The sequence below is a fragment of the Microcebus murinus genome, chromosome X, assembly GCF_040939455.1.
Source record: "Microcebus murinus isolate Inina chromosome X, M.murinus_Inina_mat1.0, whole genome shotgun sequence".
Classification (NCBI taxonomy): Eukaryota; Metazoa; Chordata; class Mammalia; order Primates; family Cheirogaleidae; genus Microcebus; species Microcebus murinus.
In genome coordinates this window covers 117,647,330-117,708,277 of record NC_134136.1, presented here as the reverse complement: position 1 = coordinate 117,708,277, position 60,948 = coordinate 117,647,330, and the positions used below count along the sequence as shown (strand labels likewise).

At 40.6% G+C, this 60,948-nt stretch overlaps 1 non-coding gene and 1 pseudogene across 1 annotated transcript; both read left to right on the top strand.

Moving 5' to 3' along the window:
• The first annotated feature begins 242 nt into the window (after positions 1 to 242).
• LOC109730299 (protein S100-A13 pseudogene) lies at positions 243 to 29,821 on the top strand (annotated as a pseudogene).
• On the top strand, positions 22,060 to 22,162 carry LOC142866039 (U6 spliceosomal RNA). Its single transcript, XR_012916111.1, has one exon. It is a non-coding gene; the product is annotated as a U6 spliceosomal RNA (small nuclear RNA).
• Positions 29,822 to 60,948: the final 31,127 nt, after the last annotated feature.

The following is a 60,948-nucleotide window of genomic DNA, read 5'->3' as shown; positions in this document are numbered from 1 at the left end:
ATAATATCTGATCTATGTTATAGATGCTGTGTGGAGAATAAACTGAAAGGGACAAGGGTAGATATGGGGAGAAGATCAGTTAGAAGGCTACTGCATCAGTTCAGGTAAAAAGCACTCATGGCTTGTGTGCTCTCTCCCCTTCCCTGCACTTATACACCACAGCCCTGCAGCTCCTGCACTGCACCTCATCTCCTCGCCCCTGTCAGCCCCATGAGGACGTCAGTTCCAGTCCCAGGGTCCTAATGGCAGCTGAGCCACTGACTGAGCTGGATGTGGCCATAGAGACAGTAGTCTCCACTGTTACCAAAAGCTCAGGGCTTGTCCTCAAGGCCACATCAGAAGAATGAAAACAAATGGTTTGAGAAGGAAAGAGAAGTTTATTATTTTCCCGGCAAAGGAGGAAAATGGTAGACTTTCTCATCTCAAAATCCAAATTATTATCCATAAGCAGAAATACAGAGCTTTTAAAAGGCATGGGGGGAGAGGGCTCAGTTCTAGGCCATTGTTTTTTTTTTTTTTTTTTTTTTTTTTTTAAGGACCTGGTCCTAGGCCATTGTTGTTAACCATCTCTGCCTATCTCTGCAGAAGACAAAGCCTGTGACCTCCACCCACCTGGGAGGCTAGCACCAGGCTTGGAATGGCTGAGCTATCTCCTGTAACACAAAGAAAAATGACATTCCCCTACCCCTCTCAACTACCTGCATGAGGCCAGGATGTAGGCCAGGCCTGGTTCCCAAAAAGAGTGGGGTAAGTTTTAAAGAGACAGAAAATATTTTTGCTGCTTTTTTTCCCCAGGCCATGCCCTCTGTTACATATTCCCCACTCTCAATTTTAGGCTTCCATACCTATGGGAGGAGGGGCAACTATTCTGTTATAACACCTTCTTCACCTTTGCAGGGCAGTAAGGCTGGAAGGGCAGCTTCAGCATAAATTAGTTTAAGGAACTGGCAACTCAGCAGTTGCCTCATCTGCTCAAGGATGTGGGCTCCCTAGATAAGAAGATGAAGAGCTTGGATATGAATCAGGATTCAAGTCCAATGAATACTGGAGACTGACTGGGGATCTGGCCAAGGAAATCAGGGAGGAGAAGGCCCTAGAGATTGAAAGAAGTAAAGCCACCTGGCTGGGATGGAGGTGGCTAGGGCAGGGCTGAGCAGGGCTGAGCAGGACCCCACTTTCCCCAAATAAAGCTTACTCCTGTTTTTTTAAAAAAAGCACTAGTGGCTTGGATAGAGGTTGAGATGGTAGAGATGAATATAGTAGTCAAATTCCAGACTTGTTTTGGAAGTAGAATTGTGATAGACTTTCCAGTAAGTAGAATTGTGATAGACTTTCCAGTAAATTGGATATGGTGTGTATGTGTATTTGAGTGTGCGTATGTGTGTGTGTGGGGGGGTGGGTGCACACACTGGGGAGAGGGAATGGTAGGGGGATAGGTGGAGGAAAGTAAGAAATCAAGGTTGATTCCTGGGTTTCTTCTAGGAGCAAATAGATGAATGCAGTGGAGTTGCTATCTACTGAGATGGGAAATCTTGTTTATTCTCTTCTATTCACAAAGTTGAGACAACGTCTTTTTCATTTAAGTATCCTTATAAAACCTATTATAATACAAGATGAATGTTTGAATATCTTTTATGATTAACCATGACTTTTTATTATTGTCAATGTACTTGCCGTGAATAACTTCTCTGTACTTTCAGATTTATTATTTTTAATCTTATGAGGCCTGGGAAACCACATAACAAAATCTTCTCCACTTCCTGCAATTAAAAATACAAAATTGTCAGCATTTTCACCAGTCTTTTCCTCATTCCTTCCAGTTGCAGTAGAACCTGTGCTCTGGATCCTATCTCCCTGGCATTCCTACCATGTAGGGCCATTTTCATTTCCTTTCCCACCTCTTCCCTCCTCCCCTATCCCCATCCTTCTCTATTCCCTGCTTTTATTTTTAACCCTTTCTTTCTACACTTTCCATCCCATCAAAATGTAAATGTGCACAATTCTCTCCCATTAAAAAGACAAAACAAAGAACAAAAAAAAAAAAAAAAGAAAAGAGAAGAGAAAAATCTTTTTGGGTTTCATTCTGCTTCACCTATTGCTTATTCAATTCATTCTCATTTTTTTTTTTATTTTTTACTCATTCTCTGGCTCCCTCAACCCCCTTTCACAGCCAAATTTCTTGAGTGAGTTTTCTATACAGGGTGTTTCTCCTAATTTAGCTCCCACTTCTTAGCAATCTGTATTCTGTCTCTACCACTCTGCTCAAACTGGCTTTGCCAGGTTTATCAATGAGCTGCTTGTTGCAAATCTAATTAACATTTCTCAGTTGTCATTTTATTTGCCTTTTCCCAGCACTCAATGTTCCCTCTCTCCTTGAAGCTCTCCTTTCCCTTTACTTCTGGCATACTACACTCTTCCTCTTCTGACTTCTTTTCTTTGACCTGTTTCTAGATCTTTTGTTTTCTCTCAGGATTCTGCTCTAGGGGTCCTTTCTTCTCACTTCATACCCTCTGACTGAGTGAGCTCATTTATTCCTCTGGCTTTTACCAAAAATTTTGCACTTGTCCTTGAGGTTGCACCAGAAGAATGAGAACAACAATTTGGGGAGGAGGAAATAGGAGTTTTATTACTTTGCTGGCAAAGGAGGAAAAATGGTAGACCTTCTCATCTCAAAATCCAAATTTCCTGAACATCAGTAGAAATACAGACCTTTTAAAGGGAGGCATGCCCCTCAGTTCTAGGTTCCATCTTTGCCATAGACAAAGCCTATGAACTCTGTCAGCCACCCACCTGAGGTGGCTGAGTTATCTTTTTTAACAAAGGACTTAATCTGCCTCAGGGATGCAGGCCAGTCTGCAATTCCCAAAAAAAGTGGAGGAAGTTTTAAAGAGACAGAAAATATTTTTTTTCTTCAGCCTTTTCCTCTTTTACATGGCTTCTTTACCTTCCACATGGTGAAGACTTCCAAGTCAGAACTCTCTTGTGAGCTTCAGACAAAGATATATCTGAATGTCACCAAAATCTCATCACTTGTGCATGGACACCATAAATTCATTCGGCAGATCTAGAATAAAATTCTTCTTTCCTGTGTGGGAGACCAGAATATGCTGCCCCAAAATATGAAGAATTGTTGAGCTGAAGGCAGTTAAGAAGCAGCAGATGCAGAAAAGCGCTCTGCCCTCCCTCTATTTGCCTAAAAGCAGGACATTGATTTACAAAGACAATAGTTAGCCATCCCCCTTCTCTGCCAGGGAGAAAGAAAAAAGGTTAATCACTGAAGACAACTTTAGAATATTTTTGAGATTCATTAATGCTGTTGCATATTTTTCCTTTTTATTCCTGAGTGATATTCCATTATATGGATATAATAATATTCATTATCTAAATATTATTATTGGTGATACGGTTCAGGACATACTGCTCCCAAATATGGCCCCTTGGTCTGACAGCCCAAAATAAGTGACTTAGGCAAAGATCTCAATCAGTGGAGGTTTATTAAGCCAAAGTTTGAGGATGTACCTAGGAACAAAAAGCCACTGGTACACCTGTGATTCTTTTTTCCAAAGCAGGATTTGGTAACTTCAGTACTTAACGAGGAGAGGGCACATGGAAAGAAAAAGGAGGTGGGAGGTGGGCAGCTGAGGCAAATTGTGAAATTCTTGTGAGGTCCAGGAAATCTACATTTTACATAAGATAACTTGAATGTTTGAAGGTAAAAAGGGAGTGAAGGAAGAATCAATTTGGTAGATGTACAATTAGGTAGATGTCCTTGGGTAGGTGGAAAAATGATTGATCTTATCTTTCTTAGTTCTGCACCTGGGAAGATAAACTTGTAATCAACATTGTTAACATGGAATCAAACAGACTTTTGTTTTAGGAACTAGACTTAGCCTTTAGACCTAAAGTTACAATTTGCCTGTCCTTGTTTATGGGAAGCCAGCAAGGAATTTTGTTATGGATGATCTATGGGGTCAGTCCTTGTAGATGCCTGAGGCCTTTTACCTTTCTGTGGGGCATCTGACTAATGCATAATGTTAGTAATAATTATTCATTTGGGGGGGGGCATAACTCAGCTTCAAGGCCTGACCTCTTTTGCATAAGGAGTTGGGGGGTGGTCCTGAGATTTTCAGTTCCCTTTATAGTCTATTGAATATTTTAAGCTGAAAGAATTTGGGAAATGGCATGTGCAGGAAGGATTTTTCTGACTTTCCCTTGAAGTAGGTCATAAAACCCTTATGTGAGAGGAACCCTCTGTGGAAGAGCAGACTATGCCTCCCTAAAATATGAAGGACTTTCAAATTGAAGACAATTAAGGAGGAGTATTTGCTTAAAAGCAGGACACAGATTTGCAAGGGCTAAAGGTATGCTGTTTTGACTTTTACCCAGGAGAACAAAGGTTAACCACCGAAGACAGCTTTAGACCCTTATTAGCCTGCAGATGGTGCCAGAGAAATCTACATTAACAAGCTTTACTAATTAGCCTTTATCTGCCATTTGCCTGCCTTCAAGTTGCCACCCCTAGAGACTCAAAGTCTTTTTCCTTTGAATTGTTACTTCTCTAAAAATTTACTCTTCTTTGCTGAAGATGCTATTATAAGCTAGAATTCAAAGCCACCTCTTGGAGAACTACTCATTTCCTGGGTATATGTTTCATATATGAAATACACATGTTAATAAACTTGCTTTCCTCTTGTTAATTTGCCTTTTGTTACAGGGGTTCATTTCAACTAAGACCCAATGCGTGTTGAAAAAATTATTTTTTCCCCTATACCTGCCCGAACTGTTCTGTATCCTCTATTATCTTAATGAGTGACATCGTATTTTACCTGGCTAAAATAATCACTTCCTGCAAAAAAACTTCCCTGATTTCCTTCACTAGCTTAGGTCTCCCTGCCATGTGCTTCCTTAATTCTTCTCCAATAATGGCACTTATAATATCTTATTACAATTATTTGTTTAGTTGTCTATATCTCCCATACAATGTAAGATTCATGAGGGCAGGAACTGTTTCTATTTTGCTTGCTGTTATAATCCTAACAACTAGATAGGGAGCTGACATATAGTAGGTGCTCAGTAAATATTTGTTTAATGAATAAATGAAATATGTTGGAACTGAAAATAACCTCAGATTGATTGCTTGGGACACTTTAGTATGAATACATTATGTGGGATTTTGTGCTTGAACTTTCTTTTAGGAGACTGAAGAGAAGGTGAGGAAAAGGCATCACCTATTCCTATATATTGTTAGACATTTCTTCCACACTCTTCCTCTCATACCTATTCAGGAAAAAGAAAGTTCCAGACCTGAAGTCAAATAACCTATTTCCTTATTTAAACCATCATTGCCTACTAAAGTAGGTAAGCATTAAATATGTGATTTGAGAGACCAAAATAGATGACTCTTTATCAACTAAGATGGACCCAAAGGTTAAGGAAACAAAAAGTTACCTATAGATGGAGGGCTTAGGGCTTGGTTGGCATGGCAACCCCCTAAACTCCTATGGCTACAAGAAAAACCACCCTCTTTCTGAACTCTCTAACAACAGGAGCTTTCAGGCAAAATGTCAGATCCTTCTTAACTCTCATTTATGACTCAGGCCCTATAACTCTGATTAGACAGGGGACTGGCCTTACAAACATTCTTTCCTCATAAACAGCTACAGATGTCAAGCCAGTTTTGGCTAGCTTATACAGACTGCACACAGTCGTCTATGTGCCCTATAGTTCACCTTTTCATGTTAAGAGCCTATTCCACCTCATTTCAAGGCTAAAACCCTGCCCCAAAGTGAACATAGGATGCATGTTACACATATGTTTACCCATTGTATGTACACTTGACTCCCCTTATAAATATGTATAGATTTTCCCCAAACCTGCTAAATATGTATGACTTTATTATGTAATACAGTCCCTGTGAGGCATGAAAACCAACCTCTCACTTTCCCTCTTCAGACAGAGAGCACCTTCAGTTCATACTGGACTCTATCTTTCCCCAGTTTTCAAACTGACATTACTAATAAAACTCTCTTGTTTACTATTTAGCCATCCTGGTGGTCCTTTGGACAACAAACATATAACTTAAATTTCAGGGAAAACAGAATATGCTGTTCTTTGAATAAGAAATTCTGCTAAGTTGCTCTAGTCAGTTCTTCTATTTTCAAACCTAATATTATAATCAAAAGTAAATTTGACAGTCTTGCTGTGTTTATAGAGTTTTAAATTATTGAAATCAATTTTTATTATATTTTCCTATAATTGTTGACGTGCATTTTTATTTGCTGATTTGCTGTATCTCTTAGAAAATCATAGAATGGAAGTGAGAACATAAGCACTGAAAAATCAATACTAAGTCAGCATTACATAATCTTGGCGTACTACTGACCCCAAAGTATCATATGGAAAAGGTTTCTAATCTAAGACTACTAATTCCTTTGTAGCTCAATAATGAGCATTTTATTTTGTCTTCTTCATTTTCCATATCTTCTATATTTTAAAATCCTTAAATATATATGAAAGACTCATCACAATATAAAATCTCCATTTAGGAATTACAAAAGCTACTCTACATGACACACTTTTTGCACAGAAATCCTTGAACCATTATCTAAATACCACAGTTGTCATTGCTTTCATGTAATATCTTTCATAAATATAGGACAATTTTCAATTTTTTAATTGTTTATTGATATATGATAGCTGTGACATTTCCCTAAAAACATATAGCAAAAGAGGAATAATCTCAGAGCCAAGGATAATCCTGAAACTGGAGGGCCTTGGCCATTCTCAGTGGTTTGCAACTTTATAGTAAAGCAGTCTTACATACACTCATACATAACACAACCCCAATGATTACACATTTCACCTAGGATTAGGTATCTTCGTATATCAGAACGTGTGTCACTCACTTCTGAAAACTTCCCAGGAAAGCCTAATCACAGACAAACAAACACTTCTTTTCTTTAGATGTTAGGATTCCCAGCCTTGCCAAATTCTAGTGTTAGTCCTGGACCCATGGAAACCTCTCATAAGCTGTCTTCCTCTTCTGAGAATGTCTTCTTGTTACTGCCAAGTTGACTTCATGATATTTTTAGGAAAGGAAAGAAAGTAAAACAAAGTTAACACCCTTTATTATACTCCATATCTGTAATGCTATCCACCTAACCTGCATATGATTGCATTGGGATACAAGTCTCTAATGAGAGTGATTGCGCTTCACTTACAACTTCTGAATAGAAATCAATTTTTATTTTTTTTAATTTCAGAATATTGTGGGGGCACAAACATTTTGGTTACATATAATGCCTTTGCCTTGCCCAAGCCAGAGCTACAAGCATGCCTATTCCCATACAGTGCACTTCATACTCATTAGTTCTGAGTTTACCCACCTCCACCACCCCCTTACATCTGACCAGCACCCAATGAATATTACTACCATGTGAGCACCTTAGTGTTGCTCAGTTAGTACCAATTTGATGTTGAGTACGTGTGGTGCTTGTTTTTCCATTCTTATGATACTTCACTTCAAAGGATGGGCTCCAACTCTATCCAGGATAATATAGGAAATTAACTGATTTTAGATTAATGATCATCTACCACATTAGTTATTTATTGCTGCATAATAAATTACTCTAAAACCTATTATCTCCCTATTTCTGTGGTTCAGAAATCCAGGTGTGGCTTACTTGGGTGCCTCTGATTCAGGGTCTCTCATGAGGCTACAGTCAAGGTGTCAGTTGGGATCACAGTCATCTCAAGGCTCTACTGGACGAGAAGCCAATACCAAATTCACTTACTTGATTGCTTTCAGGATTCAGCTCTTTGTGGGCTGTTGGACTGAAGGCCTCAGTTCCTTGGTGGCTATTTGATGGAGGCCATTCTCAGTTCCCTGTCATATGTGTCTCCCCATAGGGCAACTCATAACATGGTAGCTGCCATCATGAGGGCAAGTAAGCAAGAAGAGCCAGAGAGAAAGTGTGAGGAAAGTGGAAGACATAATCTTTTTGCTCTAATTTCTGAGATTTCCTCATCTATATTTCCCAGACCTTCTACTGATTTTAAAAATTTTTGCTATTATGTTTTTGGGTTCTAATAACTTTTCATTATTGTTGTTTTCCTATTGTTTCTTCTGTTGTAGTATCCTAGTCTTGTTTCATGGATACAATATTTTCTGCATGTTTCTGACAAGATCTCCATCTCCCCACCCACAGCCTTACCACCATTGTCTGCCTTGGGAGAATCAAGAATAATCTCATCACGACCCTTATGCCCATTTATGGTAGTCCCCACAAAAAGCCCAACACTTCTTTTCTATTCCCTCAGACCAATCAGTTGTCTGAGCAGTGACGACCCCCATCTCAGGCCCCATCCTTCTTCCTTGCTCTGTATTTTCTCTATAGCACTTACAACCTTCTGACACATTATTTGTTTCACTGAATTATAATATTGGTATTTTTTTTTTTTTGAGACAGGGTCTTGCTCTGTTGCCCTGGCTAGAGTGAATGCTGTGGTGTCAACCTAGCTCACAGCAACCGCAAACTCCTGGGCTTAAGTGATCCTTCTGCCTCAGCCTCCCGAGTAGCTGGGACTACAGGCATGTGCCACCATGCCCAGCTAATTTTTTCCTATATATATATTAGTTGGACAATTAATTTCTTTCTATTTATAGTAGAGACGGGGTCTCGGTCTTGCTCAGGCTGGTTTCGAACTCCTGATTTCGAGCTATCCACCCGCCTTGGCCTATCCTAGAGTGCTAGGATTACAGGCGTGAGCCACTGCGCCCGGCCTATAATATTGGTCTTTATCCATTAAAATGTAAGCTTTAAGTGGGCAGGGAATTTTTCTGTTATGATCACTGTTATATCTCCAGAGGAAGCTGCCTCACACATAATATATATTCACTAAATATTTTTGATTGAAAGTATAAATAAATCATCTACTCATTTCAAGGAGGCTACCTGCTATACCTGTCTGTGAATAAATCATACTATAATTGAATTGAGCAAGAGATAGAATGAATAAGATGAATAAGATATTCAGGTGCTGTATTTATCCATGAGTTTAGATGTCACGAATGTTCTGAAACATTCTGTGTATTCATATTTTTTAAAAGTAATAATCCACAGAAACAACCCCAAGGAGCTTATCTTATTTTCCAAGGGAGAACATAGAAAAATGCTTATCTTGTTCCTTGGGGTTTTAACAGAGCATCAGTCCTCTATTGATTCTGGTTTTCTTAAAATTGTGAAAACTGTTTCTAAAATATTATTTGAATCTGAACACACTAACATGTTTTTTTCAGTTTTACTCGTCATTTTTATGCTCCAACTGTTTCAAGGTTTATAAATAAGCTAAGGCAATAATCTGTAGGTACTAATTTGTATGAAAAGTGTAATTTAATGTCCTCCTCCCAAAAGCAGTGGTTTTGTGTTGCCAGTATGTGGTTCCATATCTGGGATTATTTAACCCAGATAAAAGTAAGAACCACTGAGAAGGAGGCTTTAAGATTCACCAGGCTTTTCTACAGAATCAAACAGTCAGCTGTTCCTCACTGTGCTAGGAACAATGCTATGTGCTCTCCAAATCCCATTTCATTTTCACTATCTGGACATATAGGAAGGTTATAGTCCCCAGATTCCCTTGCACTGAAGTTGCAGCCACGTAACAGAATGCTAGATAATGAGTTGTGCGTGGAAGTGAGTGGAGGCCATGTTTTCTGAATGGTACAGCTTTAACATGGTGGAGTTTCCATGACTTGGGTGACTGTGTAGCACAGTCTCCCATTGTCTATGCTGATTGCATAATGTGAGTCAAAAATTTTCTTTTGTTGTGTCAAGCCACTGAGAATTTAGGGTTTAATTTATTACTGTTTCCTGACTAATCCATCCACCATTGATAAGAACCTGTGACTCAACTGAAAAATTCAGAACTTATGTTAGAATTGTATTCTGGTTCCTAGGCAAATATTTCAGAAAAAGCAACTTTAAGGCTGAGTGCCGTGGGTCATGCCTGTAATCCTAGCATTTTGTGAGGCCAAGGCAGGAGGATTGCTTGAAGCCAGGAGTTTGAGACTAGCCTGAGCAAGAGTCTTTACAAAAAATAGAAAATTAGCTGGGCATGGTGGGATGCACTTGTAGTCCCAGCTACTGGGGAGGCTGAGGCATGAGGATAGCTTGAGCCCAGTAGTTTGAGGTTGTAGTGAGCTATGATGAAGCCACTGCACTCCAGCCTGGGTGACAGAGTGAAACCCTGTCTCAAAAATAAACAAACAAACAAACAAAAAAAAAAACAACTCAAAAAGAAAAAGCTACTTTACTCCATAAAATGGGAAGTTTGTGAATAAATCAGGAGTTTTCTCTCTTTCTTAGGAGTCATCATTTGGTAATCAATGAACATAGCCAAAAAGCTTGGTCTTTTCTGCATATGTTCTCTCCAGAACAATTCTCTTATAATCTTGGTTCTTCCTTCTGCCTTTGGCTGAACTGTAGGTAGCTTTCCAGGACTGGAAATCATCACTCTGCTCTCTCTCAGAGATGTGGCCCATTTAATTGGCAGATGTACCTCTCCGTCCTCCTTGGAAGCCAGGGCAAGGAATGGGGTATAGTGTACAATAGATCCCTTTCCTCTGACTACCCTGTCTCTGCACCCTGTTCCTAAAGGGATAAACTATTTTCAGAAAAGAGGAATAGAAAGGGAGATACAAACAAGAGTTCTAGCTACATTTGACTTCTCTTTCCATCTTCCTAGATATATGCCCAAAGACATAGATCTTCCCTTCGAGAGGGCCATTCTCTCAACTTCTTTTGACTCTTTTTTTTTTTTGAGACAGAGTCTCACTTTGTTGTCCAGGCTAGAGTGAGTGCCGTGGCATCAGCCTAGCTCACAACAACCTCAATCTCCTGGGCTCAAGTGATCCTCCTGCCTCAGCCTCCCGAGTAGCTGGGACTACAGGCATGCGCCACCATGCCCGGCTAATTTTTTATATATATATTTTCACTTGGTCAATTAATTTCTTTCTATTTTTGGTAGAGACGGGGTCTCACTCAGGCTGGTTTCAAACTCCTGACCTTGAGCAATCTGCCCGCCTCAGCCTCCCAGAGTGCTAGGATTACAGGCGTGAGCCACCACAAGCGGCCCTCCCTTTACTCTTTTTTTTTTTTTTTTTTTTTTTTTTTTGAGACAGAGTCTAGCTTTCTTGCCTAGGCTAGAGTGAGTGCCGTGGCGTCAGCCTAGCTCACAGCAACCTCAAACTCCTGGGCTCAAGCCATCCTCCTGCCTCAGCCTCCCAAGTAGCTGGGACTACAGGCACAAGCCACCATGCCCGGCTGATTTATATATATATATATATATTAGTTGGCCAATTAATTTCTTTCTATTTTTATGGTAGAGATGGGGTCTCGCTCAGGCTGGTTTTGAACTCCTGACCTTGAGCAATCCACCCGCCTCGGCCTCCCAGAGTGCTAGGATTACAGGCGTGAGCCACCGCGCCCGGCCTCCCTTTACTCTTAATTGGCTTTTTCACCCTCAGGTTTGGCTTCTATTTGCCAATAATCCTTTCTTTCAAATCTCTCAGTCTGAATACTCTTTCCTCCCTATCAGGGAAACTGCACACCATACCACAGGGAAATAAATATCTATCTGGCTCTGTGTTAGACACAGAGGTACACTACCTGGATCCTCTTTCAAGGAAGGATTCACTACCCAGCTATGAGAAGTATAGTCAGCAGGCAGCCTCCAGCTGTCAGTTCTCTAGAGTCTGCCTCATCTTCAAAGAGCAACCTTGGTGGAGGTCAGTCTCTTCCAGGGAAGCCCATACCTGATGACTGAATGAGGCAGAGGTATAAAGGCCCTATCATTTTGGCCTGATGAGGACAATTTTCATGGGTGATCCTATCATCAGAGGTCCCCATTTGATTGAACTAGGCTGTATTGAGCCTGCACTGTAGTTCACATTCTTCCTGTTTCCCTTTCCTTTCAAATACGTTGATCCCTAATAAGCATCTTGTAACCCAAACTCTATCACAGTATCTTTTTCCAGAGTGCCCAACCTGCAAGAGTTTCTTTATATCTTGTTTGGTTCCTGAAGTCAATATTATGCCTCCTGTGTTTTCTGGGTAGACTTTGACATTTGTCTCAGTCAGGTTGTTCAGAACAGTGGTGGGGGTAGAATATGTGTGGATAGGGAACTCCTGTTGTCCAAGCAAGCTGCCAGCCATCTAGCTCCTTAACTCAACTACCTAATCATCTCTCTTTTTTTGTTTTATTTTTTTGAGGCAGAGTCTCACTCTTTTGCCCATGCTAGAGTGCCGTGGCATCAGCCTAGCTCACAGCAACCTCAAACTCCTGGGCTTAAGTGATCCTTCTGCCTCAGCCTCCACAGTAGCTGGGACTACAGACATATGGCACCATGACCGAATAATTTTTTCTATATATTTTTAGTTGGCCAATTAATTTCTTTCTATACTTAGTAGAGACGGAGTCTCGCTCTTGCTCAGGCTGGTTTCGAACTCCTGACCCTGAGTGATCCTCCCGCCTCGGCCTCTCAGAGTGCTAGGATTACAGGCGTGAGCCACCACGCCTGGCCTAATCATCTCTTTTAAATGCTAACATTGATTCCTTTTAGAGATTATACAATCCAAATGTATAATGATAAAAATATTTTCCCAGTTAGTGAAGGGCTGTCTCGATTTTTATAGATAGTGTGAAATGTGGTTTTGCTGTATTATTTGAGAATAATACAACTGCTATAATTCATATTTCTGCTATAATTCAATAATTTAATTCTACTATAGAGAGGAGAATTAAACAGGATAGATGAAAGTCATAAGAAATGTAAAGTATAAATAGCAAGTAAGCTAGAAACTTACAATTCATAGGATGTGTTAAGTATAGATAATGAGTAAGAATGTAGCTTCTGAGACAGGCAGAATATATAAGAGGTTTTAAATGTACATAGTAAATTAGTAACCAATAAAATATATTAAAATATAGAGAGAATAAGTGAAATATATAATAGAATAGAGTGTTATTGTGGATAGAAAGTGATGGATAGAATAAGACCAAGTCATGATCATGTTACCCCTGGTCTGAAAATTATGTAGCCCCTAATTGGTCACCCTTTGTTGACATCCAGTAGGGTACAATTTTGAATTCACATGTGTTCTTCCCAAGAAAAACAAATGAATCTTATGGCTTTTCAGTAGACCTATCAACAAGCTACATCTATGTCCAGGTGTGCTTGTCCCTGCATCTCTCCAACAGAGCAACTGTGTGCCATTGGTCCCAGGAATCTCTCATTTGTGGGCTGAGAGCTCACAATGCATAGTTTTACAACTATTCCTCCAGTGTAGCATAATGTGGCAGCTAGGGGCAGGGGCAGGAGAGAGAAAGAAAGAACAGAAAAACATCCTAAAGGATTCAGGTGTGTAGTACTTCCACACTGCTTGTACCCTATGTTAAGTGTGCTAAGCTATCCCATCTCTTTCCTCTTGTTTCTCACTCTGTGTTTTAAATTGATTTAATAAAATGTGTGTGATTCAAGTATTGTAATTTGGTTTATGAACTTTTCTGTTTCATAACCTCTGGGATAGCTTGCCTGATAGTGATCTGGATGACCCCCATTGCATAAAAATGGTTTCCCACATGATACAGCAGGTTATCATCATTTTATTTTCTTTTTTTTTTTTTTTTTTTTTTTTTTTTTTTTTTTTTTTTTTTTTTTGAGACAGAGTCTCACTTTGTTGTCCAGGCTAGAGTGAGTGCCGTGGCGTCAGCCTAGCTCACAGCAACCTCAAACTCCTGGGCTCGAGTGATCCTTCTGCCTCAGCCTCCCGAGTAGCTGGGACTACAGGCATGTGCCACTATGCCCGGCTAATTTTTTATATATATATATATCAGTTGGCCAATTAATTTCTTTCTGTTTATAGTAGAGACGGGGTCTCGCTCTTGCTCAGGCTGGTTTTGAACTCCTGACCTTGAGCAATCCGCCCGCCTCGGCCTCCCAAGAGCTAGGATTACAGGCGTGAGCCACAGCACCCGGCCTTATTTTCTTGCTAAGCAACTCATCACTCTTAGCTGGCAATCACAAGAAAGCACCACTAGTATTTAAAAGGAATTTTTCTAGCACTCTGGGAGGCTGGGGCAGGTGGATTGCTCAAGGTCAGGAGTTCATAACCAGCCTGAGCAAGAGCGAGACCCTGTCTTTACCAAAAAATAGAAAGAAATTAATTGGACAACTAAAAATACATAGAAAAAATTAGCCGGGCATGGTGGCACGTGCCTGTAGTCCCAGCTACTCAGGAGGCTGAGGCAGGAGGATTGCTTGAGCCCAGGAGTTTGAGGTTGCTGTGAGCTAGGCTGATGCAATGGCACTCTAGCCAGGGCAACAGAGTGAGACTCTGTCCCTCCAAAAAATAAATAAATAAAAGGAATTTTCTCTCTCTCATGGGGAAGTGCACTAGTCTTTCAATTCAATGGTTACAGTGGTTTTAAAATAAGTCACAAATTCTTTGATGCTCCTCCTTTCAATAGGTGGAGCTTAATTTCCTTCTCTTTGAGTGTGGGCTAGACTTAGATACTCTTTTCTCATGAATAGGGTATGGCAGAAGTGATAGTTTGTAACTTCTAAGACTAATTCATATTGGCATTGTGTCTTCCTCCTTGCTTCTCTTTGTCTTGGATCCTTTCCTCTGGGGGGAAAAGAACTGTCATAGGAGGACACTCAAGCAGCCCTATGCGACATGACCCATCCAGTGAAGAATGGAGACCTCTGGCCAAAAGGCACATGAGTGAGTTTGGAGTAGGACCCTCCAGCCCCGATCAAGCCTTTGGATGACTACAGCCCTAGCCAGCATCTTGATTATAACCTCATGGCAGACCCTGAATCAGAACCACCCATTAAGTCATTCCCAAATATTTGAACCACAGAAACTGTTAGATAAATATTTGTTGTTTTAGGTCATTAAGTTTTGGGATAAGTTGTCATTTAGTCATAGGCAACGAATGCAATGATCCACCATGATGGGTAGGCAAGAGTGAGGGGTTCTTCCACGTGAAAGTCTGATTTTATCTTGTGGCCCACAGAGCGCAAGTAAACCAATAATTTATAAAAAATAAAGAATCAACATTTCTAGGTTTTGAGGAAAGCATTACAGGAAATCTTGCACTTAAAACTGTTTAATTTTCGGAAGGCTATGCCACATTCATGATGTTAAAAACCTTGGAAAAATGTGCTTTGTGCTTTCTGTGTTTGTATGATGAATGATATCTCCAAGGGCATCAGTGCCTCATCAGAGGCAAAAACCTCGTATGGATTTAATGCCTTATCATTGCTCCTCAAATTTATATTTAACCTAAAGTTGTATTTAATTTACCAAAATCCAAACCTACCCCTCCTTTCTCATGGAAAAAATATGTTTACTTAATTTACATCAGGCTTAAGGCAATCTTCAGGAAACCTCAAGGATTCAATCCTAAGAGCCAGAACTGTGATTCACATAGCTGCAGCAGAGTGATTATACAACATAATTAAATATACTTCCTGTTACTATGCCTGTTTGTCTTGTGCTCATGCCAAAGTCATATTTATTCCTGGTGGACTTGATCCAACATATTAGGAGGAAGAAATATTTCAGCTTTCAGCAATTCTTTTACAGTCCTACATTTCCATTAAGGATTAGCCAAGAATTTGGGGGCATGATTGTATGATTTGATTTTCTCTACCAATGTACCCACAAAAACAGCACAGACAGGCTTTAAAACCAGACATATATGGTTTATATTCTAGTTCTAATGCTTACTAACAGCGGAATTCAGTCTGGTACATAATGTCCTTGAGCTTCAGTGTCCTCATCTCTAAAATGAACATAATGACTTCAGTCTCACAGTGGTCTTGTAAGGACTCAGAATAATAATGTGTGCTGGAAATTTGTCACGTGGTAGACACCCTATCCCTTTCCACCTTTATTCATCACTGTAAACCATCACTCATGCTTCTGACCTTATGTACTCAACATTCCATGGTGTCTTCTATAGTGCTTTTCAGTGAATACTGAATTCATTATTATTTTCTTAATAGTATCAATAACACTTTAGAGTTCTATAAACTTTGGCAAAAATACCTGTTATTATCGACTACGTAAATGACTCTGTGTGTCTATATTAATAATTATACTACCTGAGATGTTCTTACCGATGCAAAATAAGTCATTTCAAACAGAGAACCATGGAAGTAGAGATAATTTTTTCCTTTAGAAACTGCTACTTGCCTTGCTTCTTTCCCAGTCATTCAACATATCTTTTAGAAACACATTTTGTTAGAATGTTCAGGAGTTCTTTATCATTGTTATTTGAATACTATTTTTCTGTTAACCAGAAATAGTAGTTTCGATGAACTTGTAGGTAAACCTGATTCATTATCTATTCTTTAGAAAAATTGCTCTGTGTATCTCATGTTTTTCTCTTTAATAAAGTGGTTCCCAAACTTGACATCAGAACCCTGCATGCCTTGTTATAAGAACAGATGCCTGGGCCCAGTGTCTTCCCAGCTGGGTTCAGAATTGGGGTGGGGCCTACACATTTGTGTCTCAAAGAAAAAAAAAAGTCTACAACGGATTCTAAAATACACAAAACTTTAAAAACCAAAAGTATAAACCTTTATTTTTAAGAATTGAGATTGTTATCTGTTTAAAAATCCAATTTTTAAAAACTTAACTTTTTAATGACAACCCTATTGACTCTGTTATTCAACTCATAATTGGGAGTTATCTTAGTCTTTTTCACTTCCCTCACCCCATACATTTAATCCATGGGAGAATCTAGCGCTTTCTTTTTCCAAGATACATCCTGAATCTGCCCACTTTTACTACTCTCCATTGGTATCTTCCTCATGTGGCAGCACTGCAACAGCTTCAAACTGGCTTTGCCATTCTACTCCTGCTCTGCTTTTGCACATCATTCCAAATAGCAGCAAAAGTAATCTTAAAGGCTAACAAAGGTCATGTAACTCCCTGGCTTAAAGTTTTTCCATGGCTTCTCTCTATACTGGGGACAAAACACAAATTCCTTTCCATGACCTACAAGGCCCTGTATCACTTGGTCCCTGCTTATCTCTCCAATCCAATCTTGGACCACTTTCCTCTTGCTCAGTGTGTTCCAGCCTTCACTTGCTTCAACATACCCAGCTTCCCTACCCAAACTGCTTCTTCTACCTGTAAAGCGCTTCCCTTCCAATCTTTGTGGGGCTGGTTCTTTCCTTCTTTAGGTCTCAGCTCAAATGTTATCTTTCCAGAGAAGCCTCCCCTGACAACCCATTCCAAGGTAGAGTTCCCCCTTCCTTTCACTGTATTCCCTATCTCAGCCCCTTCTTGTCTCCTGCATAGCACCTATGACAACTTATAACTATTTTATCAATGTGTATATTTAATTGATTTTTATCTTTCTCCTCTAAGAGGAGGTAAGCTCCATGAAGGCAGGAAGCTTGTCTCTTTCCTTGTTATAGTCCCAGAGCTCTTTGAATCTTATAGCAAATGATACAAGACATTAACCTGCTCATTTCCCACCTCTTAGCTCCCATTCAACATATATTCATATTATCTTTCTTTCACCTAAATATAGTGGACAAAGAATGACATAAAGTTTTTGATAGACTGAGAAAAAGCAGTTGATTGAGTTGGTTTGAGATGTTTGCTTTTTCAGTGTAAAGCTTTCACTGAGTCACCTGGGCAGCTTAGTAATGGAGCTTGCAAATAAATAAAGCTTAACCTAGAGGCTTTAAAGCTCCTTGAAACATCAAGAAAAGCTGCAGATTATATTGAGGAAAAGGAGCAGAGAATGTTAGCTTTAATACATACCAAACTTGAGGCAGGGGCCCTACAACTAAGAGAGGGTAAATAATCTACCATCTACAAGGAAGTAACTAGCTAAAAGGTCATCTAGCACAAAATACTCATATTGAGTAAAATACCCACCAAGGTCTTTTAAAGGGCTCCTGTGGTTATATTACTATTATGAATCCTCAGCAGGAGTGCCTCAATACGAGGTGTCTAGGATGTTGCTAATCACCACTAGGTTTGCCTAAGCAGACACTCCACCTATCAAAGCAGACTGTCAATGTGTGTCTATAGAGAACTCCCTGCCTACAAATTAAACTGGCAACATTTATCCCACATGCCAATGGAGTAGCAAAAAAGCATTCTCGAAGAGAGCATTTGCAAGAGAAAGTGCCAACAGTCTGTCCAGTAGTGAAAGTTTCCCCTACAGTCACATTCCTTGGGAGGCCCTCTAGATGGACTCCAGAATCCAGTTACTACTGGTGAAGGGGTGAGATAGGAAGGCAGTGACAAGTTCTGTGGAGTCCCTCATTCTCTCCCATCATGGACAGATCTCTGTTTCTAGAAATATTCCTCCTCTTTATCAAAGAAGTCAGTGCTGCCTGATGCCTGGCAAGCTCCCTTATATTCCTGAATTAACTGTAGAAAGTGTACAGCTGATAGAGCAAGAATATATCCACTTGTCAGAGGCCAGCCATTGCCTTGTGGAGTAGTGCAGTGCTGGCAATACAGTAGGATTTTTGGTTAACAAATTTTTTATTTTGAAATAATTTAAGAATTAGAAGCCGGGTGCGGTGGCTCACACCTATAATCCTAGCACTATGGGAGGCCGAGGCGGGCGGATCGTTCGAGCTCAGGAGTTCAAGACCAGTCTGAGCAAGAATGAGACCCCCGTCTCTACTAAAAATAGAAAGAAATTAGCTGGACAACTAAAAATATATATAGAAAAGATTAGCCGGGCATGGTGGCACACGCCTGTAGTCCCAGCTACTCAGGAGGCTGAGGCAGGAGGATTGCTTGAGCCCAGGAGTTTGAGGTTGCTGTGAGCTAGGCTGATGCCACGGCACTCTAGCATGGCCAACAGAGTGAGACTCTGTCTCAAAAAAAAAAAAAGAATTAGAGAAGAGAATAATACAGAGAATTTCTGTATATCCTTTACCTGACTACCCCTAATGTTAACATCTTACATACCATGGTACGTTTATTAAAACTAAGAAATCAACATTGGTATAATACTATTTATTAAACCATAGATTTTGTTAGAATGTCATCAAATTTATTCCCAACATTAGGCTTTTGATGGCTATGATTTCCTAATAGGAATATATCTGAGCCAAAAGGGAACACATATTTGATAAGGTCAAAAATAAGTCTCAAGTGTCAGTATTCAACCAGCAGTTCAGGAGGTCAGTCTATACAAAGAGAGCAGCCAAACATCATTTAAGTTTTCTGAATGTCGTCAAGGTAGGTGCTCCTTCCTTCTTAATTGCTTTGGTCTTTTGGTTAGGAACTGTAGCTTTTCTTGTAGTTAATTTTTTTTCTGTTTGCTGCTTTCTTCTCCTGTCATTCCCTGGTCTTTGGAAATAGGCAGTACAGTTGGGTAACATGGTTTGTTAACCATGAGATAGAGCAGAATGCTGATTTTATTTTGTCTTTGGTCAAGATGAAACATGTAAATTTTGAAGTGCAGTCAATGCGTGGGAGTTTTAGCAAATAACTGGAAGAACCGTTCTAGTAGAATAATTTAGCAGAGAGAACACTTAATACAGGCACTTCTGACTTTCTCCTACTCTAATCCATTTTATTCTTAAATGGCATTAAGTTTCTACGTCTAAGTCTGGTGTTTGCCATTTAGTTCTAAACTAGAAAGCTCTGCCTAATTAACTCAGCTACTTGGGCCAAATAAGAAATCAGACATTAAAATTTTATTTTGAGGTACTTTGTATTTTAGAGACTATCACTGTATAAGACAACCATAGATCAAGGATTTGAGACACTCTTTATGTTCTCGTTTGCCTCTCCTTTTGATTCTCTCCTATGTCAATTCTATTTAGAATACAATTAACTTTCAGTGCTGGAGCTGTGAGTTTAATCAAGAGGATTTTTCAGAAAACACTCTAACAACTTCAGAAAGTGATTTCCTACTATATGCCTAGAGAGCTAAGGAGGAGATCTGAGGGATCCACCCTTGGATTATCTCTGTTACAGTAGGGCTAATCTTAAAAGTGGTGTTCTCTGGTTTTCTTCTTGGCATTAAAAGTTGCCTCAAATGGACCAGAATCTTGGCCCATCAGCACTAATACTTTACATTGTATGGTGCTCTGCAACTCACAAAGTGTTTCCACTTTTGATCTCACTTTGTCTTTAGGCATCTCCATGAGATCTGTGCTCCATGACTAAAATAACCGAGCCTTTGTATGTGTAGTTTCCCAAGTACACAAAGTTAGTAAGTGATTGAGTTGGGATGAGACTGTAATCATGGGACCAGCTCAAACTGATTAACCATTGCTTAAGTTGTTACAGGTGACCCAAAGTCAAGATTTCCTGGGCATGCGCCATAGAAAGGGCTGTAATCTCCTAATTGTTACCACCACCAGCTTGGCAGACTGGCCGCACTGGCATTACCTGGGAGTAATTAGAAAGCTTGACCTGCCCCCAGATCAGGGATACAGATGCAGGAGTCCTCAAACTTTTTAAACGGGGCCAGTTCACTGTCCCTCAGACCGTTGGAGGGCCGTTGGAGAGCACGGTGCACATTCCACACATGCGCACTCTGGGCCTAGGACAAGTGGGCTACTAAGCAGGACAGGCGGCAAAAACACCTGGCCGGCCGGATAAATGTCCTCAGCGGGCCGCGTGTGGCCCGTGGGCCATAATTTGAGGACCCCTGAGAGGGTTGCCTCTGGTCTCCTTACTAGTTGATTAGAAATAATGGTTTTTCTTTTCTCAAAAGCTGGCACCATAGTACTAGCTTCTATGTGCATCTGGCAGTGAGTCCATTGCTCAGTAACAATTTTGGCAGCCCAGATGGGACAAAGTCTGCCTGAGGCACTGTAGGCCCTTGACAGGGCACAGGTCCCTCTTCACTGACCCTGAGTGGCCATATAGATTGGTTTGTCTAGAGGCTTGGCTGTGAGCTCCTTGCTACTCCATTGTGATGCTTCAGGTTCCTCAGTGCTAATCTCACTTTTGAGAAAAGGAATAGCTTCTGCATCTGTTTGTGTGTTTGTGTCAGATACTTGGGTGAGTAACCTCATTAATATGTACTTACACCTTAAACTTACTTTGATCTCATCATAAGGATTATGGGTTAGAGTCCTATCCTTTCAGTCCAGGATTGTGGGTTAGAGTCCCAGAGGATAAGGGCAATACTAAAAAGCTATAACTGCTGAGGTACTGAAGTTTGGTTCTGGTTTCTGCTTGTCTTTGATCTGTGTAACAATATTTGGTCTCTAGGTTGTATTTTCTGGTATTGGGCAATATTTAGCTATGAGCCAAGAAATAGAGAAAACAAATGAGTATTCATAAATCAAGCAAATAAGCCCAAATGTTTTTTCCAGTTCATGCAATTTAGTAATCTTTTGGCAAATAGGACTCATGTAAGATTGTTGGTTTAAAATGGCTGTGTTTTCTGAGTTATCAAGAAATACGAATGTATTTAAGATTCTTACTTTCATGATACTTGCTTGGAATGTAGTAATATAAAATTGGTTGATAGAAAATTTAGCTTGGGATGATGGCTAGATTTGTCTGTCTCATGAAAATGAATGAATTGGGTGGATGAACTTTAAGCCTATGTCTCTGGAAACTATAAAATGTATATTTGTGGATGGTCAGTTCATTGAAAAATAGGGTTGCTCTTTTTGACCTCAAACTAACTATTTGGATATTAGGTCCTCTGGAAGCCTAAGAGATATATTAGGCTTATTTAGTATATTAAAATCATGTGGGAAGCATTTCCAAATATGAAATGGTTTTAATTTTCTTTGGGTTATATTTGTACTATTTTACAGTCACCCGTGATAGCAAGTGTTTTAAACCTTTGATATCTGACAAATGTTCCAAAATCAAAATCTCAAATTCTAAATTGAGAGATAACATTGTAATGTGCAGAAGCCTTTTAATTTAATCAAGCCCCATTTATTTCATTTATTTATTTTTGTTGCTGTGATTGCCCTTGATTAAACTAAAAAGCCGAGAGGCTTCATGAATTACAAGTTAAAAATCCAATCATGTGCTCGCTTTGGCAGCACATATACTGAAATTGGAATGATTCAGAGAAGATTAGCATGGCCCCTGTGCAAGGATGACATGCAAATTTGTGAAGTATTCCTTTAAAAAAAATCCAATCAGAGCTCTGGTGGTACAGGCCATAAGTAGGGCTGAGCTAGGCTGGGATCACAATGATCCTGGAGACTGGGCAAAGTTAAACCATTACAAAGAGTATTTAATAACTGGAATGCAAAAGGGGGTCCCAAAACCTGAATAAGGTCCAGGAAGTACAACATGGACCAAAGGAGAATACCTCTTTCTTGAAGGGGTTTTTGAAGTCTGTAGACAGCATATTGACATTGACTTGGAATACCCAGAAAGCATGAAACTGGTTGGTGTAAATTTCATCAGAGTGCTCCCAACATAAAAAAATTACAGAGAGCAGAGAGGGGATTGGGGGTGTCAATGACTTGGTTAAGATTAGCTTTAGGATATCTAGTAGCTGTGACCAAGTCCAGGAAGAGACTAAGCAGTGTCATACAAAACAAACTGCACTACTTACTGCCTCTTTCAGCTGTGATCAATCAAAACCCAGTTAAGGTGCTTAATGGGGGAAACAGTCATGGGTAAGATGCCCTGAGGCTCCACCACTTGGCCACAAGTACTGTCCATCCTTAGGGCCACAACAGTGTATGTATTGTAAACAAGAGGGCCATTGAAAATGGGAGTGTCCTAACTGTCCATGGTGGGTGGAGGAAGAAAATCCCCATAACTCAGCCCACCAGATGTCACAACTTGCTGATAGTGACCAGGAATGATGGGACCCAGCATTCCTCTAACTAACTATAGACTTTTTATAACCTGAGATTGGCTAGTTTGTCTTTGAGCAGTAGTTGCAACGTGTAATCTCTTAAAAGAAACTGAAAAATTCACTTTGGGCCAACCTACCATAGTGCATACCTTGCACTGTGTACGATCTCTTCTTGAATAAAAAGTATATTAACTGACTTCTGGGAGATGAAGCTACTCTATTAAACAACTAAAACATAAAATTAAAGGCAATATCCACATTAAACCCAGCCACCCTGCTTCTAAACACTGCAGAAGAATGTGTAAGTTTATTCTAGCAGGTCTAACTTCACTGATAAGCCTTTGGAAAACCCAGACCTAGAGATGTTTACAGATGGGAGCAGTTTCATGGACAAAGGTCTCTGGAAAGCTGGATATGCAGTAGTAAATCACCAACTTTCAGAAAACTTTGGAAGCTGAGGCTGTACTACCAGGTATATCTGCTCAAAAGGCAGAAGGTTTTGCTTTCACACAGGCTTTACATCTCAGAACAAAAAAAGATAATCAATTGTTCTGATTGTGAGTATGCTTTCATGGTAGTATTAGTATATGCACATGAGGCCATATGGAAGGAGAGAGGCTTGCTGACTTCAGGGGAGATTTAATCAAAAAACCAACTTAACCTGAGATAAGGTCTTGGCTGTTATCCTGCTTAGAAGAAGAGTGGGCCCTAGAAGCAGGTTCCAATTGAACCCCTATAAAATGCTATATGGGAGACTCTTAAGACTATTGTACTCTTTTTTTTGGGGGGGGGGGAACAGAGTCTCGCTCTGTTGCCTGGGCTAGAGTGCTGTGGCCTCAGACTACCTCACAGCAACCTCCAACTCCTGGGCTCAAGCAATCCTTCTGCCTCAGACTCCCGAGTAGTTGGGCACTACCATGCCTGGCTAATTTTTCCTATATATATTTTTAGTTGTCCAGCTAATTTCTTTCTATTTTTAGTAGAGACAGGGTTGGGGGGGGGTGTCTCACTCTTGCTCAGGCTGGTTTCGAACTCCTGACCTTGAACAATCGCCCGCTTCGGCCTCCCAAGAGTGCTAGGATTACAGGCGTGAGCCACCGCACCCATCCTAACTATTGTACTCTTTTTTTTTAATTAATTTATTTTATTTCGGCATATTATGGGGGTACAGATTTTAAGGTTTCAATAAATGCCCATTTCCCCCCTCCCCCCAAAAGTCTGAGTCTCCATCATGACCATCCCCCAGATGGTGCACATCTCACTCATTATGTATGTATATACCCGCCCCCTCCCCCCTCCCACCTGCCCAATATCCTATTACTGTAGTACCTATGAGTCCACTTAGGTGCTACTCAGTTAATACCAGTTTGCTGGAGAATATATCTGGTGCTTGTTTTTCCATTCTTGGGATACTTCACTTAGTAGTATGGGTTCCAGCTCTAACCAGGAAAATATAAGATGTGCTATATCACCATTGTTTCTTAGAGCTGAATAGTACTCCATGGTATACATATACCACATTTTATTAATCCATTCTTGGATTGATGGGCATTTGGGCTGTTTCCACAGCCTTGCAATTATGAATTGTGCTGCTATAAACATTCGAGTGCAGGTGTCTTTTTTGTAGAGTGTCATTGGATCTTTTGGGTAGATGCCCAGCAATGGGATTGCTGGATAAACAATCACGTTGTAGGTGAGTTGGATACTATGGGGTGTGTGCGGTCTCTGAGTGTGGCTTTGTCTGCTATACATGAGTGTGCTTCTTGTCTGTTTCTTACAGATGTTCCTATACATATATAGCCCAAATGGAATAGACCCTATGAAATTCTCCTGGTGACTCATCCACCTGTAGAGTTCAAAGGAATTAAGCCCTAGGTTCACTATTCATGAGTAAAGATAGTACCTGTTAATAGTCAAGACTCTCCTTGCCCCTTTATAATCCCCACACAGGTTAAGCTTATTGTGGGCAACAGGAAGTAAGAGGGCTGAGTCATTCTAATACCAGATGGCTATGTAAACCTACAACTGATTTCTCCACCTAGGAATAAGCTTGTGAACCCTGAAATGATCACAAGTTACTTTTCAAGAAAAAAATAAGATAGAAAGGGCTCCCGGATCTCTGAATTATAAAGCCATTCCTGTATCTAAAACCAGTCTCTGCCTGATCAGACTTGGGAGGCCAGAAGCAAACAGCAGTTGAAGGAGACAGCTTAGCCAAGTTACTGGACCAAGGCTTTATTAATGCCACCTGATCTTTAAGCTACTGGGAATAAGATCTATTTTTGAGGGTCTGCTTAAGTTAGGAATTAGAGCTCTATGTATGTTGGTTTTTTGCTTTTAGGATTTTTTTGGGGGGGGGTCAAGGTACAGATGGCATACAGCTATCTCATATTTCAATACCCCCTGATCCAATACAACTCATTCTTCAAAACCAGACCTTTTCCCCTTGAAAGCAGGAAGCAGCTAGACAATCATTGCCCCATTTTCTTCAAGATTGAATGCACAAGAAAATGGGGGACTTTTAATCATGGGAAGAGCTCAAACTGATTAACTATTGCTTAAGTTGTTACAGGTGATGAAGAGCCAAAATTGCCCATGACTGTGCAATAGAAAGGGCTTTCACCTCCTAATTGTTAATACCACAAGCCTGGCAGACTGGCTGCACCAGTATCACCAGGGACTCGTTAGAAAGGATGTAAAAGCTTGACCCACCTCCAGATCCGGGAGATAGATTTCAGCATTGCCTCCTATTTCCTTGCTGGTTGACTAGCGATAAAGCTTTTAAGAGCTGATACCATAGTACTGGCTTGTGTGTGTCAGGTAGCAAGCCTATTGCTTGGTAACAAGACTGTTTCTTTATTTTTCATAGCCAAGCAAGTTCTTGGTCTTAACTCAAAATCAGCCTAAGATACAGCAGTACTGCCCTCCATGTTCTGTGGAGTCTTTGCATGCTTGCTCATCTCAGACAGTAGAAATGGCCTCATATTGCAATCATACTCAAATATTGGTAATTTTCAAATGTAACTTGTCTTTGGCTCTGAAATCAGTTGGCCAAAATTAATAGTATGGGGTTTGCTTTCTTTAATTAAATCATAAGAAGCAATAACAAAGGACTTTCTCATTGTTAGCAAGGAATTAACCTTTTCTTAACGACAGCTGTTTATACTGAAAAGTTCTTGCTACTGTAGAATAACTAGAAAATCTGGTTCTTTCTATTCTGACTAACCCTACATTTTCTAGACTCTTGCTCAATAAGTTGCCTTCATAGCTTTTTCCTAATCTAACTTTTATTCACATGAGTTTGCCTTTCTATTATAATATGTTTAGGACTCTAGAAAGCTTTTTATCCTGTTTCCTCATTTGCAAATCACTAATGACCTTAGTTTTTCCTGCTTGTAGTACTATTAGAACTTCTTAGACCTAATAAGAGTTGAACAAAGACTTCATTTTATTAAAACACTTGACAGATAAATCGTGGGCAGTGGAAATGCCTTGCTTAGATGTGATATAGTAAAAATTAGCTTACATTGAGAAGGTAAAAATCTGCCTTTCCATTCATCAAGTTGTTACAACAGATGCAGATAAGCCAGCTGCAAGTTATCAGGAAAGAACATATCTCTCCAGGTCACTGCAACTGTGAAGTGTCATGTACACCACCTTCTTTGAGTAACTACTGTAGTTTTTTTTACTGAGAAACTTGTTCTCTAAAATCAGATTATCAGAAACTTAAGTGTTTGAAATTAGATCAGGAACATGAAATTCCTTATTGTTGCCTAGAGCATCCGAGTCACTGACAGAAGCAACCTGGGGGTTCCAACTCAGATGCAGAAAAAGGGTTTCAGTATACAATGTCCCACATCTATCTTAGCTTTGTAATCCCTAAGGACACAGGAATTTGAGACTACTTTGCAGTCTAGTCCTGATGTTGACCCCTTTAAACACTGAACTGCTTTGCTTTGAGCTCATTTCCCTAAACTCCACCTTCCCCCAAATCCTATAATAACCACATTGTCCTTTGGTGAGAGTCATTCCATAATTCCTCTGTTGTCCACTCTCCCTTATTGTAATGGATCAACAAATCTGACTTTGGCTTTGTCTCTGGTGGTTTTAGGCTATCGAACTAAGATATGTGGCCAGTGGGTTGGTTAGTTTCTCATGAAAAATTGTTCAAAAAACACCAGTGTAAGATTTCAGAAGGGAAAAGAGCTGAGTTTGTTGGATATTGTTTTTTAAGTTGCCCATCCCCCTGTACACAACTGGCTCAGTCTTCCAGCTAAGAATAAGGAAGAAATTCAAATACCTTTAGGCTGGCTTCTAAACAGTTTTATCTTGGAAAACGGAATTCAACAAATGCTTAGTCTTGGCTATAACTTGATAAGGATCTTCAGTAATCAAATGGAGTTAATCTTTGGAGGGACAGCTTGGCTCATGACATAGAGGACTTATATAAAACAGCCTGGCCTTTTGAAATTTTTGATCCAATAGCCTTACAGCCTTTCCTTGGACACAGTCTTGTTCCCCATGCCTGTGACTGTTAAAAGCTAAAGTTTACTACTGGCGATCCCACTGGTTTTCTCTCTCTGTTCTGCCTTACTTCTCATTTTAAGTTTTCTAGTTTGTTTGCAGATCTGACTACTTTTCCTATTGACCTTTTGTCTTTCTAAAAGACTGTTTCAGACTTTGCTTCCCCCCCCCACAAGTGACTTCTACCTCTTAAAAGGCCTATGTACTATTCTAAAATGCCTAAGCAACTAGCCTAAAGTCATTGAATGAAGTCATATCCTTTAAGGTATTAGGGGCTTGATTTGACCTGCAAGGACACTGATCATTGCCTCTAACTTGCTGTGTTATCTTGTGCATAAGTTCTGTTGGATCCTGAAACTTTGCAGACTTTGTCTAGAAATTTTGGTTTCCAGAGACCATTGGTGCTCTGAGTCAGGCTTTACTTTATAAAAGTTTACCCAGCTGCACCACTACTCCTTACCATGTGAAGGTGCCATGTGGATGTAGTGGCATTTGAATCTCACTGGGCATTCACAGAAGGCTACTCTTTCAGGTACCCATGGGGTGACATTAACATATGAGCAGTTTTGTCTTAGGACAGGGGCTCAGCTCAGCTATGTCCATGTTGTGATAGCCCTTGGGGCCTAAAAACCACTGGGGACCCCAAGGAATAGAAGAGACGTGTTTGGCAAAATAACAAGGAGGATGTGAAAAGGCTGGTTACATATGGAGCTGAGGGTGGCGCCAGAGTGGCTCCACAGGAAATCCAAATGCTGTTGGAAGCAAAGGGAGGCCTGAACTAGTAAGCTTTGGTGCTTCATGCTGTCTCAAACTCAGATGTAAGAAATCTTAAAGGTAAGTGGCTGGTTAAAGTCAAGTTGCCAAATCAGATGGAGGATAATCTACTTTTTTCATAATGGTAACTAGTCTAAAAATCCAGGAAGTCATGAATGACAGAGTCTGTTGATGTGAGAAGGCCAAGTGACTGGCAGCTGGGGATGTGCAGGTCCCATGATATTAGGGCATAGTCATATTCCCCACGTATTGTCCATTTGAGCATTCAATGGTGGGTGTCTGAGGGACAGAAGCTATAGTTGGTGTAGTTCCACACCAACTATACCAACTGCAATTTTTAGGGGTGAGCAATTGTTCACTAAAGTAGGTTCATGCATGCCATTTTGAAAAATAAAATTGCAAGGCTATTTTTCAAACCCATTTAATGTACTTTTAGATGCCTGGGAGTGATGGAGAAGTATATATGGATACAGACTGGAAGAGCCTTAAACTTATCCTCTAAATATGGCTAGGATTGGAAATAAGGTGATTTGGTCACAGAGTTGTAAAGTTCTAAGAAGGAATTGGTAACTGGAGTAAATGTGGTACCTGTGTTAAGTCTGAAAAATACCATTTCTTTGACTATGTCCACCAGGTACGTAGTATCACAACAGCCATGGGAAAATTCATACAAAATCCAGGGATGTTCATAGCTTGGAAAAGTGCAAGATCTTCAAGTTCCCACATCTGTTTCTAAGTCAAATTCAGGTGTTACAAGGAGCTTTTCAAATGTTACCTATTATGGTGGGTTTAATTACCATAGATCTCTGTATTCCATGTATCTGAAGGAAGAGATGAACAGAAGCCTCTTGCAGCAGAATCTCAGGGAGACAATGCTCAGGTAAACTGCCTAACTCCATCCATAACCTTGGATTTTTGTCCTCGCTGTGAGTAGGTGAATTTCATTCATTGCCTAAGCTAGGTTGTTTTCTCCAGCTTTAGTAACACCCTACAAGCCTTTTCTAAGGGCTGGAAAGGCTGGAGTTATCCCAGAAGGATAGCTTACTGAAAATCTGTGGCCTTTACATGTGAAGCAATTAAAGCATAGGCAACACTCTGATCTCAGTCATGTGACAGAGATGGACTCTATTAGCCGAGCTCTGGAATAACCCCTGTTGCAAGTTAGTGTCAACCTAGTCTGTCTGGCTTACAAAAGGGAGTCTCATTTTGCTATAGCTCCTGAGCATAGGCTAGTTCTACAGTTACATAAAATGTAGAGACAACTTCCTTGTCTCTGTGTTTGAAATGTTTGTAGAGATGGAGCACGTAGACTTCTGAATATAAGAGGCAGGGCACTGTAGGACATATAGATAGGTCTGGTGGCAAAGCTGAAAAATAGTGACTGGATCTTATGGTAATGCTGATGAGGTTAATAGCTAGAAGAACCCGAATGCCAAGGCTCAGTAAAATAATCTGCTTCTTCCTGGGTAGCTTGACAGCAGTGGTCTTGTGAGACATTGCCCTACCCTTAGCAGGGGCTATCCATCAATAAGTGGCTTACAGTTGCTGCTGGCCTGTTAAACCAAGGCTTGGTTCACAAATCTGCTAATTCTCTTTTATAGACCATCTCATCAACTCGGAGACAGGTTTACTCATCGACACTTCTCAAAAGGATGAGCATGAGGATGGGAAATAGAATGTAGGGTCTTGCTGGTTAATGTCTACTACTGGGCCAGGTGCTTCCTAGTAGTAGGGGCAAAAGCTTCCTGGGCCTTGGGTATAGCTGCGTGACATCCCCCTCTGTGGGTGCTAGCGTAAACACAGTTGGCTGCACGGTTGCATCTCCTGTTCATTGGAGGTAGATGGCAAATATGTATGGAGAGGTGAAGGTAGCTGACCTTTAGTCATTCTCAAGTTTACTTATTTGAGAATGACTGGAGGTCAGCTACTTGGACATGTGCCATTGGGCTGGGTCACGTTCTCTTCCATCCCCACATACAGCAGGTCCTCAAATAACATCATTTCCTTCAGTGTTGTTTCATTATAATGTTGTAGGGAAAAAAAAACCACTGTCTGTGTGAAATTTGCATACTTCTTCCCATGTCTTTGTGAGTTTTCTTCAGGCACTCTGGTTTCTTCCCACATCCCAAAGATGTGCACATTAGGTGAATTGGTGCATCAACACGGTATGTGAGTGTACCTTGTGATGGGATGGTGTCCTGTCCAGGGCTGGTTCCTGCCCTGTGCCCTCCAGCTACCTGTAACCCTGAACTGGAATCAGTGAGTAAATAATTCTTACTAGGCTTTATTCATATTTAAGTGTATATATAGCTCAAATTTAATTTCAGTGTTTAATATTAGAAGTTTTTTTTGGTCTCTAGTTTGTTTTTGAGGCCAGACATATGCCATAGGAACTCTTGTTTATATTGGTTAGCTTGTGGTAAGATTGGTTTCATTATACATCAATTTGCTTAAAGTTGCAGTTTAAGAGCCTATTGACATTGAGTGAGGACTTATTCTACCTCTCCCTGGGCTTAATAATTGGGCCAATGCCAATATGTTTGGATTCTGTTCATCTATACCACCAATCTATATCTTTCAAGTTGGGCATTTAGTCCATTTATGTTCAAAGTTAGTATTGATATGCGAGGTTCTGTTCCTGTCATGTTAATTTGTTACCTATTTACTTTGTATTCTCAATTGTATAATTGTTCTATAAGACCTGTGAGTCTTATGATTTCATGTGTTTTTATAATGATAATATTAACCTCTTGTTTCCATATTTTAGAATTCCCTTAAGCATTTCTTGCAGGGCTAATCTAATGATGATGAATTTCCTTAGTGTTTGGTTATCTGGGAAATACTTTATTTCTCCTTCACTTATGCTTAGTTTAACAGGATACAAAATTTGTGGCTGACAATTCTTTCCTTTGAGAATATTGAAAATAGGACCTCAATCTCTCCTGGCTTGTAAGGTTTCTGCTGAGAAGTCTGCTGTTAGTCTGATGGGCTTTCCTTTATAGGTGACTCTATGTTTTTCTCTTACTACTTAAATTTTTTTCTTACATTGACTTTAGATAGTCTGACTATATGCCTTGGTGAAGTCTGTCTTGCAATGTATCTCCCTGATGTTCACCAAACCTCTTGTATCTGGATGTTTAAATCTCTTGCAAGACCAGGGTAGTTTTTCTCCATTATCTTCTCAAATAAGCTTTCCATACTTTCTACATTTTCTTTTACTCCCTGAGGAATACCTATCATTCATAGGTTTGGACACTTTGCATATTACTATGTTTCTCAAAGGCTTTATTTTTATTTTTCCATTGTTCTTTTTCTACACAAGAGAGAGTCTAGAATTTTAGTTTATTTTTTGTATTATCATACCTCATGTTTTTTTTAAAAATTTCAGGATATTATGGGGGTACAAACATTTTGGTTATGTTATAACTTTGCCTCACCCAAGCCAGGATTAGAGGTGTGCACTTTTCCTCCTACAATGCTCACCTTGTCCATTAGTTGTGAGTTTACCCACCCCCAGCTCCCCAATCCCTGAAGAATATTACTACCATGTGAGCACCTTAGTATTATTCAGTTGGTGCCAATTTGACAGTACATGTGGTGCCTATTCTTCCATTCTTGTGATATTTCACTTCAGAGGATGGTCTCAAGGTCTATCCAGGAAAATAAAAGAGGTGCTCGATCACCGTTTCTTATAATTGAGTAGTATTCCATTGTATACATATACCATATTTTATTAATCTACTCCATTTTTAAAATTATTCTTTATTTGACTGGGATAATTTGAAAGATCTGTCTTCAAGCTGTAACATTTTCTTCTGCTTGGTCTGTTATTTGAGCTCTCAATTGCATTTTGTAATTACTTCAAGTATTTCATTTGCATAAGTTGTTTGGTTTTTTGTTAAATCTCTTTAGTGAATTTTTTCATTTATGTCCTGAATTGTTTTTCTAGCTTGTGTTTTCAACTTTCTTTTGGATCTCATGGAGCATTCCTTAAAATCCATATCTTAAGTTCTTTACCTGTCATTTTGGAATTTTCATTTTGATCCATTGCTGGAGAGCTGGTGTGCTCCTTGGGGTTGATTTGTTACTGTTTATTCATACTGTCAGAGTTCTTATGCTAATTCCTTTTCATCTGGAGAAGCTGTCACTTACTTTTACATTTACTTTTGTTTGGATGGGACTTTTTTCCCTCTTGAGGGTGTGACTATAGTGTATGTTGGTGGGGTCTTTTGGCTTTGCTTCTGGGTGCTTTCAGGGGGCCAAGATTTTGTATGAATTCTTTGATTATAGATAGCTATAGTGTGGTTTTCTTTCTTTTTTCTTCTTTCTTTTTTTGAGACAGAGTCTTGCTCTGTTGCCTGGGCTAGAGTGCCATGGTGTTAGGCTAGCTCACAGCAACCTCAAACTCCTGGGCTCAAGCAATCCTGCCTTAGCCTCCTGAGTAGCTGGAGCTACAGGCATGTGCCACCATGCCTGGCTAATTTTTTCTATGTATTTTTAGTTGTCCAGCTAATTTCTTTCTATTTTTAGTAGAGACAGGATCTCACTCTTGCTCATGCTGCTCTTGAACTCCTGACCTTGAGCCATCCTCCTGCCTCAGCCTCCCAGAGGGCTAAGATTATAGGTGTGAGCCACCACACCCGGCCTACAGTGTGGTTTTCTCAAATGCTAGTTATTTGTAGGTTGTAGTAGCAGGGTATGAGGTATGTGAGCAGACTCACTGCCTCCTGCAAAGATGGGGAGATAAAGGTCTGTAGAATCTTATCTCATTCCCTAGCACCATGTACTTCTATCAGCATGAATTGTATTGGGTTGTGCATTACATCTTCCAGGCCAGTAGTTGGTGCTTGTAGGTAAGAGCTGGATGAGTGCTGTACAACTGTGTCAGCAAATGTTGTCATGAGCTGTGCATGTTGACCTCCTAACCAGTAGGTGGTGCTTTTAGGAGAGGCATCTGTGGTGGTGGCAATGGGATCTATGCTTGGCTTTTGTTAATCGGGAGAAGTACTGGGACATCCCAGGCAATGAATGTGGCCTTGGAACTCCCAGGGGTCTGTCTTATGTTTTGCCATCAAGGAAGGTGGAGGAGAAAAACCTGGAAGGGCTAGGACGGGCAAGCTTGCACCTAAGCTCCCCCAAAGCAGGCACAAGTACTGATCCCCATGGGGGTTGGGGGGAGGCAACAGCCAGATTGATGGAGTAAGCTTCTAGGGAGGGGCAGAAGCTCTTTCACCACACCAAAGAGTCTGCATGGGTACAGGGGAGAGGAGCATCCTGGAATCCACAGTCCAGGCAGTAGTGAGACCAGCTCAGCTACTACACCACTTACCTGGCAGATCTCCCCCAGCATCTGGCTGCCAGCAGCAAGCCAAAATAGACCAGTCACAAGCAGTCTGCGTTCAGGTCATGAAGCGCTGCTCCAGGCTGTGAGACTCCCTGCCTAGGGCAGAGAATGTGGCCTTCAGGGCACAGCCTTCCCTAGCCAGCCTGAAAAGGGGAGAGGTACCCAGCTACCATACTGCAGCAAGTACCCATGCCACATTCTCCTTTCAGTTTTCACCACTGGGGGCTCCTTCCCTACTTGAGATCAGATCACATATCTCACTCCTATGTCCCCAAATGGCATGATTAAGTCCTAGGGGCATGGGACCAGGCAAGGAGACCTGTCCTCAGGTCCCCTGAATCCAAACACTGACTGTGATAGGGAGAGGCATGCTGGTCTCAGGCTGCCAGTAGAACACTCAGGCAAGTCAAAGGCAGTTGTACTGTTGGCCTGCCATGGGGCAGGGCATGCTCTTCTACATGGGAGCAACCAGGTGGGCTGGCAGGCATGGGGCATGTGGTCAGAACACACCTTGGTCCTGCAATAACTTATAGCTGCAGCGGCAGAACTTATCTTTTGGGTGCATGAGAGTGCCAAGGTTCCCATCTCCCTTCCTGGCATCGCAGTCTGCAGTGACAACAGTAGTTTCAGGGCAGGACTCAGAGCCTTGAGCTCTGAGAATAGTGCCATGCTTCAGTTTCCCAGTGCTCAAAGCCTGTGGAACTCCATGTGAGTTAGAGCAGTGGCTGTGCATGATCTCCAGGCAGTTCCCCATGCCATTCTGGAGGCCTGTGGAGGTCAGGGAGTTCTCCTGTAGCTAGAATTGTAAAGGTCCCTGTGAGGTGTATGGAACCCTGGAAGTCTCTAACTTACCTCTTGCCAGGGGCTGTTCATGGCTCCCAGCGATCCCAACCAGGCAGGCTTGTTCCCCCTTCCTCTATCCTTGGTATTTCCTGTCATGCCTGTTATATTCCAGAATTCTTTCCCAGATCTACACAAAGTCCTGGATATCTTCTCGGTATTTTGGTTCCTCCCTAAAGAAGAGGCACACCCCAGCTGCATCCAGGCAGCTGTCTTGAACCCCCTTCTGACAATACATTTTAAGCACAGATAAGTTAAAGTTCAAAGACATCAATGTGAAGACTGATTAGCTTGAATTAGAAGATAATTGGGGGCGGTCTTTGGACAAGGCATCATTGAACAGCTGATTAGATGTTGAAGTTCTGATTTTTTTATTATTTAATGGATATAAGGGTTGAAAAAATCTCAATTTCAAGATATTGTTTCAAAATGAATTAAAGCTTCCCTAATTCACATTGCAAGACAAAAACACTTGAAATTCACCAAGGTTTTGAGTTAAATTCTAGTTGTAAAGCTTCCACCCTAAGATCAATAGGCCCTTTTATAACTCAACAGTAGAGAAATTAACCCAACTTAAAAATGTGCGAAGGATTTGAATAGACACTTCTCCAAAGAAAATATACAAATGGCTAATAAATATATAAAAAGATACTCTATCATTAGTCATTAGTGAAATGCAAATCAAAACCACAATGAGATACCATTTTATACCCACTTGGATAGCTAAAATACAGACAATGAATGTTAGTAATGATGTGGAGAACTAGACTTTCATCTGTTGCTGCTGGGAATGTAAAATGGCCCCACTGCTATGGAAAAATCCTTAAAATCTTAAATATGGAATTACCACACAACCCAATAACTCCACTCTTACGTTTTAAATTCTCTTGTGTATATGCCTGTCTACATAAAAACTTGTATGTAAATGTTCATAGTAGCATTATTCCTAATAGCCAAAAAAGTAGAAACTACTCAAATACCCATTAACTGAATAAACAAAATTTGACATATCTATGGAATATTATTCAGCTATAAAAGGAATGAACTTTGAAAATGTTAAATGAAAGAAGCCAGTTACAAAAGGCCACATGTTATGATTTCATCTATGTGTAATACCTAAAGTAAACACTCATTTTGTTTCTATGAATTTGGTCTCCAGGGGCTAGGGAAAAGGGAATGACTGCTAGTGGGTATGGGATTTCTTTTGGGGGTGATGAAATATTTGGGAATCAGATAGTGGCGATGATTGCCCAACCTTGTGAATATACTAAAAAACTGAGTGTACATCATAAGTGGATTAACTTTTTCATATATTAATTGTATCTCAAAGTCACCAAAAAACCCCTAATAGGCCATCTTTGACTAGGCCAAGATCTTTTATACAGTTTGACATTTCAGAAGATTATGAATCCATGGCTGAACTTTGCCATCAAAGGAAAAAAGCTTTTTGAAAGAGTTCTAATATATTTTTAGGTGTAAATAGCTATATTTTCTCAAAGAAATTGACAAAATTTGAGCTTGCAGCTTTATCTTGATAGAACACTCCTTCCAGCATTGCAATTATAGCTTTCTTTCTTTCTTTTTTTTTTTTTTTTTTGAGACAGAGTCTCACTTTGTTGCCCAGGCTAGAGTGAGTGCCGTGGCGTCAGCCTGGCTCACAGCAACCTCAGTCTCCGGGGCTCAGCGATCCTACTGCCTCAGCCTCCCGAGTAGCTGGGACTACAGGCATGTGCCACCATGCCCGGCTAATTTTTTGTATATATATTTTTAGTTGGTCAATTAATTTATTTCTATTTTTGGTAGAGACGGGGTCTCGCTCAGGCTGGTTTCGAACTCCTGACCTTGAGCAATCCGCCCGCCTCAGCCTCCCAAAGTGCTAGGATTACAGGCGTGAGCCACCACGCCCGGCAGTTATAGCTTTCTGTACCTTCCTAGAGAGATTATTTTCAAGTGTAACTGGCTTTTTTTTCAAATTATAAATGTAAGTTGTTTTCACAGAATACATAAATATCCCTCATAAAATAACCTTGCATGTGCCTTTTTTCATGTCTTTATTTCCTAACATGGTATAAAGAATATAAGTAGAAAAACACCTATTTACATTTATACTGTGTATGATCTATATCATTGTATAGTTTTTTAGTAGTAACTATTAAGATGTATAATTTAAAGTTATCTCAACTATCAGATGTGTCTGAACATGCCTGGTTCACCCTTCTAGTTCATGTATTGTTAGAAAAGTCATACTGCCTTAAGGAGAGTTAAGAGCTCTCATTTGAGGGTGCTAGTTTTGCAAAAACTTAACAGGAATGACTCACCACCTTCAATATATAGGTTGAAAAACAACTTTAGACAGGGAGTACTGGAAAGCAACATAGCTAGGTGTCTTTGTTACCCATGAAATAACTTCCTACTTCATTATTTAGTAACTGAATAACCACATGACCCAGAGCTGGGCAGCTGCCTTGTACTAATACCTGTAGAACAGTCATGTGAAATCTAGTGGTTAGTCTACTTACTACTATAATCTTGAAATAGTGATAAACACGTTATAATTTGAGATCTGAAACAAGATAATTTGAAATGAAAATAGGTAGCTTCTGTTGTAACAAATTCAATGGTTCTGCTAATGGTGCTGTGTCTTGAATGTATTACTATTAGTTGAAGGAAGTACTAAATTTAAGTTAGAGTCAGTAAAAATAAAGAGTGCTTTCCCAGTGAAGTTCAAAAGCCCATAGATGTTAGAGACCCACAACTTAAGCAGTATACTACATTAGGGGTTCTTATTTTGGCCTGTAGCTCATGGGTTGGGGTGATCCCTACTATGGTAGTGTATTTCATAAGGCTAAACAAGTTATTCTCTCAGGCCTGGGATCTAATTATAAGTTTTTAAAAGATCTATGACTTTGGGCAAGATCTCTGATACTCTTACATAAGTTTTACTTTGAAGCAATTACAGATTCCTGGGAACTTGCAAAAATAGTACAGAGTGTCCCTTGTACACTTTACCTATTTCCCCTAATGGTAACATCTTGCATAACTCTAGTACAATGTCAAAACCAGCAAATAGGCATTGGTATTTTTTTCATTTTTAAATCAGGACATTGGGCTGCATTTATCTAAGGAATTCAATCACTTAAGTTGAAGGTACACTGTTAATCCTAAGTACACTTCAGTGGTTGCTTCTCACTCTGAAGGAGTACTTGGGATTTGATATCACGGGCCAAGTCTTTATCTCCTGAGAAAAGGAATAGGATCCCAAAATTAGGGGTGTTAAACTGAGGTACCCCACTTTTCAAGAGCCATGCTGTGTCCACCTGCTGTAGCCTTGAGCTTTCTGAATCTATTGTGCAGTAACTTTACCCTCGCCAAGTGACCTTCATGTGTTCTCCTTAACTAGTTTTTTCACTTTAAACAGAGGTCCATGGGTAGCTGGGAAAACCTGCTTCACACTCTTAAGATGCAACATGGAAACTGCTTAAATTTCTAGCTTTTCTGACTTATGTTCTGGTTCCTATGATAGCCTGTACCCCTATCTTGAGTATCTATAGCCCAGTGAAACTTTAATATCTAAGAATGTACTAGTAATACCTGGCAGCATATCAAGCAATTCCCTTTGCTTCATGAAGCACCATCAAACATTTGTTTTGTATTCCCAAATATTTCATATTTCAACACTTAAAATCCAATATAATAGAGTATGTTCCAGCTACTAGACACAATTCTTAAGATGCAGGGGACTGACTTAGTCATTTCTCCCTAGCATATGAAAGCTACTTGAAATATTCGGAACGAGGAACTGTGTATTAGCAGAAAGCCAGAGTTTGACATTTTTTGTCTCTAATATATTCCTATTTATAATAACTTCTTAAATAATCTTCTGTGGCTGTTTGTTTGACCTCATTTGCCAGATACTCACCATCTGGAACCCAGTCTGTGGCCAAGTCTGTCATGTCCCCTTGGTGTGAATATGGCTTTTTAGCCAGCTAGAGAAACTGAAGTGTGGGGCTCAAAGTGTCAGAATGGTGGCAATATAGTCACAAAATTTGAAAATAGCTGTATAGTTGTACTATAAATAGAGCACCTGAATCCCACTTAGGACTAGTCCACCAAATGACCCCCCTCCCCATGTGATGATAGAGATTGGAACGATGGCCCTACAAACCAAGGAATACCAAGGATTGCAGGCAACTCCAGAAGTTAAGAAAAAGGCATGGAACAGATCATCTGCTAGAGCCTTCAGAGAGAGCCTGGCTCCACTGGCACCTTTATTTCAGATTTCTGGCCTCTAGAGCTGAGAGAGAATAAATTTCTGCTATTGAATGCCATCCAGTTTGTAGTAATTTGTTACAGCAGTCCTAGGAAGTGAATGGTTTCATTAGGAAAGGTAGGAAAGATAATGACCTTAATGCAGAGCATGCATGTCTTTTTCTGGTTTTGGTATCAAATAAGACTTTGCAAGGACCAGATGTGGAGAAGCTGGCCCTGTCTTCCATGAATCCCTTTAGAGAGAGAGTCTCTTCTTTTCTCTTAGAGTTCTGATGGCCAGTCAAGAGGAACCTTAATGGTCCTATCACTAGAGTTGTCATCTGGTGTCATCACTAGATTCAAAATTGTAAGCAACAGAAAATCGGTTCTCCATTTCCTGGATGGAGAGCAGGATAATGGGATAGGGGGTGGGTGGTATAAGTTTGACTAATGTCTATTCCCTGCTCTTAAGGATCTCCCTTGTAGGAAAGATTTTTTTCTGCCTGAAAAAAGGTTATTTTACTTCTTTAAATAGCAAAAAGTCTGAGGGATAAATGTCTGTATTATTCAGGATTCTTTAGAGAAAGAGAAACCAAAGGATGTGTATATAGAGAGATTTATTTTAAGGAATGGACTCATGTGATTGAGGCTAGCAAGTCCAAAATCTGCAGTTCAAGTCCAAAGGCTTACAGGCTAGAGACCTAGGAAAGAGCTGATGTTGTAGTTCAGGTCTGAAGGCTGTCTGCTGGCTGGTTTCTTCCTTGGTTGGGGAAGGGGAGTCATTCTTTTGTTCAATTCAGGCCTTCAGTTGATCAGACGAGGCCTGCTCACATGGAGGGAAATCTGCTTTACTCAAAGTCCATCAATTTAAATGTTAATCTCATCCAAAAATGCCTTCAAAGAAACATCTAGAATAATGTCTGACCAAATATCTGGGCATTGTTTGCCCAGCCAAGTTGATACAAAATTAACTGTCATAGTATTTCTTTTTCCACTGTCATCCTCTCTTCATGTTCTTCTTGAATGATGCTGCCTCCTATCTAAACTACCCCCAGCTGACTCCAAGAACTGTGTCTCAAGCCTTACTCCAGACCACTGTATTTTGCAGGGTTATCCATCCCACTGGGACTTCAGATTCACTATGGCCTTGATGTCTTTCTTTCTCCTTACCTGTTTCAATTAAAAAAATTGACTATAATTTTTTGTATTCAGGATCACAGTCAGTGATATCCTTATCCAACTCATCATGCAAGCCAATAACTTGAGAGGATCTTCAACTCTTTAATCACTTCTCCTACCTTCCTCCTGCCCCTACCACCAAAGAAAATGTCCCCCTCATATCAGCACTTGCCTAGGAACTATCAAAACTAAGTGTTGTGTGCCTTTACAACTGGCTATAACTGGCTGAAGCTGGTTTTTAAAAAACATGCTTTTTTAGTGTCCTTAGTAAGCCAGCCATTCATTGGACCTAACTGGCGATGCTTTCCTCACCAATGAATGGTAGGAATTGAGTAAACTTACCTTGTCAGATCTATGGATTCATTCTATGTTATCTAAAGTGCTAGTTTGTAATCCTCAATTAGCATAACCACTATGAAACCCCCTTTCAGGCACTTACAAATCTCTATATTTTTTCCCTCAGTGAATAATCAGTGCATTTCTTCACTGGGATGCTTTCCTTTGCCTGGGAAGTTAATAGACTCAACATCTTAGTCCATTTTGTGTTGCTATCGCAGAATACCTGAGAGCAAGTAATTTATAAACAATAGAAATTTATTTGGCTTATGATTCTGAAGGCTGGGAAGTCTAAGGTCAAGGGATCACCTCTAGTGAAGGCTTTCTTACTGCATCATCCTATGGTGGAAGGCATCACATGGTGAGGAGAGGGTGAGAATGCCCAAGATAGAGAAAAAGGGGGCTGAAATCCCAGGATAACTCACCCACTCCTGTGATAATGACATTAATCCATTCCTGAGTGCAAAGCCCTTGTGACCTAATCACCTCTTAAAAGTCCCACCTCTTAACACCATCACAATGGCATTTCAATTTCAACGTGCGTTTTGGAGGGGTTATTCAAACCATAGCATTCAAGTTTGTAGTTTTTTAACCTCTGTTGGTTTTATTCTTTGACATCCCTGATATTTGCATATCTGGTTCTATTGGTTTTTACCACCTAAATATTTATCAAATGCATCCCAAATGCCATTAACCTGGTTCAAATTCTCATCTTTTTAGGTCATGGTAAATTTTCTCTACCTGGTTTCAATATGCTAACTCTCTGCCTTAACTACTGTCCCAATTCTCTAGGTTGAGTGGAAGCTATATCTAAAATTCTAAAGCACTAAATTAATCAATGCCTTTCAAGAACTACCTTTCTCCCTCTAACGAGAGTTTAAGATGCTGAGTGCCAGATCAAGAGAGTTTTATGTCTCATATTAACTCCCTTTCAGCTTCAACTGAACTGCTATGTCTAGTCTTATAACATTTTCTGGTGATACCGAATTACTCATAGTCCTCCATAAAGGCATGTGAATAGCCTTCATGTAAACCACTCCTGTTATTCTTCATCTTTATCTGAACTTAGTTGTAGAGGATAAATATGATTTAGCTAGGTGGCATATCAGGCAGGAAACAGATGGCACACACAAAATAGGATCTTTTAGGGAGGGTTTATTTACAAAAGGTTTAATTAAAGCATAGGTGGGGTGGAGAGGGCTACAAGCGATAGTGCAGAACCCAAGACCAGAGGCAGCTGCTACTATAACTAAATCAGAACAGATGAGAGGGAAAGAGTGGTGACTGGAAACTAAAATGAGAGAGAATCCTGTAGAGCAGGCCCCTTGAGAGGAATAAGGGCCTTCTGCAAGAGGGCCAGACCAAGGCAACCTGAAAAGGAGGGAGTCACGGGAATAAAAGCCTGAGTGCACTCGCCTCTATTTCCTTCTCATCTCCCCAGCACGTTTACAGGTGCCTTTGTCCTCTGGCTTTCAATCTACACAGATCGGCCTCTTCAGGCAGGTAGCAATAAGAAAAAGGGTAGAAAGTGGATCTGGAGGGCAAAGGAAAATACCCCGCACAGGCATCATTCTGAAAACCTTGAGACTTGGTCTTCCTTTTTATCCTCATATAAGCACACAGGTCTTATCTCTCCCACTAGACTATGTCTCTAGGGAAGAGATTGCTATTCCCCAGCTTTGGGTCCATGGAGCCTAGAACATAGGAAGTGTCCAGTGAATTTAATTGGTCATGTTCACCTCTTTTGCTATCCTTACCCTCCCTTTGGAAGTACCCTTTCTTGAATTATTGATTCTTGACTACCCTGTGCCTGGTATGTTTCTCTTGGCTCCAGTCATGGTGTTACTACACTAGGCTCAGTCCTGAATTGAGGAGGGGACCTAGCAGTCAAAGCCAACTTATGCTGCCACCTCTCTTCTCTCCTGGGCATTTGGCAGGGCTTTCCCACTAGATGATCTTTTGCTGCCACCTTCTGGCATCCTGTCACCACAACCCAGACTCTTCAGGAAATTGAAGTTGCACTTCCCCTGCACAGGTGGGCACAGGGGGAGTGGAAGGAGTAGACCTTGCTCAAAAATAAGCAAGTCCAGCTGGCCCCAGTCCACTGTTGGTCAGGGAGCAGGAAAAGCTAGTATTTTAAGAAGAAATAAAATCATTCTGGTCTGTAATTACCAAACCCTAAACTTTGGTTTTATCCTATTACTACAGCTCTAATGAAACAATTGCCAGCTCCAGCCAGCTCCTTGGCTCTCCACTGACTTCTGTACTACAATGGCAAACACAGATATAGATATATCATACTTCTCTATCATACTTGAGTAGTTTTCCAAAGTGCAGGAGCTGGGTTATGGGTCTTTAAAATTTTTTTGTGTGGTAAAATACCATTGTAAACATTTTAAGTGTGCAATTCAATGGCATTAAGTACATTCACATTCTTGTGCATCCGTCACCACCATCCATCTCTAGAACTTTTTCATCATCCCAAACAAACTCTGTACCCATTTAATAATAATTCCTCATTCTTCCTGCCTGCCACCATCCCCTGATAACCTCTGGTCTACTTTCTGTTCCTCTGAATTTGCCTATTCTAGGTACTAAGTATAAGTGGAATCATACAATATTTGTCCTTTTGTGACTGGTTTGTTTCACTTAGCATAGTGTCCTCAATGTTCATTCATTTTGCTGCATGTGTCAGAATTTCATTCCTTTTTAAGGCTAAATAATATTCCATTGTATGTATATAAATATACAGAAAATTATTGAAGAATGCAGTTAACATCACTCTGTATAAAAGTTCCAGAGAGAACAGGCAATTTTAAGAAAGGAAATTGTAGATGTCGCTAATCTCCCTTTATTTTCCCTCCCAATCCTATTATCTTTCCTCCCTTCCCAAAGATAAACACTGTCCTAAAGTTGGTGAGTTTCCTGCCATTTTATATTTTCATATTATATGCTTAGTTTTCTAAAAACAATACAGTATTTTTTTTGTGTTTTTGTGTTCACATAAATAGTATACTATATATGTCATTCTGAAGTTTGTATCTTTCACTCTGTTGCTTTCAAGATTTATCCATGTTGATATATATAGCTCTAGTTCTTTCAGTTTTACTGCTTTATGCTTTTAAGTGCATGCATGACAAATGAGCCATCCTCCTATTACTGAGCATTTAGCATGTTTCCAATTTTTTTGCTATTACAAATAATACTGCCATGTATTTTTTGTATCCTTATAACACATCTCCTTGAGCAAAGACATTTCCTGAAGTCTAGAATATATAGCCTGAATTAGATTGCTGAGTTGCATTTCATACATATCTTCACTTTTACTAGATACTGCTAAATTTCTATTGGTGAAGCAAAATAGCACTTCATATTTGGACAGCAGTGTTCAGTACCCATTTTTTCCACATTCTGATCACTGATTGATATTATCAGAATTTTTCCTATTTGATAATCTGTTGGGTATAAAATAGCACAATGGTATCGTTTTGTTTTAGTTTTCATTTCTTGGTTTTAGGGGCAATAAGCATCTCTTCATATGTTTATTAGTCATTTGGGATTTATTTTCTATAAAAAGCTTAAGGCTGATTTATATTTTAGAACTTGAAGGGATTCTAAAACATAGTCAACCAACGAAGGCTTCACCTTCTAGAAGCATTACATGGGAGAACTGCAATTTTATGTTTCAGGGCTGTTTGCCACCAGATGTCAGCACTGTACTATAATCTTAGAGTCCTGCTTTGCTGGGAACTTGTTTTCCATAAGATTCAAGATGGTGGGTCTTAATCACATTTGGTAATACAACTATGGATTTTTGCACATTTGTGTAAACAATTGTAAAAATTAAAATCTACTTAAGTAAATGATATTATTCTTTCAAACAAAATCTCAAAGCCAGATAAGCTCCGAATCTAAGTATCTGAGTAAATATTAGATTTCTGATTTCTACGATGCCAATCTTAAAATTAAATTGTAATAAAATATTAGAACGTCTTTTGAGTGATTATGTACCAAAAACTGTGCTAAGAACTTTCACATATGGCTATGTAATTCTTAACACAGTTGTGTGAGGTAGACATCCTTACCTCATCGGTCAAATAGGGATAACTGAGACCTAGAGAGTTTAAGTCAATTGCCCACTAGCACACAGCTAGTTAAATGTCACAGCCATGGTCTTTCAACACAGGCAGACTGGTTCCGAAGTCTGTATTCCCCACTATTATGCTACTCTGGCTCTCAACATGCAATTCTGCAATCATCCCTCTTCCAAATCCCCTAGGCAGTTTGTGCTTAGGGATAAGAATAAACTTGAGCTAACAAGGGGGAATCCTTTCTAAAATTGTCTCCTAGTGGTGGAAACGCATCTGCTTATTTCTGAGGTCAGCTGTATCTTCTAGTAACAAGCCTTTTTTTAAAAAAAAAAAAAATCCTTCCTTCTTTCAAAATCAGTTTCTAAAATAATAATCCAAATTTTCTTTCACTCTGCCTCTTTGCAAACTTTCTTTGAATTTTACAGTGCCCAATGAAAAAATACCCGTTTGCTAATGCTGCATGTGTCAGCATATTTTCCAACATATTTGCCACCTTCCCATTAGTACCTGTGCTCATAATATACTGTCACCTGGAAGGAAGGCATTGCCCTGTTTCTCTGCCTCTTACCTTTTGTAGTCACAACAGATTAGTGCTCTGCAGATAACAGATATGAGAGGATAGAGTCTAAATACTAGGGAGAAGTAGAGACATCTAATCCCTGCCTTTAATCGGGATGCTTGCTTCTCATCCACATTGTCCAGCCACTGTGTTTCACTAAACATGGGGCAATATAGTCTCTACATGTGTAGTGACAGTCTCTCTGTGAGCTTCTTGACTCTGCTTGGTGGAGCTGGAGGTCACCAAGTTTCTCCTTCAATGAGGGACCAAGAAGTTTCTTGGAAAATAACTTCCCATAACAAATTGGATTGTCTCAACTATCCTTCCTAATAATGTCCATGTTGATTGAAGTTGCAATAAATTTGAGAATATATTAACATGGCCTACTGGTCAGTGAATCCTCTGATCTAATCCCTACTGACCAATGTGTAAGTTCTGGGGTGAGAAAACACTGGAGAAAATGACAGAATGGTTACATTGAAATGCCTGGACTTAGGATCTAAAATAGTGCAGCTTTATTTTCAAAGTAACATTTAAAATGCCAAGATGAGAGGAGAGGAACTGTCCCTGCTTCCGAGGAAAATGTAGCCCAGCTGAGGTGGGGCAAAGGCTCTGAATAACACCGTGAGTGACCCTGTTAAGTTCTCTCAAGGGGTGGCAGTACCAGGGCCCTCACTTATGATGACAGGTTGTTATAAACTGAAGGACGTTGGCTCTTGAGGGCATGAGTGGGCTGACAGCTCAGCTATGGGGAAGCACAGCAGGAGAAGAGAGATGGCTGATGCCGTGGAGTGGCAAAGTGAAATATTCCTGTAAGCTCAGGCAAAGTGTCCCCTAGAGACTTTCAGAAATATAGTGCTTCTCTCCTCCTCTCCTCCTCTCCTCCTCTCCTCCTCTCCTCCTCCTTCCCCCCAGCCTGAAGATCTTACTTTAGCAGGCGTGGGGAAAATGATTGAGAGAGAAATATTACCAATGATTGTGATGTGTACAATTCTGTATTTAAATGGGATCTCCATGAATCAGGACAGGTCATATAAAAACAGAGTAATTTGACCATTGGGGTTCTTATCGAGGTATTAAAACATAATTGTATATATTAACATTTTCTGAATCACATTAGATTCATGGAAAAATAATGTCCCAAAGTACAATGTCTCAAGCTACTCTTCTCTTCCTACATTCATATTAGCAGTGAGTTCAGCCTGGCTCTCTGGGTTCCCCCTCTTTGTAACAAGCATAAGAACAGTGGTTTAGCTAGCTCTAAGGGTACACCTTGCTGCACCTCAAAGAGGAGAAAAGTAAATAACTTGTTTGGAACTCCAAGGAGTTGCACTTGTCTTGACATGTAATTCAATAGCATCTCTATTAAATGATCTGTCATGGTTGAGGTGCTGTTGTTGATCTGATGTTAGGATTTCCTGTGTTAGTCGGAATTACAGATTATCCCAGACTTGCCTGGGTCTCTGAGTCACAGTTCTTTACCTACAAGGCTTTGTTAGTATCTCCACTCACAAGTATGTCTCTGGGGCTAAATCCTATGACCAGCAGAAGCTTTGGTGGAGAATTTTCAATTGGTCTTTTCACAAACCTTCAGCAATGTAAATCCTGGTGAGGAAGCCAGCATCTTGGTCCAGTCTCTTTCTACTTTCAGGAAGATTTCTTTATCAAATTGTGTCTATTTTCTCTAATACCAGGCCTTAACCAAAAACATTTTGAACCACAAAAATTGGTTTCAGTAACTTTGAATCTCAGGACATAGTTTGGGGCCTCAACTTCTTCCCTCACAGCAAAATTTCTTACCACTTTCTCAGAAAACTTAAGAGTTTTAATATTAGTGGAAATGGGTGGGGGTCAGGGTGCTGGTTGATTTTCCGCTAACTATCAAAAGAACTGGAACCCCAATGGTTCTTCTCCCAATGGTGAGTTTCTATTTTCCTTGCTTCCAAATAACCAAAAGGGAGCATTGCATTTATTCCTTACAAAATAAAAAGATTTAATGTCTTCACTGCTATAAATAGAAAGGGTTCTTCAAGAAATGATTACTTATAAGTTATCAGGGAAAAAAACAAGGCAAACATTTGGCCTTATTGAGTGCCTACAAATTCTTTTATTGAGTAGAATATAATGGAGACTTTGGGGAGTTAACTAATTTGCTCACTGTTGTTGGTGTTGCTTGTTTCTCTCCACTTTCCGAGTACATAGTAGGATTAAACTTCTTGCCCGTCTGTGGTTGGATGGGACCATGTGAACAATTTTGGCCTATGAATTGTGAGCTTTTATTAGTGTGAAACCTACTAGAACTCGTCTTCTACCACAGCTACTGGCAATGCTTTAAATAGTGGCTGCTCTCCTTAGCTTGGGTCCTGAACTTGAGGACAAAACAGAATTGAACCACAGTCAATCCACAAAGAACATATAACGTCCTGAGAAATAAGCCTTTGCTGTTTGTGTTACAGTTGGGTTATTGTGGTGGCCGTGGAAGTGTGCTGTTTGGAACTCCTTTCAATAAAGAACTTGCCAATCAGTTACAAGATGAGAAGGGCGTCTGCTGACAGCCTCTATCTATATATTACCTTTGGGATCCACTACAGGATTTGAGCAAAGGCCATGCTTTCCTTGGGCAGTCCCTACACAATAAATGAGACTGAGCATGGTGGGTGTATACTAGAGCCTGGCTGGTTTTGCCCAATGTGTGACTCTGTTAATGGACACTCTTCTCTTTCATGATCTCCACTGTACTGTCCAGACTTGCCACATCTGCACTGCGTTCCGAGGCTCTGCCTGCTGGATTTTACTTCCTTCCCCCCCTTTTTTTTTCCATAGGAATCTGATTAGCATTGTGATGTGAAGTCTTTCTTTGCTGAATCCTGCTTTCTGCCTGTTTACCTTTCACAGACATTACTCTCCAATACATGTCTTGTACTCCTAACTTGTCCTTCGTGTCTGTTTACCAGAAGATCCAAATTGTTACCATTATGCTATGATAAAAGTCATCTATTTTGTGTACACAGTGAGTAGAGCCACATGTACTGTAGCATAGAGGCTAAGGAGAGGAAACTATAAGAAATAAGTAGAGATGAAATAACATCCATATGGGAGCAATGGAAAGTTACATATAAACCATCCATGATTGAAACTAGCAGAGAAGTTGAGCAAGACTCTAAAACTGCTGGTTGAATAGTTGCCTTTTATTTGAAGGGTGATGCTGCAGCTTTTCTTTTCAAGGTCAAACCCAACCTCTGCTCCTTTCCAATGCATGCTCTGTCTGTGGATTGTGATGTGCGTTTATCCACCACTTTCCACTAAATCCAAAGTAAGAAGGACATAATTAAAACAGAAAATTAACTCACGAGGGAAAGGAGAAAAGCTCCTACCCTGCAAGTTTCCTATTTAGAAAAACATACTGTGGACATATAACATTCCTTAATAATGAGGAGAATCATTTATTTCCTCCACTCCTGAATGGTGGTTATTTAGCTGGTAAAGGAGGCACAAAATAGGTTAAAATGACATAATGTGCAGCTCCTGCACATGGCAATAAAAATAATATGCTTTGGGTTTTTATAATCATCTTGGGTAGCTACTGACTCATTAAGTATGATATGCCCTACAGGTTGTCCTTACTGACACTGAGCCAGAAGTTATAGCCCCATGCTTAAGTGTTTCACAATTACCTTCCTCAGGATGTTAATTATCAACTTGGATTTCTCTCCTGGAAGACTCAGTGGGCTATAATGGCCTTGATGGTAAATACCTATGGCAAGGCTGCAAAGCAATCATCCTCATAAAGAGGGACTGGATCACTAAGATAGAAATGATCCCATAAATACTAGTGCCTGACAGGTCTCAGGGAGGCATTCCCTCCAGCTAAGAGAAGTCATTTGGCATGTTTAGCACAATCTGCTTTACTAAACTAGAATTGCATAGCTCTACCACAGCTGCTTTATCTGTAGGAAAATATGTCTTGCAAAACACAATTTTTCCTTGAATCCTACTTCTCTTGCTCTTTCACTCACTGTTTGGTGTGCCAGTTGGGTCTTCCAGGAAACAGAAGCTGAGATGGAATCAAAAGTGCAAGTAGTTTATTGAGGGGTAAGTGTAGGTGAGAGGGAACACAGAAAGGAGGCAGGATTGGGCAGGCAAAGCTTCAAACCATGATGCTGATCTGACACCTAAGGAAAGGGGGACAGAGCAGGACTGAACAAAAGAGCTTCAGACTGTCATAAAAATATGACAAAGTCTTGGCCAACCCAGTGGGGAGCCCCACAGCAAAGACAGCTCATTAAGAGGAGTCCCACGGTGCCCAGGAAATCGCTGGCCTCTAGGAGCCCTGCTGTACTCAGGCATCAGCTGAGGCTTCCCAGAAAGCTGTAGCCTTGGCTCAAAAGCTGGAAACTGTCAGATCATTGTGTTTCTTATAGCTGAATGACAAGTACTTTCTTGGAGAGAGAACTGAGTGGTGCACTGCCATGGTTGCTACATGTAGAATCTTCTTTCTGTGAGTACAGGGGTACTCTTGGGGAATAAGTAAATGCAAAAACAACAAGGTGATAAATATGACCTCACAGAGTTTCAAGAATCAGAGTTCAAGGTCAATGACACGTGGAGGAAGTTGAAGGCCTGGGTCTTTCTCCTTTTCCAGCCTAGTGCTTTGGGACCATCTGTGGATCTAATGATACTAGTTGGGCAAACTTTTACGAGTCTTTCCTAACTTCTCTGAGCCTTGGTTTCCTAATATATGATAGGAGAATATCATTAAAAAATAATTATGAGGGTTAAGTGACAGTTTTAAAATTTCTCTCTGAAGATGGCGGACGAATAACACCGCCAGACAGAGGGTCTCTACAGAAAAGACCAATTCTAGCAGAAACTAGAGGAAAGAAGCAAGAAGACGAGCATACAGCGGACAAGGGCCGGAAGGAGGGGTACCTGAGACCCCGGGAGACTCCACGGGAGGAGGCTGCGGAGGAGAACTGGAGGCTGAGACCACCAGAGCAGCCCGGAGACCAGCGGCAAGGGTAGGTGGATCTGCTGTTTCCCCTCCCCTGCATTCGGGACTGCTGGTGGGCTCCCCAGCGGGTGGAGAGACCTGCGGACACCAGCCCAGAGACTGCCGCCGCCTGCCAACGGTGAGCCTGTAGCAGACGTGGCACCAGGTTCCCAACTTCCTCCGGGCACCTCCGTGTGCACAGACCCGAGCCGCGCGGCAGGCGCCATATTGCCTCCTCCCCCCTCCGCCGACCCTACCCGCGGCTGCCCAGAGAGACAATACAGCCACCAGCCGGAGGCACCTCCAGGGAACGGGACCTTCCCGTTTGGGACCCCGCCCGCCCTCCCAGCTGCTGCTGGCACCGTGTTCCCAGGAAAACGGTGCCGACTCAGAGGCTGAGAGACATAGATCCAGCTTGGGCTCCCTGTGGGTGAATTAGGACCGGAAATCCTCTCCCTGGTGGGAATACAGTTTGAACTCTGGGACCCAGAGGTCGGACCTGCAGACCAGATCCCCTGCACCGAGGGCTAGCATTGCCCCGGGCATAGAAGGATTATACACGAACAGCCTACTGAGGGCTGTGTGCCTCCAGGGGCGGATCGGCGTCCTAGAGGGCAACCCTCCTCCCAGGAGGAGGCCGTGCGCCCAACCCAGGTGGCGTTCCTGTGCAGGGAACCTCCCCGCCGGCACCACAGTCCGGGGAGGCCTGGTGGCTTGTGGTCTGGCCTGCTGGCAGAGGCCCAGGAGTAGCTGCAGAGTTGGGGAGGGTGGAAAGAAGCGAGGCCTGCTGCAGACTGCGGTCTCAGACAGCCCCACCCCCACCTCCAGACTTTCTGGCTGAGCGGGACCATTCCAGCCCTGCCCTGACAGCTTTCCCTGTAAGCTGAGAACAGAACTTTGACCCCTGCTAACGGCCTGAGGGCAGGCTTACCCAACCCAGCTCCGCCCAGAACGAGAGCTGATAACAGGACTCAAAATCAACACCATAGCCTGTTCCTCCAAGCAAACGCCACCTACTGACAGGGGCGGCATCTTGCACAGCCTTTCCACGGCATCCACTGACTCAATATACAGGGAGTGGTCCAATTTCACCCACAGGCACCACCTAACGCCTCAGAAACTAAACAAGGTGTGTGAATACCCAAACAATAACCTAAGGAAAGAAACAACAACTGATCGACATGGGAAGAAGTCAGCGAAAGAACTCAGGAAATATGAAGAACCAAACGGAAAACACACCCCCAAGGAGGAGCACCAGCCCCCTAGAAACGGACACCGACCAAAATCAGGCAACCAATATGACAGAAAAGGAATTTCGTATGTGGATCATAAGAACACTCACCCAGCTGCAACAACAACTCAATAACCAACACCAAGAAAACACAAAAAACCTCCAAGAAATGGAACAAAGGTTCAACAAAGAGATTGACACAGTGAAGAAAACTTTAACCGAAGTCCTGGAGATGAAGAATCAACTCAGAGAACTACAAAATACTGTGGAAAGTCTCAAGAACAGGGTAGATCAAGCAGAAGAAAGAATCTCAGAGCTTGAAGATAACACCTTCCAATTAAATAAATCAGTCACAGAAATACAGCAGAGAAACAAGAGAAAAGACCAAAGCCTACAAGAGCTGTGGGATTATGTGAAAAAACCTAACGTGAGGGTCATAGGTTTAGCCGAAGGGGAGGAAGACAACACTCAAGGGCTGGACAAGCTTTTTGAAGATATAATAGAGGAAAATTTCCCAGGCCTTGCTCAAAATCTCGATATACAAGTTCAAGAAGCCCAGAGGACCCCTGGGAGATTCAATGCAAACAGGAAGACGTCACGTCATGCAGTCATCAGACTGACCAAAGTATCAACTAAAGAGGCCCTTCTAAGAGCTGTAAGACAAAAGAAGCAAGTGACATACAAGGGAAAGCCAATTCGAATAACATCAGACTTCTCTAATGAGACTTTACAAGCAAGGAGAGACTGGGGCCCCATTCTCACTCTTTTGAAACAAAACAATGCCCAGCCTAGAATATTATTCCCTGCAAAACTAAGCTTCATATATGAAGGAGAAATAAAAACATTCGCAGACAAGCAAAGGCTCAGAGAATTCACCAAGACAAGACCAGCCCTACAAGAAGTACTTAAAACAGCGTTATGCACGGAACATCATAATAATAATCCACGGATATAAAAACAACCAAAACCCAAAGATATTAAAGGCCAGATATTACAATGGCTCAAGACAGAAATCATAGCAACAACATCCAACCCAACAGAATGATCAGTAATCTACCTTACCTATCAGTTCTCTCAATAAATGTGAATGGCTTAAACTCTCCACTCAAGAGACATAGGCTGGCTGAATGGATAAGAAAATACAGGCCAAGTATATGCTGTCTTCAGGAAACACATTTAACCTGCAAGGATGCACATAGACTAAAATTTCTCTCTGTAAAGCACCTGCCATATATATATTTATTTATTTATTTTAGTATAGCCTCTATTTCTTTTTAGGTGAAAGTTGACATTTAAATTAAACTCAATTAGCCTTATTAAGACCAGTTTGGGAGCTGGAGGTTCAAGAAGAGAAATGTCTGATTATTTTAGGATTATTAAAATAAGATGTATTAATCAGTATTCACATGTTGGGTTTCTTTCACTTGCAACTCAAAATTAGATAAGGCAAAAAAAGAATTTATTGGCTTATGTAAGTAATCGATAAGAGGGCCAGAGATATTAATGAATTCAGGAATAATTGGAACCAGGGCTTAAAATACCTGTGGACCCTAACTCTTCCCCTTCCTTCTCTGCTTCTGTCTTTGTTTCACCTTTATTCTCTCAGGCTTTCTCCTCAAGGCAAAAATCAGGCCCAAACATCTCTGTTGGTAAAGCTGGGAAGGTGTATATATGTGAATCCTGGAGTTGCTAGAGAACTATATTTCTTTAATTCCAATTCAGAAAATCCTATTACGGGCAATCCTGACCCAAACCAGTTTGAATAGGGGAGGATAGAGCTGTTTATCTAAAGAATGCTTTACTCAGAGCCACTTTCTTCAAGGTTAGCACCCCAAACTAAAGATCTCCACTATACCAGACTGAAGATGAAGCAACTATACCTTCTGTGTCTTCAGCCCTCTTATTCTTTCTCTATCCTAGTCTTTAACAATGAGCTGTAGAATTCATAGTGGTGAGAGGCACAGTTGCACTAAAAGCTATTATATGATCAAGAATAGTCATTTTGTCTTTTAAAAAAAGAACATTTTTCTTAATTTCTTACTGTATATATATTTTTTTGAGACAGGGTCTCACTCTGTTGCCCAGGCTGGAGTGCAGTGCCTCATCATAGTTCACTGTAACTTCAAACTCCTCGGCTCAAGTGATCCTCCTACCTCAACTTCCTAAGAAGCTGAGATTACAGGTATATGCCACCATGCCCAACTAATTTTTCTATTTTGGGTATACATGGGGTCTTTCTGTTGCTCAGGCTGGTCTCAGACTCCTGGCCTCAAGTGATCCTCCCTCCTTGGCCTCCCAGAGTGCTAGGACTACAGGTGTGTATCACTGTATCCAGCCTCCTTACTGTATATTTTTTTCTCCCATAATTTTATATTATTTTAATAGAAAGGCTGTGATACAATTTTTTCATGGTGTCTCAGGTTAGGTTACCCCAAAAGCAGACCCTGAGGGAAGGATTTGAGTAGCAGTATTTTGTTTGGGAGATGATGCCAGTAGTTATGGGTAGGGGAGTGGGGAAGTAAGATGGACATGGAATAGAAGCCAATAAAGTGTGCTTAAATGAGCAGGTTACTTACCTATGAGCACCTGGGCCTCAGTATTGTTGGGGACCTCTGGAAGATGGTGCTGTACATTTAGGGATAAGATGGTTGAAATATTTATCCAACAAACTTTCTGTCTTTGATTGAGGGTTGCTTCTGGGGATGCTGACTCCTTAGTACTTCTTGCCTGACCCTACATGCTGGATGAGTGGGTTCCAGCAGCTGGAGAAAGCTCTTAGGCACACAGTTACAAGAGCCTTCAGTGGGTAGCTGTTGGGTTGGCATGCACTAGAATAGTGAATATATTAATTATGTATTGGATAACAAGTAGATAACAAATTACTCCCATATTTTGTGAGATAATGTTTGTTGGGTCTAAACCACTGTTTTTATGGATCAGGAAATCAGCTTAACTGGGTAGTTCTGGATTGAGATTTCTCATGAAGTTGCATTCAAGATGTCAGCCGGGCTTCAGTCATCTGAAGACTTGACTGGGCTGGAGGACCCACTTCCAAGATGGCTCACTTATACAGCTGTTAGCAGGAGGGCTCATTTTCTTACCATGTGGGCCCCTCTTTAAAGCTAGTCGAGTATCCAAAACATAGCAACTGGTTTCTTCAGAGTGAGCAATCCAAGAGAGAGAAAGCAAGAAGGAAACTGCAATACCTTTTACAACCTGGTCTTGGCAGTCACATATCATTATCTAATTCTGCCATATTCTATTTTGGTTAGAAGCAAATCACTAATTCTAGTGATTTCTAGGTAGAGGGGGAGTTATCAGTTTCCACATTGTGAAAGGAGGCATATCAAAGAATTTGTGAACATATTTTAAAATCACCACAGTGAATATGAGGAGGATATAGGTTGGGCACCACTAGCATTGCTAATGGTGGATCTATATATCCTTTTTCTACCTGTAGCCATTCTGGGTTCTCAGAGTTCCTGACAACAAGAATAAAGGATCAATTTGTCAACTGCTTTTTAACACTTGTTTTATCCCTTCACAAACACATACACATTTTCTCCTGACTCTCTCCTCTTCTTTACCCCATCCCCACCAAAAAGTTATTTTTTTACTACTAGAGAAGTTAAAAAAAAGTTTTGTCTTTTTTAATCACTAGACTAATGGATCTTAAACAAATTACTTCTCCATGTCAGAATTTCTTTATTGCACTACTCTGAAGTCACCATCATTATTTTAAGCTAACAACTATGATGCTGAGCAGCTTGGTGGAACACTACCCCCCATTTACCTTTGCCTAAGAGCTCTAAGTTGTATATGTTGTGTGCCTGAGGATTGGCCCTTTAACTCAAAGAACATTGGCAACCTGGATCTTAGAATTTTTTGTCTGTATATATAATTCCTCGTCCCTTAATATCACCACTTCTCTATTTTAATACTACCTTTATTCCCTCTACCTCATAGATCTCTATATACCTTCTTTCTTTCTCTTACATGTTATATATTGCTTTGTCCAAATGCTTGGAATGTTTTAACATGAGCTGTTTATCAGAGATAAGCCACCAGACACAGATTTGTTGTGTAAATTGAGGACCTGCAGGTTTGTCTTGCATACCCTTAAGGCCTGTTAATGGGTTACAAAGGATGTCCCCAAGAAGGGAGGGGGGCATGATGAAGCATGTCTGACCTCCCTCTTCCTGGCAGGCAATTTAGTTTTAGGATATTCCTTTGGCCACAAGGGGGTCTATTTAATCAGCTGGTGTGTTGAGGGGTGAGCCTTAAGATTTTATTTTAGTTCACACCCAGAAGGCCAGGTACCAGTCAAATGTACAGTAGGGCTGCTGACAGAGTTCGTACCTGGGGGAAGGAAGCAGGGTCAGGGAATATACTGGGGTTTACATAAAAGTGACATGGTTCATGAGGAATCCTGTTCAATTGGGATTGTTAAAAACAAAAGTATTGAACTGACACTGTGGTCATTTCTAGAGGAATCAGTAGAAATGAAGGGAAAAATATTGCGGTTAAAGGAAACCAAAATATATTTCTTTGACCTATTTTGAGATGATTCATCTCAAAGGGCTTACAAACAGAAGTAGCTCTGAAAAGCTGTCTTTTGTGGTAAAGGTTTGCATCTGTAGAGAAAATCTGCATTGATGTAGCCAGGCTTTCTCTGAGGGCCTTCTCTTGTCCAAATCTAGGAAAGATTAACTGAGAATCTGACACCTTTAAAGGTCTAAAAGAAACATTTACCACTTATTCTTTCTGAGGGCTGCCACCTGTGAGGTTTAATCTACATAACAAGACCACCTTTGCTAGCCAAGATTCCTCTTCTCCCACTCCTATAACCTGTTTGGCCAAGATCCAAGCCCCCATTCTTTCTTTAACCTCAATGGTATATAAACTTCTGTACCCCCATTGGAGTATTGAGGTAATCATCCTGTGGTTTTTTCCAGTGCACATTAATATATTTGTATGCCTTTCTCTTATTAACTTGTCTTTGTCAGTTGATTTTCCATGAATCCTCAGAGGATGAAGGGAAAGTTTTGCCTTCACCTCTACATCCTGATAGTAGAGGGTTGAAAGAAGATGAAGTCCTCTTCAGAAGGCAGGGCTTAATGGGCTGTGGCCACACTTCTGGGCATTATCCTTGAGAAGCATGACTCTGCATGAAAATAATCTATGGTTAGAATTATTAAAACCTAGATTAGTTAGAGGCATAGATATTAGTTATAGACATAGAGACATAGATATCAGTCTATGTCTTTAATATCTCCTGACTATCCATCTTTCCTGTCCTCCACTGTCATTTTCTAGTTTAGATGTCCTCTCCATAGACTACACCAACCATTTTCTTACCAGTCTCCATCCCAAGTCTTGACTCTTTCAAGGATTCTTTCTTTACAAATATTTATCATGTTAATCCCCTGCTTAAAGTAACTCCTGATCATTATTTAATAATCACATTAACCATTGTGAAGAAGTTTAAAGGTTTTGTCTGAAGTCTCGATAATTTGAGTCTATAAAACAAATTGATAATAGATTAACAGAAAAAAAGAGATGCAGATTTATTATGTGCATGCATGTATGCAGGAGTCATATAGGATATAAAAACTCAAAGGCAAGATGGTTGATGCTTTTATACCATCTTGAGGTTACAGAAAGAGTAGAATTTTGGAGCATGGCAAAACAGGTTGTGGGAAGGAGAGGGGGAAAAGCCTGGAAAGCAAAGGTGGCCTTGTTATACAGATAAAACCCACAAGTGGCAGCCCTCAGAGAGAATAGATGGTAAATGTTTCTTTCAGACCTTTAAAGGTGTCAGACTCTCAATTAATCTTTCCTAGATCTGAACAAGGTTGGGCTTCAGAGAAAGCATGGCTGTATCAGTATAGATTTTCTCTACAGATACAAATCTCCCCCCAAGAAGGACAGCTTTTCAGGCCTCTTCTGTTGCAAGCTCTCTGAACAGCCATCTCAAAATATGTCAAAAAGTATATTTTGGGGTGAAACATTTTAGTTCGCTTTTCTATCCCTTATTTGGGAAGCCCTCCTAACCTCTGGGCTGAATTAGTTTCCCTTCTCTTTTTATTGCACCTGGTTCATACCTGTATTATATTATCCAAAATATCCTGCAGTTGCATGTTTAGATCTAGAAACCATGTCTTATTTGCCTTTCTGTCTCTAGAGCTCATTACAGTCTCTGAAAAAAAAGAAAGGTTCACATTTTAGAATAAGGCAAATAACCTACTTGTCTCCTAAAGATCTTGAAAGACTGCTCCCTCTTTACTTTTCAGGTAGGTTTTTTTTCCTTCAATTTTATGATAAAGAAAGATCTTCCTGGCAGAGTGACTCATGCTTTGCTGGCACTATTTGCAGAAGCGAACTCATGGTCCTATTGGTATGGCTGAGACAGAGCAAGGAACCCCTTTAGGGGCCTGCCGGGCTCCCTAATCATGGAAATAAAGGAAAATCTTGAGTCCATTCAGGGGCAGTTCTGAGCATCCAATTAGTCTTGAAAAGTGAATGGGAATACCAAGTGACCTCCAAACAAGCTAGTGTCAGAAAATGTTTTGGCTTCCCATGGAAACTAAAAGATGACATCTAAGCATATGTTCTTGAGTTGTTTTTCAGAAACACCCACCAGATGGAAAATGCAGATAAGGGGGAACTGACGAATTGAACTCTGACCTCTATTCTTTGTTCTGATTCTCCCTGAAGGGCCTGGGAAGAGTCACACCCATCTTAACATTCTTTTCTGCTTGCTATCCAAGAATCCCTGAATCCACCTATGACCATGTAGGCCCCCACTTCAGGATATCCTGTTTTCTTGGTCTAGGCTAATGTATTAATATTAATATAATATCCAGGTATTGATTTATAATTTTGCCTGCCTGAAATGTACCCTTGCCTTTAAAATCCCTGGCTTGTAAGCAAGCCATCAAGGAGTTTAGTTCTTAAGTGTTAGCTACCTGTTCTCCTTTCATGGTGCCATGCAATAAAAATGCCTCTTTCTTCTGCTTTAATTCTTGGTTTCAGTGTCTGGCTTAGCTGTACTAGATGAGTGGACCCCAGTTTGGTTCAATAACAGGGCCAAGAGAAGCCAACCATCTAGGCGATGGTACCTGGGGCACACGGCATGGCTCGGCCTACCCCCAAACAACCCCCCATCCTCAACATATAAACACTTACTTTTAAAATATCATCTAAAGATGATAATTGAAGACCATATATTCTTGGGAGTTCCTTCTAAAATATTTGTAAAACTTCTGTTCTCTTGAATATAACAGGTTAAAGACCTAATATCTCCTACCACATTAAGCTACTTCTCCTCACTTAGCAGAGAACAAGATTCTAAAGGGCAAAAATAGAGGAGAATGTCTTTATATGAGGGAGTGGAGTAGATGAAGGATAGAGACCACTGATTCTCAAGGTATGATTCCTGGATCAATAGTATCAGCATTTAGAAGGAGTTAGAAATGCAAATTCTCAGGCCCCACCCCAGGCCTACTGATTTAGAAACTCAGTTGCTAGGGTTCAGCAATATCCATTTTAGCAAGTCCTCCAGGTGAATCTGATGCATGCTAAAGCTTGAGGACCTCTGATAAAGAGACATGCATGCATGAATGCACACAAAAGCTAAGCCAGATTACCACCCCATCACTTTTTACCTGCACAATTCAGGACAGTGCTCCTGGGGCACACCACTGATTACTCAGTTAGGTTTGTCTGCCTTGGCTGTGAGATGGGGAAGAGGATGGAGTTTACAAAAAGTCAATGGCAAGGGTATACCCAGGTAAGCACAAAGGATCTCAGACAGAACAAAGGCCTCTAATAGATACTTGAAATGCTAGCATGCCATTTTTCTCTTAATGGGACTACTCAAACCTTCACCTGCATATGACTCTCCTGGGGATTTTTATTAATATGTAGATTCTGATTCAGTCTGCCTAGTTGGGGCCCACATTCTGCATTTCTAACCCACTCCTAGCTGCTGCTGCTGCTGGTGGTGGTCCTCAAACCATGATACCAAGCTCTACACTTGCCCACCTTACTTTTGTGAGTCCCTGCCAAAATATTATTTTTACCAAGAATAAACCAAATATTAATATTATATCATTTTACACAGAAAAATACTGAAAGAAATGCCATCTGGTCAAACCCTATGAAGTGCAACTAACTGTAGTTGTGTGTATACTTTTTCTGTAGCACCCGGTGTCTGTTTCTGGACCCCTGTCTCTGTCAGATGTGTACTGCACCACTGTCAGAAAGAAACCCTTGGAAGCTTCTCACCTTTATTTTTGCTTGTTCTACCTATTCTTTTTAATCTTTGCTTTAATGCAAGGTGGGAGCCAAAATAGTTAACAGCAATTGATAACTAATGACTTTTTCTTCTCTCTTCTCCCTTCTAAATAAAATCTACCTGTTATCAATTACTGAGTGTTTCCAGGGAGAATTAGAAATGTCACTAAAATCAGGTCAGCACCACTCTGGAACCTCTTCTACCTGGGATTCCCTTGTATCATTGCAATAATAAGTTTAAAGCCTCATCATCCTCTTTTTACCAACCTTCCTCTTCCTCTGTGTGTCTCTTCTTTCCCCCTAGGGTTGCTTAAGTTATTCTGTTAGTTCTTTTTCTTAAAATAAATGTTCCATCATGATGGAGTATAGCCAGCTGTGGAGTGGCAATCAAAATCCTCTTTGCATTAAGAAACAACAAACAAATCCTTTATGTTATTGTTTTTCTTTCCCTAAAATTCTAACTCATAAGGTATATAATAGAAGATATTTCTGTTTCTCTTCTTTTTTCCCTTCCCCCTCACTTTTTCTCTTGTTCTCTGCCTCTGGGTCCTGTTCTTTTTTTCCCTTCCTCTTACCCTCTCTAGTTGTCCCCTTCCCTCTCCCCTTCTCTCTTTGTCCCTATCTCTTCCCCCTCTGCTCTCTTATCTTTTCCCATAATTGTTCCTGGAATGTGTATGTATTATAAAAAGCTCTCTGACAATGAGGTCAATGCATGTATCCAAAGTCTGTCATTGTGTAGTCACCTGATACCAAACTCAATGAAGCCTGAAAGGGGTTATTTCAGGCTCCCCATCTAGTCACCACCTTTCAAATGAATGCTCTAATTGTTTGTTTTAAATTAATGAATTGTTATTAACCAATGACCTGAAATCCAATACTTACAGCTAGAACATAGACTTTCTATTAATGTGGAACAAACATGATATGTTTAAGGTAGCAGGATGTTTATTGCTTTTAATTCGAAGGAATTAGGTAATGAGGTGGGACACACAGCATCTGCCATTTCTGTTTAAAGCTTGTGTCCCATGATGTGAGACCAAGTGGTTCTGTCCAAGTGAGGGGTGCAGACATTAGCCTCATGCTCACCACCTGGAATGTCTTCTTGATATGATGGAAGGGTGGACTGTAGCTTCCTTGATGAACAAACCCTGAGCCTCTGGGAGCTGCATGGATATGTGCATGACATCAGTCATAGCACAACCAAATACTTCCATCAGGTCCAAGCTCAGGAGCCTTTGGGTGATATTTTATCAATACAATGGGGTAGCAGGAAATAGAAGAGCTGTCAGAAACACTCAGTCCCTTGCCTTCCCACAGCAGCCTTGCTGGGAGGAACCCTCCCTGAGGTTCACCCTCTTCCCTCTATCTTCCTGGCTGTACTTTCTCCTGCTGAGCCCATTAGAAGCACTGCCCTGTACCTTTCCAATTGCAGGGGGCTTCAGAGCTGCCCTCTGTTGACCAGCAGAAATCATATTTTGTGAATTTTCCTATATATATTCAGCAAACTGGAATGGAAGAGAGTTATGTAGCTTGGAAATGATTTTAAAGATGTACATAATTTGCTATGTGAGAGACATGATGTTTTATTAGACCCCATATGTGGGAGAATATATGCTATGACTGGGCTGCATTCTGTTGGCCACTTCTCCAATAGCTTGAGTTCACCCTATTAGCCTTTGAGCTTTG